The sequence below is a fragment of the Prionailurus viverrinus genome, chromosome B1 (genome assembly GCF_022837055.1).
Source record: "Prionailurus viverrinus isolate Anna chromosome B1, UM_Priviv_1.0, whole genome shotgun sequence".
Classification (NCBI taxonomy): Eukaryota; Metazoa; Chordata; class Mammalia; order Carnivora; family Felidae; genus Prionailurus; species Prionailurus viverrinus.
The window spans coordinates 139246891-139318979 of NC_062564.1; the positions used below are offsets into that span (position 1 = coordinate 139246891).

General features: G+C 41.0%; 1 long non-coding RNA gene across 1 annotated transcript; it reads right to left on the bottom strand.

Moving 5' to 3' along the window:
- Positions 1–20659: 20659 nt before the first annotated feature.
- Positions 20660–28800, bottom strand: LOC125163949 (uncharacterized). Its single transcript, XR_007151595.1, has 4 exons — positions 28696–28800; positions 27623–27690; positions 25157–25272; positions 20660–21332 (listed from the first exon to the last, which is right to left on the bottom strand). It is a non-coding gene; the product is annotated as an uncharacterized LOC125163949 (long non-coding RNA).
- Between the last annotated feature and the right edge of the window lie 43289 nt (positions 28801–72089).

Genomic DNA, 72089 nt, shown 5'->3' on the forward strand with positions numbered 1-72089 from the left:
GCCCCCCAATTTGTAGGTTGAAGTCCTAACCCTCAGTACCTTAGAATGTGCCTGTATTTGGAGACAGGTCTAAAAGAGGTAATTAAGTTAAAATGAAGTTATTAGGGTGGGCCAATATGAATGGTGCCCTTAAAAGAAGACGAAATTTGGACACAGAGATGCACAGAGGGAAGACCATGTGAAGACACAGGGAAAAGACAGCCATCCACAAGCCCAAGAGAAAGGCGTCAGAAGAGACCAGCCCTGCAGGCACGTTGGTTGCAGACTCCTGGCCTCCAGAACTGGGAGAGAATAGATTTCTATTGTTTAAGCCCTTCAGTCTGTGGTATTTTGTTAAGGCAGCCACAGCAAACTAATATACCGACCAATTTAATTGGGAGTCATGTGAAATGGGCTACAAATCTTATCAGAAAGAGTCTTCCTTCATTTGATATGTAAAAAAAAATGTCTAAGATGTATTCTTTCCAGCTCAGTCCACACAGTGAAACAAAGAAGCAGGTTGAGAAATTGTAGCCAAAAGAGAGTATTGCTCTCTATAGAGAAGAACAAGCAATCTATAATCTGTTAGCTAGTCCTCCGGACGTTGCCTTCTCCCTCTCCCTCTTTCTTTTCTATCCTTCTCTCTCTCCTTCATACCCTCACTCATATACAACCACATCCATGATCTTTAGGCCTGTGTGAGAAGTATCATTCCACATTCGTTGGAGAACTGAAGGTGGCCTGTGTGGCTGGAGGGCCAAGAGCAAAGGAAACTGACATGCAGTGAGGTTGGAGAGGTGCACAGGGACTAGATGACCACAGACTATGACAAGAATTTTTATCCTAGTCCTCACAGCAACAAGAAACCGTCCAAGGATCTTAACTGGGGAGATAACAGTAATCAAATTTTTATTTGAAAGGATCACTCTACCTATAGTATAGATAATGGATTGAAGGATGCCTAGAGTAGGTCCAGGAGTATCAGCTTCAGTGGTATTCTTATAGCCCAGGCTTGTGGCACTGGAGATGGAAAAAATGGATTTAAGAATTAAGAGGTTCACCTAACTCCCATTAGGATGACTACTATCAAATAATTAGAAAATTGTAAGTGTTGGAGAGGATACGAAGAAATTGGAACCCTGTGCACTGTTGGTGGGAGTGTAAAATGGGGCAATCGCTATGGGAAACAGTACAGTTGTTCTTCAAAAAATTGAAAGTAGAGTTACTGTACGATTTAGCATTTCTACATCTGGGTGTACACCTCAAAGAGTTGAAAGCTGGGGCTCAAAGAGAGATTTGTGCACCCATGGTCATAGCATCATTATTCTCGATAGCCAAAAGGGAGAAGCAACCCAGGCATCCAGCAACAGATAAATGGATAAACAAAATGTAGTATATACACACAATGGAATATTACTGGGCCTTAAAAAGGAAGGGAATTATGACACATGCCACTATACAGTTGAACCATGAGGACGTTATGCTAAGTGAAATAAACCAGTCACCAAAGGACAAATATTGTATGATTCTGCTTATATGAGGTACCTCGAGTAGTCAAACTCATAGAGATGGTAGAAGAACGGCTGCCAGTGCTAGGGGAGGGAAGGAATGGGGAGTTATTGTTTAATGGGAACAGAGTTTTCGTTTGGCAAGATGAAAGTGTTCTGGGGATTGGTTGCATAACAATGTGGATATTCTTACTAGTGAACTTAAAAAAAAGAAGTTGGCAAGTTTTGTGTTATATATGCTCAACCACAATTTAAAAATTTCATTAAAAAAAGAATTAAGAGGGGCGCCTGGGTGGCGCAGTCGGTTAAGCGTCCGACTTCAGCCAGGTCACGATCTCGCGGTCCGTGAGTTCGAGCCCCACGTCAGGCTCTGGGCTGATGGCTCAGAGCCTGGAGCCTGTTTCCGATTCTGTGTCTCCCTCTCTCTCTGCCCCTCCCCCGTTCATGCTCTGTCTCTCTCTGTCGCAAAAATAAATAAACGTTGAAAAAAAATTTTAAAAATAAAAATAAAAAAAGAATTAAGAGATATAATGGAAATAATCTGATCATGGGTTGGATATAAGTGATTAAGAGGAATATTGAGGATAGCTCTTAGGTTTCTGACTTGCAAAATGGCTAAAAAGTGGTGTTACTCACTGATTTAGCAGACAAGATTATGGGACCCAAATAATAAGTGCTGTCTTACACATTTTTTTAATTAAAAAAAATTTTTTTTAACATTTATTTATTTTTGAGAGACAGAGGCAGAGCATGAGAGGGGAGGGGGAGAGAGAGAGAGATACAAAATCCAAAGCAGGCTCCAGGCTGCAAGCTGTCAGCACAGAGTCTGACTCAGGGCTTGAACTCACAAATGTGAGATCATGACCTGAGCCGAAGTCGGACACTCAACCGGCTGAGCCACCTAGTTGCCCCTTACACATTTTTGCTTTGAGATAGAGTTGAGACGTTCACATGGTAACATGGAGTAGGCATCTGGATCTATGTTGGATCTATGCTGCTTAGAGGAACAGCATAGGGTTGAGTCACCAAAGTACACATGAATGAGAATGTGGGCAGGAGGTTAAAGGAATGGAAGCCAATCCTCATCAAATAATATGGAGGTTATTTAAAGGTTGGGTAGGAACAAACTGGGGGTTGATGGAGGGAGGAAGATGGGTGGGACATGGGCTAGATGGGTTATGGATACTAAGGAGGCACTGGATTGTGATGAGCATCGGATGTTGTATGTAAGTGATGAATCACTGAATTCCACTCCTGAAACCAATACTGCACTGTATGTTAACTAAAATAAATAAAGAAAACAACAACAACAGAAATAAAGGTTGCGGGGTGGGGGGGAGATGAAAGATGAGCTACGTAAAGAGAGAAAAGGATTCCAGAGATATTTGTGAGGTAGAATTACACAAATATATGGACTGATTGGTGAGGGGGGTATCTATTAGAGGGTCATGGTTAACCCCTTCAGGTTCTTAATTTTGGGAATTGGGTAGATGGTGATGTCATTAATGAAACCCAGAATATTTAGGAGATATAAAGGAAGTATAAAGACATCCTAAGTTTTGAACCTGTCGAACATGAGGTATTTATGGACAAAATCAAAGTTGAGCATGTAATAGGCAGCCTGATAATGAGTCTGGATCTCTGTCACAAGCTCTGTCCTAGGGAGCTAGATCTGGAAATCAACAGCATAGAGGTGATAGTGGAAGCTGTAAGAATGAGCAGAAAAGACCAAGGAACAGGCACAATAGAAAATAAGAAGGCTGAATACAGATCAGTCAGAGAAAGATGAAACCCAAAAGGAACATCAAAGTAGAGGAGGAGGGGGAAAATACTGTTACAGAATCCAAGTTTAAGAAGGCAGAAGGTATGAACTATGACACTTTGTACAGCAAGGCTACTGAGATTAGGGCTGAGAAATACCACTGGACTGGTCAGTAAAGAAGTCCTTGATTGACCTGAATAATAGTTTCTGGAATGTGGTTGAAAGACAGGAAGAATTTTGAGTGGAGTGAATTGGCAGTAAAGAAATGGATTATACTTTCTAAAGGTTGGCCAGAAGAAGAGGGGAGAGTGAAGGAATTGGCTAAAGGAAGACGGTGAACTGAAGGAAGGTTCTTATTAACTGGAAAGTGGTGAGAAAATCTATAGACTGGAAGGAAGAAAGTACTGAAAACAAAGGTTAAAAAATACAGGAGGAAAAGGCATGGGGGACCCTCAAAGAATATGAAAAAAGACAAAATTGATGCACAGAAAAAGAAATGTCTAGTTCTCAAGCATGTGACGGAATGAGGTCAGAATAAGCATGGCTATGGACATATTTGGTGACAGTGAGGAGGAGGGAGGGGGAGGTTGAGGAGGTTCATGCCCGATTGCCTCTATTTTACTGTAAAATGAGAGACAGCTTCATTTCCTGAGAGCAGCAAATAGGGAATGGAGTCAGGGACTCTAAGATAGCGATGAAATCTTGAAATATGAAGGCAAAGAGGAAGTTCACTAGCTTAGGCTAAAGAATTGCTGGGTGGTACGAACAGAGTTTGGGAACCATAAATACAGTTGATATGATAGTGTAATCTCCTTTGAAAGTGATCCCTGGTCTGGGTAGAAGAACACGGAAGGCAGATGGTGCATGAATTAAGGAAGTTGAAGGGCAAGTGCAAAGAAAAAGGTTAAGTGGTGAATGTGCTAGTAAATGAGGGGTTGAAGTAATAATTTGTTGAATCAATCCTGGAAGAAGGAAATGAAGCCAAGAGGGTTGAAAATGAGAAGTTAAGCCACATGAGATCTGAATGAAATCTGAAAGCAAAGATATTCAGAGTTAGAGATTTGAGAGTACCAGGCAAAGAACAAGATCATGGCTAGGAGAAGGCATTGAGTAAAGCATGGTTAAAAGTCATTGAAAGTTAAAAAAAAAAAATAAGGCATGGGCTTATTTTTATCATGATTTACCATGACAAATAAAATGAGGTGAAATCTTTGTGAGTCGTGACCAGCCAGGGCTGGGGTAGCAGAAGATATGCTTAATGATGATTGATTATGAGAAATTTTCCCCTTAGTAAAGAGCATTTGCTCGCTCATTTATTTTTGTGCATGCTTATTTACATAAAGGGAATGGGCTGTCTGGGTTTTTCCATTTCCAAAGTCAAATAAATCCCTAGGAGCTGGAGAAAAAGCAACACAGATGTGATTGCTGCTTTAAATAATGAATTTTCCCTCAATGCCACCAAATTGCAAATGAGTCACAATACACTCATGATTATTTCCTTAATGAAAATGTGACCTTAAGACATTCCCAGCAACATAGTAAACTTCTGTTTGTTGGTACAACAGGCTTTTCATTAACTTTTTCACACATGCCACACACAGGATCCATTTTCTGTTTATCAAAGCTTTATATTTGAATCTCTCCTAAGTTTTATATATGGACTTGGAGAGTTTTCCTTTTCAGCGTCTAAGAGAGTGGAAGGCTCTTCCTTCCAGTTCTCCAAGCACCAAAGCCACTAAAAGCAAGATGGATGACTGGAACAATTTGCAACCTCCCTGTAAAGTTCTCTTAGTGAAATACTATTACCTAACTAGCTCAGATTTAGTCTTTATGTTTTGTATTATCCCTGTTTGCTTACATTGAGAACACAGTTGATAGAGGTGGAGAAAAGAGGTAAGAGGACTTAAAAAGTTTATGAAGCTTAGGCAAAGCCCATGAGGCTGAGCTGCGTGGTTTCTATGACTCAGTTCTTTCACTTTTAGGTGATTTGTTAAGCATATCAGGTGTCGGGCTGTGCCTTGTAAATTATCCATCAAGAGTGTTCCAAATTATTTATGGTGCAGTTTTATTCTTCGTAGCTGTGTCTTAAATGGCTGCATAGAAAAAGCCACAGCAAATTTACGTGAGCATGACTTCTGTCACCTGGTGAGGCACTGAGATGGCCAGGGCACTGTGAAACATGCATTTCTTAGGCTTCACTTTCAAGGGCCAGAAAATAGCCTGCTATTGTTTTCTTCTGTCTGGTTTCATGTTATACACTGTCAGTGATGCTTCTGTCAGAAAGTTAATTGTTCTGGTCTGGATCAAAGGGTTTGGTCAAACAGTATGGGTAGAAGAGACACTGAAGAGTCACTGAAACGTTGTTTGACAGAGCCAGAAGTGGGTAATGGGTGGGAATCAAGGTCGCTCAGCTGACTCAGGGCTACCAAGGGGGCAGGTTAGCTCAGCACAGTCAGAGGGAAACTGTCCTCCTGCATGTCTCCCTAGGTATCAGTGGATCCCGAATCTTTTCAAATGCATTCATATTCCTTACGGACATACCAGTATTTCCCGAAACTGGCTACTACTCTTACCCGACCCCAGACCACTGTTCAATGTGAAAGCATTTGGATCTGCTTTTAACCAACAACACAGATTGTCTAAACCTTGAGTTCCTGACCTTTTTCCAGTGCAGTCCCTATCAAAATTTTTGCTGTGAGAAATCACAATTATAAAGGAGATTTGCAGATGTTAGAGTCCACCCACTGCTCTAGATATAAAAAGTTTTCCCTTGGTTGAAGAAGGTCATCAGAGAACTGTCTACCTCAATCCTTATTATTGGGGTCTTGTCAAAGTGTTTCAACCGAATTGCACTTTGGGATTGGAACTGCTCGTCGCTCCCAGTGCAGGTTGACATCAGCAACAGCTATTGACTATTGCCTTTACCATGGGATGTGTTTGAGGGCATTGCTCATCACATCCCACAAGGTCCCCTTTATGAGATCCCACAGGGGACATTGCTTTTAGGTCTCAGTACCAGAAAAAGCCCATGTTAATCCCGGGTAGTTGGTTTGTTTTCCTCTTAAAGGTGCAATTCATCTTGTAACATTATGTGTTTCCTCTTTGTCCTAACCATTAGAAAGTTAGAGCTGAATTGGGGACATAGTTCTAAAAAGTACAATGCTAATTTTATCCTTAGCTTTATTACATTCCCATCCAGTGTACCTTTTTTATACTGACTCCTTCAAGCAGTTTATATCCTTTTGTGATTGAGATGTTAAGAACTAAGTGAAATTCTCTCTAATGTGAAGAAATTATGGTACACGGTCTCAAGTGTTTGCAAGTAAAATAGAAAAAAGTAAAAAACAGCTGCTGATGTTCAAAGAAAACGAAAGAACCCACAAGTGGAATTGGCTCAGTTCAAAGTGTTTGTCTCTTGGAAAGAATGTGTGCTGTGCAGCTTTGTGTTATTTATTTATTTATTTATTTATTTATTTATTGTCATTTAAGTCAAGAAAAAATGGCTAGATTCTGTGCTCCTTGGAGTGTGTTCTATAGGGCATTAGTTCTTAAAGGATTCTATGTTCAAATATGCTTGGGGCCCTCAAGGAATATACTTATTTAGCTTTTTAAAAGCCTAAACTGCAGAATTTCTAGAAGTTCTTAGCATACATTCATTATGGATCTTCAGGAGGCAGCTTATGTGATGCAGAGTTCTAAATTTACTTCACCCTTTATTTTTCTTGGAGCCTCTTCAAGAGCTTATCTTCTCTGAGAAATGCTACAGTGGAATAATATCATTATTATCATCATCATCATCATCATTATTATTACTAGGAAGGACTTTGTTTTCTCTTAAAAAGTATAGGGCAGAGTCTTAGCTATCCATTGCTAGTACTCTTTCAAAAAAATTTTTTTAATGTTTATTTTTGAATGAGAGAGAGAGAGAGGGACACAGAGTGTGAGCAGGGGAGGGGCAGAGAAGGAGGAAGACACAGAATCCAAAGCAGGCTCCAGGGTCTGAGGTGTCAGCACAGAGCCCGACACAGGGCTTGAACCCAGGACCATGAGATCATGACCTGAGCCAAAGTCAGACACTTAACCGACTGAGCCATCAAGGCGCCCCTCCTTGCTTGTATTCTTAATTTCTTATTTAAAATTTAAAGTGACAGTGCACAAGAACATAACGCAGACATTTATAAACCATGTATGATATTTTATGGGCATATTTAGCAGGGTCTTTCATATTTAGGTTATTCCTTCTTAATGTTTAAGATTCTTAACTATAGAATCATGTGATGTTGACGTGGAGTCCTTAGCAACATTCTGATTTAATGCCATAGTTACACTTCAGGAAGGCACAGTAGTGAAGTGGTTGGAATTTGGAGTGGGACATAGTTTCAGTTTATGTCTCTATTACTTAGTAGATATGTGACTTTCTAGATCTGTGACCCTGGAAAAGTTACTTAAATTCTATCAGCCTTAGTGTCTTTGTCTGTAATGTGGGGGTGACAGTGTATCTGTCTCATAGATTTGCTGTGGGGATTAAATTAATTGGTGTGTTTGTGCCTGTGTATAGCATCTAGCACAGTGGTTTTCATGTAATAACTACCTAATAAACAATAACTATTATAATTTTTCTTTAGTTAGCAAATATTTATTGAGCAACTGCCAGGTAATGGGTACTGTGTTGTATATATGGTTGTAAATACAAATGAGGCACAGTCCCTGCCTTTGAAGAACACAGTTGAGTAGACATATGACAGTTACATAAAGGTGTAGAGTGAAGAGGTTATGAATTAATGATAAATATAAACATAGAGTGGAGTCATAGAAGAGAGAACCGTCAGTTCTTTCGGGACAAGGTGGAAAGGTGGCTTACATGAGGATCCCTAGTAAATGCTACACTGGAAATTAAAAGGTGATTAGGTGTTTTCCAGAGAGAGGACAGCGAGGCCAGGGCTGCTGGTGAGAGGGCTTCCAAACTGACTTATGAGAATGAACAGAGGAAGAGTAAATTCGGGAAACTACAGGGAGCTCAGAATAGCTGTGAATGGCACCTGTAGGCAGAGGTGTGAAACAGCGTGGCCAAGGTTGGCAGTGGCTAGCTCATGAGGATCTTGGATCCCAAAGGGAAGTGTTTTCAAATTATACTGTGAGATTGAGGCATTGAGGCATTTCAGCAGGGGAGTCACCGTATCAGGATTGTTTTAGGTCAGTACTAGTCCATTTGCAGTCAGTGTACTTGCTGCATTAATGTCACCTGGGAGCTTTACTAGAAATGTCAATTCTCAGGCCCCACACAGAGCTACTGAATCAGTCTTAACAATTTATGTTCTGGCAAGCTCCGTAGATGATTTTTTTTTGTAACATTAAAGTTGGAGAAGCACTGTTTTAGATGGATCACTCTCTGTACTTTATAGAGGATAGACTGGACAGTCTCCAGTTAGAAGCAGAGAGATTAATGAGTGAAGAGCCATTGTCTTCAATGGAATGATGGCAAGGTCTGAACTTAATCAGGTGTGGAGAAAAAAGAGGAAGAAACAAACAGTAGAAATATCAATAAAGTTTATTTTATGGAACCTTAGTCATTGCCTGGGTATTGTATTAGGAAAAGGGATGATTCAGGGATAACTCCTAAATAAAACTCTTGTTTTATTTAGGATGTGATATTATGCATGGAAATAGAGAATATAGGAAGAGTATAAGGGGTTTTTGTTTGTCTTGTTTTGTTTTGGGCAGTGAGAGGGCTAAATTATAATGAGTTTTGTTTCTAGTATATTAGAAATGCCTGTAAGACATCCAGACAAAAGTGTACTATTGGCTTTTAGACACAAGGGCCCAGTGCTGAGGGATGATGTCTTGACCAGTGTCAAGACTTTTGTGTTAATGGATTTGGGGCTCACGAATATCAAAGGATGGCTGAAGAAGCAGGAATGAATGAAATTGGAAAGTATGGAAATTGGGTAACAGCAGACGTATTAGTGGGCTTTTCTTGTAAGGCTGTTTATCTCTCTGATCTCATCTCACACCATTTGCTGTTAGCAAGGTACATACCAGTCAAACTAAAGCACTTGATGTTCACTGAACACACGTGCTATCTTAACCTTTAGGCTTTTGTGCATACTGTTCCCTCTGTCACGAACATTCCTTGCCTCATTCCTTGTTTAGCTCTCTGCATCTAGCAAATGCCTACTGATCCTTCAAGACCCACCTCCAGAATGATCCTCTATCCAGGAAAATTATCCCTTCTAGATGTTTGCTTAGGGTTACTACATGAGTAAAATGGATTCTTTGCTTGTTTCTTTTGTGCTTAGGTCCTGATGTTAACATCTATGTCTGTTAAACATTTCACCCGTCCCTGGCAGGATGCCTGACACATAGCAGGTGTTCAATAGCTAAGTGTTGGATGAATAGTGAAAGAAGGATCAGAGAGAGAAGAGTTTTCAGAGGGCCAAGAAAGCAAAGTGTTAGAGGTAGGAGTGTAAGGAGGGAGTGATGGCATAGAAACCAGTGATGGAAGTTTCTAGAATGGAGGGGTCAGTAGTCTTAAAAACTTCCAGGAAATCTTGTAACATTAAGACTGAAATGGCCATGGGATTTAACAATCAGGTCAGTGGTGCCCTTTTCCAGAATAGTCTGATGGAGTGAGCTCTCATAAGAAATCAGACTGCAGGGGTGCCTGGGTGGCTTAGGCAGTTAAACATCAGACTCTTGGTTTTGGCTCAGGTCATGATCTCACAGTTTGTGAGTTCGAGCCCTACATCTGGCTCTGCACTGACAGCACAGAGCCTGCTTGCAATTCTCTCTATCCTTCTCTTTCTGCCCCTCCCCCACTTTCAAAATAAATGCTCCCTCTCTCTTTCAAAATAAATAAATAGGGGCGTCTGGGTGGCTCAGTCGGTTGAGCGTCCGACTTCGGCTCAGGTCATGATCTCACGGTCCGTGAGTTCGAGCCCCTCATTGGGCTCTGTGCTGACAGCTCAGAGCCTGGAGCCTGTTTTGGATTCTGTGTCTCCCTCTCTCTCTGACCCTCCCTTCTTCATGCTCTCTCTCTGTCTCAAAAATAGATAAACGTTAAAAAAAATTCAAAATAAATATATAAACTAAAAAAAAAAAAGAAAAAGAAATGTTTGTAGTATGTGAGGAACAGCTGGTAAGTAAAAGAGAGGAACCCAAGACTATAAGTAACTGGCCCAGGATAGAAAGGATGGAAGGAGAAGACATGTGGCCAAAAGAAGATTCCTTGAAATGACAGATGATTTAACATATATGTGCTGTTGAATAAAGGTCTGGTGTATTTAGGAATCTAAAGTAAAGGAGGAAGAGAAAGAATGATAAGGGAACCAGATTCCAGTTTGAGGAAGGGATCAAGCTTCACGAAGAAGGATTAATCTTAAGCTGGAAGAGGGCCTGGAAGGGAGTGGAGACGGGTGTGGACACAGACAAGTTTATAGGGGTGGGGAAGGGAGTTTGGAGAGTTGAGGATTGATAGCTTAATTTTCTCAGTGGAATAGGGGACAAACTAGAAGTTCCTGTTTATGAACTCTCTCTGTGTGTGTGTGTGTGTGTGTGTGTGTGTGTGTGTGTGTGTGTGTGTGTGTGTTTAGGGTTGGTTTGGACAGGCTGGGGTGTGCTCATAAAGGTTCTAAGTAGCCCTGTAAGACCTGACAGAGGGCCCTGACCAGAAACACGTTATTTTTTTTTTCTCAGAAAAGGAAGTCCTATCATTTTAAGGGTAATACTCTTTATGAATTGTAAGAGTTTATTGATTTTGATGAGAACTTTCCATTGAGTATGTAGGGAGTGCCATAAGGTCATTATTGATTTATGATATGATGCTCAAGAGACTATCACTGAGGAAAAAATAGGTATCCTTCCATAATTCAAGAAATGTTATTTGTCTCACTGTCAAGATATTTATATGCTATGTAAATGATCTGAACGTTTAATAACAATGTGATCAATGTAAGCTTCCCACATTACAAGAGGAAGAGGGAAGAATCCAACCATGTTATTACTTTGGTTGAGTTTGTCATATCCTGTAGTTAAATGTATTAGCAACCCATGCAGTGCTGCTTTGAATAAACTATTAATCAGTATAAAAGTATAAATATATGCACCTTGAAATCATGATTTTTTTGGTCCCAAGTGGCATCATAATATTAATCACTAACATCTTCCATAATGCCATAAATTATGCTATAAGCTTTCCTAAGGTAATCCCACTTAAATGTCATAATAATAAAAGGAAACATTTAAGGCAGGAAATATTTAAGGCATATTTTATAGATGAGGAAATGGAGGCTTAAAAATAGGTAGCTTTCTTCTCTTTTGGCTTGCTATTCAAAGGAGGAGATGTAAAGTTCAGAAGGCCTGATATTTAGTAAGCTTAGAGTTCTGCATCTGAACTACAGTTTCACAGCTTTCCCAGTTTTCCAATTTTACAACATTGAATAACCTAGTTATAGAAGTTTAAATGTCCAGGCTAGCCTAGACTAGCCCCTGTGCTCATGTTGGACAAATACATGGCATAGTGCCTTCCCATTCCCCCTCTGTGTATGCTGCAGACATTGATGATCAGTCGTAGCGCACTTTTCTTGGAGCCCAGAGTTGGCCTCAAAGATCTTCATGAGATACTGCTCCAAGCAACCACTACTAATTGATTTAACATCTCAGACTAAAATACCCAATTATTTTGTGAGTCACAGCTGGTAGACTGGAATATAGGTTTGGAACCTCTGAGAAGCAGCAAGGATGGGATAAGACCAACAAGAGCTTTATTGGTGGATATGCCGGTGAAGATAAAGAGGAAGGGAGAAGATGTAGGCAGGGAGAACCTTCAGTCCACACTACAGGCTTGACATCTGCAAAAGGATGGAGGGAACAAAGGAATGGATAAGTAGGGTCTCATATTGTAGCATAGTTCGGAGAAAGTCTCAGCCAGGATGATGAGTTTCTTGAGCCAAGGTGTCTCTTAGAAGACTCCTCCATTGGCAGGAATGGGCTGGCTCTCATACTTGCCCCCCTTACCATACTCCGTCACTGGCTATGAGGCTGGGGAAAGCATGGCCTCAAAGCTAGAAGCCACAGATCAACTATCCTCTCTAAGACAGGGTCCCTTGATAGAGATCTGAGTGCATACCTCCATGGCAGCCATAGCAAGTATCCCTACAAATGCCTTAGCTGATTCTTTATAGATCTGTTAGCAACTGTGATTTTGCTGCCAAAGCTGACAATTCACAAAGCCACTGAAGATTTCTGAGCAGGTAGATGAGAACTCTATTTCTCTTTCTTGAAGCTGTGGCTCACGTCTCTTGAGTTTTCAGGAGTTGTATGTGGGAGAAGTTCCTGTGTGTTTTTGAAGTCCTCGGCTCCTCCCCTCTGCGTTACAGTCTGAGGAAGAAGGTTAAGTGCCAGCCACTTTTTTCTTCTTTTTCATTTGGCAACTAATCGTTGGTCTTATCACTTCATTCAGTTGGAAATTATGTTTCACTTCCACTTAGCAAAAGCCATCCTCTTTGTTACAAGGATTGTAAGATACTAACTCAATTTTTAAAGTAAAACATTGCTATGTACAGGGAATGTGTTTAAGATCTCCAAATGTTCCCTAAAATTACAAATATAGAAATGTTTACACTGCTCATTGGCTTTCTCCCAAGTTATATTTTCACTGAAAGACATATGCATTTATTTTTCTTATGTGACAGGCACTTTTTTTTTCTGAACAAGGAATCACAGATTCTGTCACATCAAGAGTCACTAAGAATAAGTAGCAACTCAGCAAAGCCGCTTGGCTGGCAAGTAGGTTTATTCACTAGCTAAGTGAATTGGTCCTGTGTAGTGCTCTCAGAGCATGTGGGACTCGATGTACTCCTGTAAAATGACACCTTACCACACTTTTAACAATGACAACAACCACAGCTATTACCTACCATTTATTTATTGCTCATTGCCAAGGCACTGCATCTGAAATATATTGATGCCAGCTATTTACAACAACCCTGTGAGAAAGATGGTACTATTTATCCTCTTTTACAGAGAAGTAGAAGAAAAAGGATCAGAGAGAGATTAATGAGTTTACAGTTAGTGAGGGGTAGAACTAATATTTAAAGCAACCCACTCCTTGGCTCCAAATTCCAAATTCCTCTTTTTTAAAATATTTATTTATTATTTTTGAGAGAAAGAGAGAGCATGTGTGTGGGGGAAGGACTTAGACAGACAGAGACAGAAGATCTGAAGCAGGACCAGCACTGACAGCAGAGAGCCTGATGCGGGGCTCAAACTCACAAACCGTGAGAACATGACCTGAACTAAAGTTGGATGCTTAATGGACTGAGCCACCAAGGTGCCCTCCAAGCTCTTAATTATTATTTAGGTTATTCATAATGAGCCAGAAGTTGTAGGTCAAATCACTTCAGACTAGCCATCTGCTACATACAATATTATATCCCCCTCTCCCCAGTTTGATCAGATTTGCCTTTACGGCTGGATGCAAATATCATATAGAACACATAAAGTTAGTAAGGCAGCCTCTATCTAAATACTGTAATTGTGCCTCACAACTTAAGGTTAGCCCAAGAAAAAGGAGCTTTGTAAAGGACTGTTCTAAGGCACATTAAAAATAGAGAACAGTTTCTTGTTTATCTCTTCTCATAGTCATCTTGGGGCTGAGGATTGTGTTATATAAGCTATAAGTGAGCAGAGGCCATGTCTAGCTCATCCCCAGCTCCTAGCACCATGCCTGGAATATAAAGGAAGCTCCATTCAGATAATGCACCGAGAATTGCTGGCACACTGCTGAGAAAATGTGATTGTTCATTTAATAGAAGATCATAGGCAGGAAAAGAATATTGTAAGTTCATTTAAATGAAGATGGAAAAATATCTAGAATGACTGTGTCCTAAGTCGCATCAGTAGTATACTCTTCTTTGAGGTCAAGGGTGGTGCTTTGTGGATCTTATTTTCCTAAAGGACACAAAAAGGGGCAATTGGCTTAGCCATTGAGAAGGGAAAATGAAAAGGAACATCTGACTGCTATTTTTTTTAATGCCTTATTACAAGTCCTGGAAAAATGTGTATAGCAGATCAAAACAGCCAGGTGTTTGGATAACAGCCCTCTGGGGCCAGCTGGCGGAGGGCAACTGGTCATCAGAGTAAATGGAAAAAAATCCTCTAAAAAATGAAGAGTTAGCCCAAGAGAGGGCACAGAAAAGCACCCAGTGTGGGGGAGGCTATAAACAGATCATAAATTATGTGGATGAAAGAGCATTGAAGGAGCACATTTTAGAAGGTGCTGGGGTCTAATAAAAGGTCTCTAATCAGCAGAGGCAACCGTCCAGCTAGGGATGTCAATTGAACCTTCAGATGTTGGTGGATCGGAAGACACGCAAAGCATTCAAGAGGGAGAGCAACTCACTTCAGTGCATGCTCTGATGACAACCACCAACTCCAGTGGTCTAAATTACAAGGCAGGTCTCTCCACCTTGAGCGCAGGGGATGAAAACTACTAAATTTCAACAAATACAATGTAACTAATGGCCTTATGAGGAAGTAATTCAACAAGTATGTCTTGGATTTTGAACTTGTCGTTTAGTAAAATTATGGACTATATTTAAAAGGAAGAAATTCAAATTATTGCTGTGGTCTCCCTATTCTCCACCCCCTTCAGTCTTCTCTGACCCCAGTTATGTCTATGTTATCATAGAAAACAACTAACATTGTTTGGCACTTCCTACTTATAAACACCGTTATAAGTATTTTCCATAAATTAACTTGTTCATTTTCACAATAGCTCTCTAAGGTGACACTGTTATTATCCCTATTTTATAGATGAGGAAACTGAGTCATAGAGAGGTTATTGATAAAGGAAAAAAGGACACCTAAACCCAATAGGGTAAGAGAACATAGTCCCACCATTGTTAAAATAAGCTTCTGGTTATGGTAACCGAGAGCCGGAGATGAAAGGTAAGAAGGGCAGACAGGAATGGGAGAAGATTTTTGCAAATGGCATAATGGACAAAGGGTTAGTATCCAAAATCTATAAAGAACTTATCAAACTCAACACCCAAAAACCAAATAATCCAGTGAAGAAATGGGCAGAAAACATGGATAGTTACTTTTCCAAAGAAGACATCCAGATGGCTAACAGACATGTGAAAAGATGCTCCACATCACTCATCATCAGGGAAATACAAATCAAGATCACAATGAGATACCACCTCACCTGTCAGAATTACTAAAATTAATTCAGGAAAAAAACAAATGTTGGTGAGGATGCGGAGAAAAGGGAACACTTTTGGTGGGAATGCAAACTGGTCCAGGCACTCTGGAAAACAGTATGGAGGTTCCTCAAAAAATTAAAAATAGAACTACCCTACAACCCAGCAGTTGCACCGCATGGTATTTTTCCAAGTGATACAAAAATTCTGATGCCAAGGGGCACATGCACCCCAATTTTTATAGCAGGGCTATTGACTAATGAATGGATAAAGAAGAGGTGGTGTGTGTATATATGTGTGTGTACACATACACACACACACGCACACACACAATGGAGTATTACCCAGCTATCAAAAAGAATGAAATCTGGCCATTTGTGACAACATGGATGGAAGTAGAGTGCATTATCCTAAGTGAAATAAGTCAGTCAGAGGAAGATACATATCATATGATATCAGTGCTATGTGGAATTTAAGAAACAAAACAGATGAATATAGGGGAAGGGAAGGAAAAATAAGGTAAAAACAGGGAGGCAAACCATCAGAGACTCTTAAATACAGAGAACAAAGAGGGTTGCTGGAGGGGAGGTGGGCCAAGGGGATGGGCTAAATGGGTGATGAGCATTAAGGAGAGCACATGTTGGGATGAGCATTGGGCATTACATGTAACTGATGAATCACTGGGTTCTACTGAAACCAATACTATATGTTAACTAACTTCAATTTAAATAAATTAAAAATTACAACATTTGAAAATTTATAAAATTATATGGGGCGCCTGGGTGGCTCAGTCGGTTGGGCAGCCGACTTCGGCTCAGGTCACGATCTCGCGGTCCGTGAGTTCGAGCCCCGCGTCGGGCTCTGTGCTGACAGCTCAGAGCCTGGAGCCTGTTTCAGATTCTGTGTCTCCCTCTCTCTGACCCTCCCCCGTTCATGCTCTGTCTCTCTCTGTCTCAAAAATAAATAAACATTAAAAAAAATTTTTTTTTAAAAAAGAAAATTTATAAAATTATAAAGTAAGTATATATATATACACATATATATACATATATATACATATATATACATATATACATATATATACATATATATATATGAAAGAAAAGGTCAGACAGGAGAGAAATTGGCAAGAAACTAGAGAAACAATCTTAAAAAAAATTTTTTTTTTTAAATTTTTTTTTCAACGTTTTTATTTATTTTTGAGACAGAGAGAGACAGAGCATGAACGGGGGAGGGGCAGAGAGAGAGGGAGACACAGAACCGGAAACAGGCTCCAGGCTCCGAGCCATCAGCCCAGAGCCTGACGCGGGGCTCGAACTCACGGACCGCGAGATCGTGACCTGGCTGAAGTCGGACGCTTAACCGACTGCGCCACCCAGGCGCCCCTAAAAAAATTTTTTTTAAAACAACGTTTGTGTGTTTTGAGAGAGAGTGAGCATACACCAGTGGGGAAGGGGCAGAGAGAGAGAGGGAGAGAGAATCTCAAGCAGGCTCTGCACTGTCAGCACAGAGCCCAATGTGGGGCTTGAACTCATGACCCGTGAGATCAGGACCTGAGCTGAGATGAAGAGTTAGATGCTTAACAGGCTAAGCCACCCAGGCGCCCTGAGAAACCACCTTTTTAAGGGGCAAGAAGACCAGTCTTAAAAGAAGAAAGATAAGAACTAGGCCCAAAGTCTATAAAATGAGACCAATATTTACTTACTAAAGGGACTTGAAAGCTGAAGGAAAATCTCTAAATTTTAGAAATAAAACCCATCTGGTCATGCTCAAGTCAGCCCAGTAATTACAAACCTTGGAAAGGCATTGGGGAGAAGGGAGTGCAAGAGAGGGCAAGAGAGCACAGGCGGGGGTGTGCAGAAGGCAGAAGAGCTGTGCTGTTGCCTGTATAGTGCTGGCCATCTGTCACCGTCCTTAAACCCTAAGGGCTTTGGCTTCCACACCCTCTCTCATCTTCTGTGGGGTCCTCGGAGAGAAATTAACCGGGCTCCCACTCCCCTGGCACAGCAGTCTGTTGTTACACATATGTTCAAATTGAGACCCTGTCTTCTATGAGAAGCTGTTTTTCATTTATGCATATGTAAGCCGAATCAGCTTAACCAACCACTAGAGGTCCAAGGCCATTCCTAGCAGGTGTCTTTCTCCACCCCCGCCCTCCCCTGTCCACCTCCCCAGCTTCTGCTGTTGCCTTCAAAGCAGGTGCCCTAGGCTGAGTCTTATAAATGGAAAGTGTCCACATATAAGGCCTCTCTCTGCCTCACGATTCTCCACCTCAGTCACAGCAAGAGTCGCTACTGCCAAGAACTGGGCCAGCAAAAATACAAAGATGTTTTTCAATGAGGCAAAAATATGCAAACAAACTGGTTTGAAGGGAGGTGCAAGGCAAATTGAGAGTCTGAGCTCTTGACCTAGGGCAGAGGGAGGAAGCTCAGAAATCAATGTGCTTGTGGCTCAGAAGTAGGCATGTAGGGATTCCATTGATTTCAGTATCCTATGTGAGTCTAAAAGGAAAAAAATGAAACACGAATACTCCAAACTTTATCAGATTGCACTCCTCAAAACAAAAGTTTGGATTAAAATTTCTCTCATTTCATCAGATGTCTGATATTGTTTATTTGAAGTCTTCATGTAATAAATATGGAAGAAGTTATCTCTTCTTCTAATTTCCTCTGCTTTGGTTTCAACTTCGGGTGTGCCTAGTTCCTGGGGACGCAGCCCCTCTTCTACTGTGGTGAGACAGTTGGCTCCTGGCCTATGTTTCTACATCTCAAGGGTTACTATCTCTTTTGTGAGGAGCTTATCTCCCAAACCGTCATGTTGAGGGTATGAGATGGGTGCAGACAGTAAACTTCCTGAGAAGAGAGAGGGTCAAAAGTACCTCACCCAGTTGGAAACCGTAGCCAACTGGGGCAGGCAGAAGTGTGTGTGTGTGTGTGTGTGTGTGTGTGTGTGTGTGTGTCCGCCTGTCTGTGTGTGTGTCTGCCTGTCTGTGTGTGTGTGTGCCTGTGCATATCTATGTTTGTGTGTGTTTATGCATGTGCACATCAATCTGCTGGCAACATCTATCTTGTCAGTTTATCAGGCAAATCTTCAGGATTAACTGACTGGAGACCTCTTTTTAGAGTAGACTTGCTTCTTTGTTTTTTTTTTAATGTATTGTTAGACACAGGTGTATGTACAGGGTTTGGTCCGACAGTGGTTCTCTGCACTGGCTGTATATTGCCATTACCTGGGGAGCTTTCAAACTACCAGAATGTGTGGGAGAGTCTGCTTCAATTGGTCTGGGTGTGGTTTGTGCAGCAGGACTTTTAAAAGCTCTCCAGATGATTCTAATTTGCAGACAAGACAGCACCAAAAGTGTAGAGCTCCTTCCTAATGAGAACCTTAAAGAGGATTCCTTAGGCTAAGGGGCCAGATGAAAGGACATGTTATGATGATATCATTAGTTGTAAAGAGGAAAAGATACTGCAAGTAAATATTTAAATGCAGGTCTTTCTGTTTACAAAACAGCAGGACCAAAAGCTCTGAAGTAGTAGGGGAAGCCACAGAAAACACTCGATCTCTTCCAGTTGTATTCTTGCAAATGCATTTATGTCAAAGTATGTTATGGCCCCTTTCGCTTAAATACTAGGAGAGGCTCAGGAAGCCTGGAGTCCAGAGGTATAGCTCTATTAGCAACATGTCCACTTATTCTCCCTGGAGTTCAAGCAACAGAATAATCTCTACAAACAAAACCACTGCTTTCAGCGCACATCAAGATAGACACCCAAGCCAAGCTGTCTAGATCTGTCACCCCCAATTTCCAGGTGAACAGACTGTGAAACCAGAAAATTATGCCACAGGGGGTTTGGAAAAGAGAATGGCAGTCAGGTTTGCATTGTCTTTCTGCATCGCAGACACTCAGGCAACTTTCCATGACATGATTAGATTTCAGTCAAGGAATTTCCTTCCTTATAATTTTATCAAACACTGTCAAGGATAACACACCTTTGCTGAGCACAGCTGTGTACCAGGCATTCTGCTAAGGACATTAAATGGATTATCTATCTCATTTCTTTCACATCCTCTACAGGAAGTAGATGGCTGTTTTCTTCATTTTACGGGTAAAGAAACTGAGACTTAATGTGGCCTTATGACGTGGTCATTATCTTGTGTCTAGTAAATGATAGAGCAAGGATTTAAATCTAGATCTGTGACTTCAAAAGCCATGCTTTTATTACTGAGTTACTGCCCTTGGTTTATAGACTTCCAGAATAAAGCATTCCAATTTTCCTTGTTTTTCAGTCCCTTGGCTTATCCCTTTCTAAATCTGAATCCTAGTAATCGTACAGATGAGCAATTTTTTGTTGTTGATTTATTTAAAAATGAATCTTTCTCGAAGAGTTTGCCGATGCATACATGTACTCAAACAATAGCTGACTTTATCACTGGGGATTGAGATGTTTCTGTATGCAATCTGATTAATCACAAGAAGAGAACAACAGCAATAAAAATTAAAGAGCTGCTGAATATGCTCATGTGCTGACTCATGCCATTGGTGCTGCTATTTTGTCAACATTGAAACTGGATTTTATACTTTATACTGTTCCTTTTCTGTTTGAGCTAATGGTTGTGATAGCATTTTGCTCAATCTGCCAGAGATACTTGAAAATCTTCCCAAAGTTATTAGTAAGTAATGCAAAACAGAGCCAGTCAGGGTTTCTCTGTCTACCAATTCATGGATTCATCGAATGAAGATATGAGGCATGAGGATACCTGAGTTTTTCTAACATTGGCTGTATACCACAAAGTAATAAACAGAGAGGACAGGAGGACAGCAAATGAAGGTTCTGTTAAATTGCATTTGATATGTCTATATAAGGGTCCCCATGTACATGTCTTCTACTAACTTCTATCCTGCACATTAATGTGATGCCTAGACTCTGAGAAATCTTGTCATTTCAGTGTAAGGGTTTACTGCCTAAGCTTGCCATGTTCTTCTGAGGGCCTAGATGGGATGGCTCTTCTGTCACAGTGGTGTGTATCTGGCCATTATAGAATGGTCAGGGACTCTTTCCTGGGTCTCTGCACTTGAACTCACAGTATCAGCAGGTGAAGGCTGTCCATGTGAATTTATGGAATCTCTAGCACATCTAAAATCTGTTTCAACCTCCTCAGGGTCTTTTGAGGCCAGAAAGCCTAGAATAAATAAATCTGAAAGATCAGTTTATTTCCTTTTGAGTCTTGTATTCCTCTGATGCCAAGATCAATTTTTTTTAACCTCCTCAAATAAAGCAGGTGGCAGAAAGTCTTTTTATGCTGTTGGGCTCTTCTAATTTCTGGGCTCAAGATTCGACCGGACTTGAGAAGGTGAGGAGAAGAGGCGATGCTCAGTCTCATTCATTGGTTGGCAGAGCAGCCATGTGCTGCTCTCCTTGAACCATGGGCAAGAAGCATGTGGCTGAATGCTGGAGATGTCCTTTGATGGGGAGACCAGGTTTTGTTTCCTTCTGGTTACAATATATATCATAATTTATATAATGATATCTGTATAATTACATATATTACGCTATACTATAAGTTATCACTAAAATGAATTTTGGAAATAATGCAAAGATATGAGCAAAACCTAGAAAGAGGCTGTAGTGGTCAGAAGGACATTGTAGTGTTCACAGGGCACTCCACAGCTTGCTTGCCCTCCAGGCACTTGTTGGAATTGCACTTCCCCACAATTCCCTTGAATTAGGCGTGGTCTTATGACTGCTTTGGCCAGCCAGGTGCACATGGACAGGAAGCTGAAGCTCTGAAGGCCGAGTGTTGCAAGGCTTGCCTTTCTGCTCGCATGGTGGATGCTGCTCCATCAGCCCTGGTCCCTGAGGAAATCTTCCTATGGTTCTGTTTGGGCTATGTAGAGAGAACAAGAAGTAATCCTTTGTTATTTGAAGCTACTGAATTTTGGGGTTATTTGGATTGGCAGCATAGTCTGATTGATAAGGAAATCATCATGTTAAAGCCTCCATTTTTTTTTAAATACGAAATTTATTGTCAAATTGGTTTCCATACAACACCCAGTGCTCATCCCAAATGGTGCCCTCCTCAATACCCATCACCCACCCTCCCTTCCCTCCCACCCCCCATCAACCCTCAGTTCTCAGTTTTTAAGAGTCTTTTATGCTTTGGCTCTCTCCCTCTCTAACCTCCTTTTTTTTTTTCTTCCCCTCCCCCATGGACTTCTATTAAGTTTCTCAGGATCCACATAAGAGTGAAAACATATGGTATCTGTCTTTCTCTGTATGACTTATTTCACTTAGCATAACACTCTCCAGTTCCATCCGCATTGCTACAAAAGGCCATATTTCATTCTTTCTCATTGCCACATAGTATTCCATTGTGTATATAAACCACAATTTCTTTATCCATTCATCAGTTGATGGACATTTAGGCTCTTTCCATAATTTGGCTATTGTTGAAAGTGCTGCTATTGGGGTACAAGTGCCCCTATGCATCAGTACTTCTGTATCCCTTGGGTAAATTCCTAGCAGTGCTATTGCTGGATCATAGGGTAGATCTATTTTTAATTTTTTGAGGACCCTCCACACTGTTTTCCAGGGGGGCTGCACCAGTTTGCATTCCCACCAACAGTGCAAGAGGGTTCCCGTTTCTCCACATCCTCTCCAGCATCTATAGTCTCCTGATTTGTTCATTTTAGCCACTCTGACTGGTGTGAGGTGGTATCTCAGTGTGGTTTTGATTTGTATTTCCCTGATGAGGAGCGACGTTGAACATCTTTTCATGTGCCTGTTGGCCATCTGGATGTCTTCCTTAGAGAAGTGTCTATTCATGTTTTCTGCCCATTTCTTCACTGGATTATTTGTTTTTTGGGTGTGGAGTTTAGTGAGCTCTTTATAGATTTTGGATAGTAGGCCTTTGTCTGATATGTCATTTGCAAATATCTTTTCCCATTCTGTCAATTGCCTTTTAGTTTTGTTGATTATTTCCTTTGCTGTGCAGAAGCTGTTTATCTTCATGAGGTCCCAATAATTCATTTTTGTAAAGCCTCCATGTTGAGAGGTAGTAGAAATATGACAAAGGAAATCACTCAAGAGGAAAGGTCTTACAAATTTCTTGTTTGCTTGTTTTAACCTTAGGAATTGCTGGCCAGAAAATAGAGGAAAGGATTGAAAGATATTAAAATGTCCAGGCCAAGCCCTATAAAGCTCATGTTTTTTTTTAATGGAGTAAAATATATATAACATAACATTTCCATTTTTTATATGTACAGTTTAATGGCATTAAGTATATTCACACTGTTGTGCAGCTGTAACCACCATCCATCTCTAGAACTTTTCATCATCCCAAACTGAAACTTTGTACCCATTAACCAATAACTCTGTTTCCTGTTTTAACCTCCTGGCAACCACCACTTTACTTTCTGTGTCTATGAAGTTGACTAGGTACCTCATATAAGTAGAATCATATAGTATGATTTTTGTATCTGGCTTATTTAAAGGGTCTTTTTTTTGGTAAAAAGATTGCCTGCTAGTTTTTGCTAGCAATTCCTTTATCTGTCTAGCTATTTCCAAGACAGTCTTAGCTCAGAGAAGAGAGGAGTGGCAGGAATCTGCCGTAATCACTGACTCCGGCAGTGGGTTGAGGTGGCTGCATGCTTTCCAGGCCAGAGGTCAGTAACCTTTCCAAACTGGAATGCCAGAGTTCCAAGACCTGTGCTTCCCTTGGGTCAGGGGTCAGGGATGGTTTCCAACCCTGAGTGACCAAGTTCTGCCTCCTACTGATATGGGGAAGGCAGGTTGCCATATCCTAAAATCGAGGTAGAGAGCTTTGATTTCTTTCAGTTGTAATGATTGAGCGCAGTGACAGCAGGTGATTATAGCTTTCAAAAGGGGCTATGACAATGATGACAGGTCCCAAAGCCATGGAAAACCATCCTATGGACCATCAGAGAAAGAGGAGGGAGGCTTCTTTATCATTCTTTTCACTTAAAGAAAAGTTAAGTTGTGAGAAGTTGTCTGGGTCAGTCTTTTTGCTTTTTGGCAATTGCTCTCCCCCGCCCTGCCCCAAGAATTGTACTTGTTAGAAATACATGGGCAGTCCAGGGTGAACATTGGAGGGGCGAGGGATGGCCATGGGAGTAGACTCAGTGGCACTCGTGAAATCTCTGTATTCTGGCCATATTGAGGTTTGGAAATCATCACAATCAAAGGTTTATTTTTTTTTTTAAAAAGGGTCATAGGAAATTTCAATAATTGCCATAAAGATAATAAAGCTGTTCTCTAGTTTACATATCTCCCCAGAGGTATCATCTATGTGCCAGGCATTTAACTGGGTGCTGAGGATTCAGCAGAAGCATAAACACACATGGTTTCCTCCTTCATGGAGCTCCCACTCTAGGGAGCAGACAAATTTTAATCAATAAGTCAGTCAATAAGTATTTATTGAACCTGCATTATGTTCCAGACACTGGGGATACTCTAGGAAGCTAAGCAGACACAAATCATGCAAACAAAATGTCAAATTGTAACTCTAATAGGGGCTAGGAAAGAGAGGCGTTCTGTACTGTGGGAGCCTATAATCCGAGTTTAAAGTAGCCAGGGAGAGCTTGCTTGGAGATCCAGGGCACAAAAGAGCTTCACCAGCTGAAACGGGACAAATGTGCACTTGAGGCAGAGGGAATGGCACTGCAAGGGCCTTGCGGGTGGGAGCTTGGGGAGAATGAGAATGAATGGAAGCCTTTCATGGTTGGAGTGGGGAGAAGGGATTGGTGGACAAGGTAAGGCGGGCAGGGTAGGTGGGAGCCAGTCCAGAAAGGTTTCCTTATAGAAGTGAGAGGAGAATGACCTGTTATTTTCCTTGTTAGGATGTGTGAATCTTTTCTTGGGACGCCTGGGTGGCTCAGTCAGTTGAGCATCCGACTTAGGCTCAGATCATGATCTCGTGGTTTGTGAGCTCGAGCCCCACGTTGGGCTCTCCGTTGTTGGTGCAGAGCCTGCCTTGGTTCCTCTGTTCACCCTTCTCTGCTCCTCCCCCACTTGTACTCTCTCTCTCTCTCTCTCAAAAATTGATACACATTAAAAAAAAAAAAAGAATGTGCATATCCTTTCTTTTCCTTCTCAGTATGGCATCATGATTAAGAAAGAGCATAGTTTCTAGAGCTAGACTTCCAGGGCTGGATCTCTGCTTTCCCACGTATAAGCTTTGTGACCAGAGAAAGGTGTAACATCTCTGCATCAGTTTCCTTATCTGTAAAATGGCAACTATAACAGTACCTACATCATAAGTTTGTCAGGAACATTAAATGAGTCTATATATGTAGAGTGTTTAGAACAATACCAGGCATGAATTAAAAGCACCACGTGAATAAGACCTATTATTATGGCCCTGTATTGTAGAGAACATCACTAGTCACCAACTGTTGTTCCCCAGTTACTTCATGAAGAAGAAACCCAAACCGAATTATATCCAGAACACATAAATGTTTGCATGATGAACAGAAAAAAACCTAAAACAAACTGTAGGTCTCTTCAGTGTCCATTTATAGTATAGAAAAGTGCCTTTCTCAAGTAAATCACCTTAGAAAAGTGCTCTTTCAAAGCTGAGAGAATTAAAATACCTTCTACTTTGCCCAGTGTGTATTTGAGATTTTTGGAAGAACATATTATTCCTGATACTGATTCAGATGACACTTGGAACTGACTCAGGGCAGAACTTACCTCAAATCCTTTCATCATTTTGCCATCGATGTAACTGAGTAATCTTAGACGGTAGAGTCAGAAGCAACCTTAGAGATCAGCTAGTCATTTGTTCTGATTTAATTGGCTGTTGGTTTCTGCATGAAGTGATCACATTAGAAAATAAGAGCTGCCAGTTTAAGAATTTAATAGACAAGTAATTAATTTAACTGAGATGCTTCAGTGAAAATCATAAATACCATCTGCAGCTTCTCCTTTGGAAAGTGGTGATACATTTTTGCTGAAGTTTCCTTTCTCTTTTAAAAATCTATTTCTGAAAAATAAAAATAATAAGCAGCCTTTGTACCTATAGGTTTGGTAACGTTGTGAGTCATCAGGCCCTCCATGCGGACGATGCTGTATTATTAAACAAACTTTTATTGAAAGCTCACTATATCTGAGGCTTGTGATGGATGCATTTATATGATGCCTCATTTAATCCTCATGGTTATTATGTGGAGTCCTGGGTAGGTCTCGGGCCCCACTGGCCTTGAATCCCATCTCACCCTTCCTGTGTTGTGTTCTGTATTGCAGAAGACTGACTCCAGCAGCTGCTTTCCTAGCGTTTCCTGTCCAGTTGTTTCTTCTTGGGTTTGGGCATTGGGAGGCACTGGTAGAGATGTTGGGTGGCAGTGGGGAGAGAAGTCAGGGTATTTCTTCCATTTCTCTGCCTTGGGCTGTGCCTTCTCTATGGCTCTAGCTCCCATGGGACTGTCCGGCCATGGTTCTAGCTTCCACTTGGTGGCTCTGCCTCTAGGTTCCACTAACATTATCCCTTCCCTTGGTCTCTCTAGCCAGGGGATGGTAGAACTTCCTGCCCTTACTCATCTCTGGATTTCCCCATTGCCTGCTGTTTGGCTTCCAGATTCCATCACCTATAAAATCAGTTCTCTGCATTAAAAATAAACTAATTTCTTCTTTCTTGTTTAGGCCCTAACTGATAGAGTTCAGTATAAATGTACGTGTGTGTATGTGTGTGGAAACAAAGGACCATATAGGCTATATATCACAATTTTTTTTCTTTTTAAATTTAATTAAGTAATTAACTTATTTATTTAAGAGAGAGTATGCACAAGTGGGGGAGAGGGGCAGAGGGAGAGACAGAGAGAAAGAGAGAGAAAATCCCAAGCAAGCTCCACACTCAGTGCACAGCCCGATGTGGGGCTTGATCCCACAAATCTGGGATCATAACCTGAACTGAAATCAAGAGTTGGATGCTCAACCGACTGAGCCACCCAGGTGCCCCAATATATATCACAATATTAAGCTCAATAGTATAAATCTACCAATGAAATCAAAGTCCTAGCACTTCTAAGTTCATATGTACCTTTTCTATTGTCATGTTATGTACCTTCATAACTCTCTAGGAAAGGTAAACCCCTTTTTATAGAGGTGATCCCTCTTGGATCATCAGTATCATAATGGGGTTTGCCACAGCCCTGTTTTAGTTCAGTTGGATTGATGACTTATTGCGGGATGATTTTGAGGGTCAATATCCTGCATGTGTCCGGAAATGGAATTATTAGACCTTGAAGTAGCACATTAAAAAAAAAAGCCCTTTTATGTGACTACTAAAGCTTCGTTCCTTTGGGAGTCCTCAGTAGATCATTGGGGCCACCAAGCTCTGACCACTCTTGAGAACTTTATTCCTCATCTTGAGTTTAACTCAGAATCATGATATGGACACTCTTAAATTATTGGTAAGTCCCACATGTAAGATCAAAGGCTTTGGACTTTGCCATAATTTTAGACTTAATTTTTTAGACTGTTTATAGGAATAAATCACAGGCTAGAATGTATGTGGTCTGAAAACACTGAAGGATGCTTAGGATAGCAAAAAATCAATAGGGCTCGACAGTATTTTTAGATTTCTAAAATATCCTTAAAGGGTAAGAATTTGTCCAGGGCCCGGCAAGGGGTGAGGTAATTAACCCCCTCAGATTAACCTGGGGTCAGGAGCAAGCCTTGAAGGGTGGTTCTCATACCTCGCATACCCCTGCCCTGCAATAGGGCTGGTCTATGTGCTGCCCTGAGGCGTGATCTCATGCCTGCCTTTTCTTACCTCATTGTCCTCACTTCTGCTGGTCCTCTCACCTGCACCCACACTGGCACTGTTCAAATTCTCCCCATATATCTTTCACAGCCTGAGTGCCACTTGCTGTCCAATTCCTCCTAAGTAACTTGTTTTCCTTCAAACTCTTACGGTGTGCCTACTTCCCATGATCTTGTACTTCTTCATTTTACTGGATTTTATTACGCTTTAATTTCTCCAATTGCGTTAGCCTTGTCTTTCCAAGTAGATCACAAACTCCTTAAGAGAAGAACTATTTCTTACTCTTGATCATCTGCCGCACTACCTCGTACAGAGCCAATACGTGTTGAATAATTGATTTGGTGTGAAAACTGCTTCAGTCTTCTAGATCCCAGCCACTTAATCTACTTAGTTACCTTACTGATGTCTTCTGTAGCCATTGGGCAGCCACTGCACAGTACAAGTTTTGAGCACTAACATATTTCTTCCAGTCAAAAGAGAACCATGACAGAGTTCCAGACACGGTGGCGAGGAGAGAGGGAGAAAGAAAAAAGTGTATTTAGAAACCCAGCTTGTTCTCTGACCTCAAAGAACTTGTTTGCTGGAAGTTACTGAAAAACAAAGCTGCTCAGAACATTTATCAGTCTGTCTTCAGACCAGAACAATTATCAGTCCATCTTCAGACTCTGGGATGTCTTCAAACAACAATAGGAAATGACATATGCCAAGAAATTCTTGGTGGGACGTTTGGGTACAAAGGGTTTTCTTTCTTTCTTTTTTAATGTTTACCTGTTTATTTTTGAGAGAGAGAGAGAGAAAGAGAGAGAGGCAGAGATACAGGGAGACAGAGGATCTGAAGCAGGCTCCATGCTGGCAGCAGAGAGCCCTATGCAGGGCTTGAACTCACAAACCATGAGATCATGACCTGAGCCGAAACCGAGAGTTGGATGCTTAACTGACTGAGCCACCAGGTGCCCCCAAAAGGGTTTTGTGCTTTAAGAACATTAGCTCTACATCCATATGAAAGACCAGAAGGTCATGGTTGAGTACCTATTATTTACTGAGCTAAGAATGCTATGGTAACTTAAATCTATATGCTGGATTTTTCACCACAAATGTAGATCTAGGTATTCTAAATTACACTAAAAATGAGAAAACAGATCCAGAGTTTAAGTAACTTAAAAGAAAAAAGTCACCTCCTCCAAGAGGCCTTCCCTGGACCAGGATGGGCTAAGCACTGTTAGATTTCCCATAGCAACCTGTGGCTATCTTTATCATAGTGCCTACATATTATTTTATATAGTGAGTAGAAAGTAATATAATCATCTATTTTATAGATGTGTCTCCTCTGTTAGATTGCAGCCTCCTTGAGGATAAAGTTCAGCTTCTGAGTTTTCTCTGTGTTACATTTATACTCCCACTTTCATACATGTCATAGGCCTTGGGGTTTTCCACCACAGAATGCCCTTCAGTTATTGAGAATAATTACCACCTTTATTATACAGTCAGGGCTCCTCTGTGTGTCTTCCTTTTCTATGGAAGAGAGCATTTAGGACATTTTCTTTCTTAGGAGACACCAGCCCCACTGCATTTTAGTGGCCAGAAAGGCTCTGTTTCCACAAGTTAGCATCAAAAGAAGATAGCTTATAGTCATAATTGCTCCCTGGGAGAAGGGTTGCCACGGACACTGGAGAACATTCACGGTTAATTTTATAGAACCATGGCTAATGGGACAAATCACTCAGCCATGGAGACTCCTCAAGCTCAAAAAGCATAGAGATGCAAAGAGGGAAGCAGGTCATGGGCTCTGCCCTGGGCTTCTGAGGGGGTCTTTGGCAAGGGGAAAGCAGGCAGATGTGACTCACCGGGTCAACTGTGGGTGGCATTGGACTCAGCTGTCACAGCTGGGCTGACATCAGCAGCAGGGGATTGACATCAGTGCAAAGACAGCATCAGCGAGCCAGGAGTGTGTGGTAGGGACAAGCAGGGTTTGAATACCCAGAGAAGAAAACCTTCTGTTGGGGGGAGGGTGGGGGAGGGAGGGGGGAACTACCAAATAGCAGCAGTAAGCTGGGTTTTTTGTTTTGTTTTGTTTTGTTTTGTTTTGTTTTGTTTTGTTTTGTTTTGTTTTTTGCCATCCAAGGTCTAACTAGGCCCAGCTGACTTGGTGCTCGTCTAAGGAAGTGCTGTGATGTGTCCTAGATCACATGGAATATTAGAGGTGAGGGTGAGCCGTAAGACTCCCAGGCCGGTGCTCTCTCCATACCCCATACAGAAAGGGAGACAAGAGCAGATTTTTACAAAAAGTTGTGAAATCAAGTTAGGAACAACCTGACCCTTGAACAGCCTGCTTCTCAAAGCACAAAAGGTCTTTTGGGTGTTTAGTGACTGCAGTGATTTGACATAGCAGCTTTTCATTACTTCCTGGAGGTGATTCTTACAGATTAAGCCAGAAAAAGATTGCCGTAGTGCAGTCATCATGCATGTGCTGATCTTTATTGATGTTAAGAAGCAAGAAAGAGATTTAAGTGGGAACCCTTCCTGTGCAGGCAATACTCTGCCTTACAAACAGGAAACCGTAGTGCATAATTAAAACTATAATAATCTTTAAAAGATAATAAGCAGCTTGAATTCCCTAAACACTCCACTTTTTCAAAATCCTTTGATGAATTCTATCTCACTTGATCTTCATAGCTACTTCTGCATAACTTGGGAGGCAGTAGTAATCACCCATTTTGTAGATGAATCCGAAACCAGAGAGGTTTGGTGATTTGCCCAGGATCACACAGCAGGTACTGTCCGAACTGAGACGAGCATTTTGCTTCTTTATCTGGTGTTTTTGTGTAGTAAAGTTCACAATCCCTTATCTGAAATTCTGAAACCCAAACAAAAACAACAAGTCTATTTTTTTCTTTCCTAACTCATTTGATGGCAAAATTTTTACCTATCTTGATCTAGGTTTGGCAATAAAACCTGTTTCGAGATGATGTGAAGCTCTTTTTGTCCTCTTTAGGGAGAATATTCGTATGTTTTTTACCAAAATTTTAATGTGTTCAGTTGCAGGATGCTGCCCCAAATCAGTGTGTTATATTTATTGTATTAGTCATATTGTCTTTCTACAGTCTCTCCCCCCAAAAATTCTGATTTCAAAAGCATAATACCAGAGTTTTGGATGATAATTGTAACTCTGAAGTAGACTATCTTTGTCATCTAACAGAGCGAGGCAATAAGGTATTTCCATTAACCAGAGATTCTGGTTAACAGTCACTATAGATGGCGTACATGTATTGCTAATGTTGAACAAATGAGACTATAATGAAATAGACTTAATATCAACTCAGCAGTTGTTGTGAGAGTGAAATAAGATAATTCAGGTAAATCATTTATCACAGCGTCTGGTTCATAGGACACATTTCATAACGAGAGTGTTAGCTATTACCTTTCTCAATAAACTTTGTATCCCCATGTTACAGATGACAGGCAGAGGTTAAGTAACCTGCCAAGGTCACATGGCCAGTAAGTGGCACCGCCGGGGATGAGACACCCAGGCTGACTGTTCCACCCAAAGCATATGCACGACCAGTGGGGTGGAAATAATTCTAGGATCTTCCAGGGGGCTCTAGAAGTCCTTCCAGATCATCATTATGAAAATTAATTACTGAATCATTGGACTGCAGCATGTGGAAGTGTTGTTTAATAGCCTGCTGGTTAAGAGGTTTTGCTGGCTACAGATAGAAGGAGTAGGAGAGGGAGAGGGAAGGAGAAGGAGAGAGAATAAACTAGAGAATGTCTTATAAATTAAAAAGTTGGAATGACTTTATGGAACAATTGGCAAACCTCTATGTCAGAGAATTATTACAAGAATATTAACTCCTTTGGATAGACTAGATGAGGTCTTCCTGGGAATTCTGGCAAAGAAAAGATACTCCTAGGACTTTCCCCAAAGTTCTGTGGACTAGGCCAGTGAAACCTATGGTTTTTGGGTAGAATAATAACTATGTGTGTGTGTGTGTGTGTGTGTGTGTGTGTGTGTGTGTGTGTGTGTGTAATGAGAATTCCCTCCCCTTCTACCCTCCTGACAGCTCCCCTGATGACAGCTTTTTTGCCTTCTCAATTTCCTGCTTTGAACCCAGGAAATTTTCATTTGCTTTGGTGGGGAAGGTGGTGGGCTGAGAGAGAAGGGGCAAGAAGAGGAGAGTGGGATACAGATCCTTGAGAGAGGAGAGGAGAGGAGAGGAGGGAAGTGCTTGCTTCAAAAATGGATTCCAGTCCAGCCTCCGTCCTTCACGACTACTGTCCCAGATGGTGAGAGCAGAGCTCCCATGCCTGTGCCTGTGGTCTGTCCGGGAAGCCTGGCAAGACAGTGAGCCCCTCGGTGGCTAAGCCCGAGATTAAGAGGACCTCAGTGCCATTGTGCTGGCAGCTGCTCAGGCTCACCCGTGTGCCGTGCGCCTCAGCGCATGTCTGGTCTTCCTCGCTGTTTGGAGCAAGGCACTTGAAAGGCACCCCCTCCCCCAGACTCCTTGACATTTGTCCAGAGATTAATTGGGCTAATCCCCTTCTTGGAAGAATAGGTTGGAGAGTATGTATTCAGGGAGGGTGAGGAGGCAGGCCAGGATTGAAGAGGCTAGCATTAATGAAGGCACTGGGGCTTGCTGGAGCCTTTGAAGGAAGAAAAGAGCAAATTTCTCTGCTGTTCCTGGACAAGGCTGACAGGTGGGCAGGGAGACTGCGGTTCTTCTGTTCCGCCCGGCTTTGCCAGAAGGTCTGTGCGCACCAGCAGTAACAACTTTTGACAGCACCAGCTGTCACTCAGGGAGGGAGCGCTCCCGGCACACCTTGGCCTGCCATTCTCGTTTCTTGTACTGAGGGCAGAGGGTGAGAGCCCCAAGATAGGCCATCCTGAGTGTGGAAGACACGGCATTGCCCAGACGCTTGTCTGGGATGCTTACAAAAGTGTATATTTACAGATTGTTTTGAATCAAGCATTCAAAATGAACATCATTTATTACTTGAGATTTATGGTCGAGGGGAGGCAGGGGGCCACGTACAGTGTTTTCTTGTGCTGTATGCAGCTGTCCATACTCGACAGGGGATGCAAGTCTCTTCACCTTATTGTCTAGTAATAATAGCTAGTGTTCCCTGGGAGCTGCGTGTGTGCCAAGGCACTGGTCTAAACATTTTACAGGTATTAATTAATTTCCTCTTCGTAACAGCCCAAATGAAGTAGATGCTAATATTGTCTCCATTTTACAGAGTTAGTACCATGCCCAGGATAATTTGTAAATCGTGGCACCAAGGCTCAAATTCCTATAGTCTGCACTGGCTGCATTGCTAACAGAGAAAAGGGACTAAGCATTTTGCCTGGGCTAGTCTCGGTTTGGAACGTGACTTCAGTGAGATTGAACAGTTAATTGAGGATAATGCATCCCGGGAGAACTGAGGATAAAAAGCCATGGAAATGCTCTGAGGTCCCTGGGAACCCTCTGAAAGATATGTGCCTAATTGTACTATCGGTAGAAAATTTCCTCCAGCTAACAGGATTGCATGCATGTGCTGTGTTTCATTGTCAATTGCTGTAGGCACCAGCTTTAACAAATACGAAAGGACTGGTGGTTAATCAAATGAACTTAAGAGCGTTCTTTAAATGGGATTTATATTGATGTCCATCATAAAAACTATTAATAATGAGGAACTTAAAAAACATCATTGAGAAGTGAAAGGGAATCTGCAAAGGTATGAATATCTGTTCATCCTTTATCAGAGGTGGGGTAACCAGGTCAGAGAAATGACAGATGCTAATAATGGCAGAACAACAATGGGGAGGCATATCTTTGTGGTTTTGAGCACCGTGAGAGCTCTTTGAGTTCGGAGCATCTAACGTAAATCTGTTTGTTTCTTCTGTGTAACCACTGTCCACTCAGCAGGTCGCACGCACACAGCCTCTTTGGCCAGCGATATTCTTTCCTATTTTGAGAATCGGTTTCCTGGCACCAGAGACCAGTGCAGATTCTCAAGTGGGGTTCAGGAAGAGAAGGGAAAGTAGATACAGAGTCAAATCACCCCCCTCTTTGAACTTTAAAACCACCTAAGAAGGAGTACTGTCTTCATTTTATGATGAGGAAACTAAAGATCAAAGAAGTTGCTAACCCAAGACCACACAGTGGGTAAGTGGCCAGACTGGACCTGTGCACAGGCTGTGACGTCCAGGGTGGTGCTTTCCGCACGGCCTCCACGCCTGCTTGTCACCATGTGTCCAGCACTAGGTGGTGAAGATGGTGAAGGAAGGAAGGGGAGAACCTCATCTTGCCAGACTGGCACCATACCCCATCCCTCCTCGGCTTTGTTGCCAGACTGTTTTTGCCACATCCTAGTCAGTCTCCTTGCTATAGGCGGGGAAGGTGTGGGGGGAAAGGAGGTAGACATCCTTGCTTCCTAATTTCCCTCTTAGGTCCTTCTCCCAGTTCAACCACAACACCCTCTCTCACCTCCTAACTGCTCTCATCCCATGTGGATCTTCACTGCTTGTTTGAAGCTGAGAGCTCACTGCTGGTGGCTACTTAAGATGGAAAATGACGGGGGCGCCTGGGTGGCTCAGTCGGTTAAGCAGCCGACTTCGTCTCAGGTCATGATCTCGCGGTCCGTGAGTTCGAGCCCCGCGTCAGGCTCTGTGCTGACAGCTCAGAGCCTGGAGCCTGTTTCAGATTCTGTGTCTCCCTCTCTCTGACCCTCCCCCATTCATGCTCTGTCTCTGTCTCAAAAATAAATAAACGTTAAAATAAAAGATGGAAAATGACAAATGACTTTGGTAATCTTTGGTAAACTCCTGGGCTTGAGAGATTTGAGCTCACAAATTGAGATCTAGGTAGATCTTTCTGTGTAGTTGGGAAGGTCTTTTTTTTTTACCCCCCCCCCCCCCCAACGTTCATCACTGGAGCAGAGTTATAGGCTCATTACACCCAGAAAAAAGCTTGATGCTAGAGTTTGTCAGAAGAGAACCTGTCCCAAACAAAAGATTTCCAAATAAACTATTAAAACAGGCTCTTTTTACAAGTTGGGATCACTAGCAAAATCTCTTGCTTCTCCATATGTAGAGTCTTCTGATAAAATGCTCAGTGGTATTCAAGTTGTACTACTTTTTGCATAAATATCAGTCTTATTTATACAAGGTAATATCATATATATCTATCTGATTTTATTTTAAATTTTAAATGTGTTTATTTATTTTTAGAGCACATGCAAGCAGGGAGGGGCAGAGAGAGAAAGAAAAACAGAATCCCAAGTAGGCTCTAAGCTGTCAGTACAGAACCTGACCTGGGGCTCAAACCCACAAACCATGAGATGACAACCTGAGCCAAAACCAAGAGCCCAATGCTTAACCAACCAATACCTGACTTTATTTTAACATGGTTTAATTTGATAGGTGACAGGATCAAACCCAATTTTTCCTTCGTGGTACTGGTATGGTGTTTTGGGTCCACATAGCCCACTGCACGTACGTACCATTCTACGGTCTTTCACTCACATGCCTTTGCCTCACATCAGATGTGAATGCCTTAGTTGCACAGACTGTTTTAACTTCTTTTGCATCTTAGTGGAACATCCTTCCACCCTTACCCTGTCTAATCCATTTTCCACTCAGTAGCCAAAGAGAGCTTTTGTGAAAACATAAATCAGATTGTGTCGTTTTCTTGCTTAAAACCCTTCAAGGTTTTCCCATTGCCTTAAAATACAATGTGCTTGCCTGACTGGGGCTCACCACTCCCTGCAAGTTCTGGCTCTTGTCTCCCAGCTCTAAGCTTCTGGCCTTGGCTCAGTGCTCTGCTGCCTCAGGGCCTTGGAACCTGCTCCTCTCTCTGTCTGGAATGTTCTTCCCCTGGCTTTTGTACAGTTGGCTCCTTTTTAAGCCTCAAGTCTTAAATGCTTAAATGTCACCTTAAATGTCAGAAAGACCTTTCCCTGAACACTCCACACGAAGCAAGTTATTTCTGTTATGTTCTACCTCTCCACTCTGTTTAAATTTCCTTATAGTATGTATCACATTCAGCGATTACTTTATCAACTCACTTTGGGTTCTCTGTTCTTTCATTAGAGTGTAGGCATCAAGAGGACAGGGGCCTCTTTTGTTCACAGATGGATCTTCAGCACAAAAAATAGTGGTTGGCATGGATCAGTGCTCCATGTATATGTGCTTAATAAATGCAGGCATGAATGAACAAATGAACAATCACAGAGATTTTCCGACAGTCATTACCCAATAGGAATTACGTGTAGGGTTCTACCAATGGTTTGAGACTTTTGTATTTACCCAAATGGATGGTGTGACCCCTCATGCTTGTGAACACATGCCAACCACAAGAGAAAGGCTTATTCATATTATATATTTTATTATTATTATTGTTGTTGTGGTTATTATTATTATTATAAGAGAGCACTGCCTGAGAACGAGAGCAGAGACAAGGGACCCAGGGCTACTCTGCTTGTCTGCTGCTCCCGCATAGTCTGGATACCTCTTTCTGCTGAACCCTGCATCTTTTCAAGCCTGAGACAGCCACACTGCCTTTGGACACTCTTGAGTACAAATGAGAATGAATTGGGAGATTCTCAGTCCTGAATTTGAAAGATTTTTCTTCATAGCTCTTTAAATAAAGTATCTGCTTTTACAAGAAGCTTTAAAAGACACGGAGGTGGATAATTAGGATCTAACCCCTCGTAAGGTGGCCGCTGCCCTGATGACAACATCACGCCCTCCGGAAGCTGGCCATCTTCAGAAACTGGTTATTTATACTGTCATATCCAAAGCCCTAGGTTTCTTTTTCAGATCTGGTGTTAGCATGCTGGGAAGCAAAGGAGTGAGCCTCACTGACTCTATAGACATTTAGGGTGACTTATTTTTGGCTCTGCCGGAAAATTTCCAAATTTATCTTAAAGGAAAAGTGACCAGACCCCAACAGACTAGGGTATGCTCAGTACCTCTATTGTTCCTCGATTTATGCACTAGGGGCCTGGGAGCATACTGTGGAAAATAACTTCTCCAAAACATATTATCAAGATCGTTTGAAATGTATTTTCTGAGACAAAGATGTTATCTTATTTAAAATTTTATATTTGTTGGGACACCTGAATGGCTCAGTCGGTTAGGTGTCTGACTTCGGCTCAGGTCGTGATCTCATGGTTCGTGAGTTCGAGCCCCACGTCAGTCTCTGTGCTGACAGCTCAGAGCCTGGAGTCTGCTTCGGATTCTGTATCTCCCTCTCTTTCTCTTGCTCCTCTCCCACTTGTGCTCTGTCTCTCTCTGCCTCTCAAAAATAAAATGTTTTAAAAAAAGTTTAAATCAACTTTTAAAAAATAAATAAAAATTTATGTATGTTTATATTTATAGTGCTTATTAGAATTTCCAGTGTACCATTTTGGTTAAGTTCCTACAGCACTATTAATAATAGCTAATGTGGACTCAAAATAGAAAATGACAAGGATTATTCTAATAACATTCAGGAAAAATTTCATCCCTGCATTATCAGCTCTTTTGAGATTGAAAAATAATTTCCTAAATTGTGGCCTAAGGTGCTAATCTCCTAAATACTGTCTCTTCTCTCAGTTCTTATTTTGTTTATTGCCTTTGAATCATTTATGGATTTAAAGCCACCCCACTGAGTACCAACTCATCTCTGCCAGGTGCACTGGGTCTCAATGGGTTGGAAGTGAAATGTGGGGTCCCAAGCAGGGAAAGAGATGGAAGCCACACTCACAGTTTATTTGCTCACAGATGTTCACATAATAGAGGCTGAAATTTAAGAAGTAGTTTTTTTCTCTTTGTATTTGTGAGGAGACAAAGAAAAACGGTTGTGTGGGGGTTGGGGAGGCAAGGGGCAATGAAACTCTGAGAAGAATTGGGAATATCCATGTTCATCAGCCCTGGCAAGAGAATAAACTCATTGACAAGGGTATTGATTTTTATTCTCAGGAACACAGACTAGGGCATTTGACTCTTGATGAATCATTACCAAGTGACTTTTACATGAGGAAGGAACTAGGGCTTGATCCAAGATGAGGACTCCAAGAACCATCCATTGATTTCTCCCCTCTCCCAGCACCCTGAAGAGCTGTGGAGGAATCATTATGCAGTGTCAGGGTCATGACAACTCCCGATGCTTTGCGATAATGCTTAGACCTTGGCAACAGATTCCCCCTCCGCCTATGTCAGTGACGCCAGTTTTGGTCTGTGTTGACTGCGGTGACAGGTCGCCTCCTGGTACTGAGTTCTCTGTTCTCTCATGCAAGGAAAGGGAGGACATTGTGGATGAAAGAAAGACATTTGCTGTGACTCTCTAGGCGAGGATTTTCTAGGCTAGAAGTGTAGAAGCCACAGTGTTTCCTCCTGTGTGCGCTGCTCCTATAGTCAGGGTTAGTCACCAAAGGAGTAATTGCTTCTGGATTATGACTTTTGTGGTCAGAACAGCTAGATTTCTTTTAGATTTGATTAAGTGTTGGTGTTTAAGATGCTTTTCCAATGTGTTAGGATTCTTCTAAAATTGCACTTGTTGTGATGAGCCCCAAGGGTTGTATGTAAGGGTTGAATCACTAAATCCTACACCTGACACTAATATTACACCATATATTGGCTAACTAGAATTTAAAAACTTGGGGGGAAACTTATTACATATATTTACATATATTTTAAATTCATGCTAGGTTTTGCAGGCCAGTAGACATTATTCCATTCATATTGCCAAAGATCTTATTTAAGAAAACATCCTTGATTAGGCTTACTAAATCAGGACATTCTTTTATTTTCCTATCTCATTTACTAATTATGCAAAATAATTTTTTTTATCTCGTTCAGCTAATTTCCACATGACATTTAAATTTGTCAATCAGTTACTCTTGAAACTAATCAGATGATGTCAAATCCCTAAACTTTTAATAAACAGGTTCAAACCCCACAAAATGTCTTCATTTGAGAGACTGAAAATAGATGTAAATCTTTAAAAAGAGCAGATAAGAGAATATTTTAAGTGAGACATAGTGTTTTCAGGCAACAAGATCACGTAATCATGGGAATATTTCCAGACATCTGTTTTCAAAATGTTCTCTTTTTTTTTTTTTTTTTTTTTTTTTTTTTTTTTTTTCTGAAATTTATTGACAAATTGGTTTCCATACAACACCCAGTGCTCATCCCAAAAGGTGCCCTCCTCAATACCCATCACCCACCCTCTCCTCCCTCCCACCCCCCATCAACCCTCAGTTTGTTCTCAGTTTTTAACAGTCTCTTATGCTTTGGCTCTCTCCCTTTCTAACCTCTTTTTTTTTTTTTTTTCCTTCCCCTCCCCCATGGGTTCCTGTTAAGTTTCTCAGGATCCACATAAGAGTGAGACCATATGGTATCTGTCTTTCTCTGTATGGCTTATTTCACTTAGCATCACACTCTCCAGTTCCATCCACGTTGCTACAAAAGGCCATATTTCATTTTTTCTCATTGCCACGTAATATTCCATTGTGTATATAAACCACAATTTCTTTATCCATTCATCAGTTGATGGACATTTAGGCTCTTTCCATAATTTGGCTATTGTTGAGAGTGCTGCTATGAACATTGGGGTACACGTGGCCCTATGCATCAGCGCTCCTGTATCCCTTGGATAAATTCCTAGCAGTGCTATTGCTGGGTCATAGGGTAGGTCTATTTTTAATTTTCTGAGGAACCTCCACACTGCTTTCCAGAGCGGCTGCACCAATTTGCATTCCCACCAACAGTGCAAGAGGGTTCCCGTTTCTCCACATCCTCTCCAGCATCTATAGTCTCCTGATTTGTTCATTTTGGCCACTCTGACTGGCGTGAGGTGATACCTGAGTGTGGTTTTGATTTGTATTTCCCTGATAAGGAGCGACGCTGAACATCTTTTCATGTGTCTGTTGGCCATCCGGATGTCTTCTTTAGAGAAGTGTCTATTCATGTTTTCTGCCCATTTCTTCACTGGGTTATTTGTTTTTCGGGTGTGGAGTTTGGTGAGCTCTTTATAGATTTTGGATACTAGCCCTTTGTCCGATATGTCATTTGCAAATATCTTTTCCCATTCCGTTGGTTGCCTTTTAGTTTTGTTGGTTGTTTCCTTTGCTGTGCAGAAGCTTTTTATCTTCGTAAGGTCCCAGTAATTCACTTTTGCTTTTAATTCCCTTGCCTTTGGGGATGTGTCGAGTAAGAGATTGCTACGGCTGAGGTCAGAGAGGTCTTTTCCTGCTTTCTCCTCTAAGGTTTTGATGGTTTCCTGTCTCACATTTAGGTCCTTTATCCATTTTGAGTTTATTTTTGTGAATGGTGTGAGAAAGTGGTCTAGTTTCAACCTTCTGCATGTTGCTGTCCAGTTCTCCCAGCACCATTTGTTAAAGAGGCTGTCTTTTTTCCATTGGATGTTCTTTCCTGCTTTGTCAAAGATGAGTTGGCCATACGTTTGTGGGTCTAGTTCTGGGGTTTCTATTCTATTCCATTGGTCTATGTGTCTGTTTTAGTGCCAATACCATGCTGTCTTGATGATGACAGCTTTGTAGTAGAGGCTAAAGTCTGGGATTGTGATGCCTCCTGCTTTGGTCTTCTTCTTCAAAATTCCTTTGGCTATTCGGGGCCTTTTGTGGTTCCATATGAATTTTAGGATTGCTTGTTCTAGTTTCGAGAAGAATGCTGGTGCAATTTTGATTGGGATTGCATTGAATGTGTAGATAGCTTTGGGTAGTATTGACATTTTGACAATATTTATTTTTCCAATCCATGAGCAGGGAATGTCTTTCCATTTCTTTAAATCTTCTTCAATTTCCTTCAGAAGCTTTCTATAGTTTTCAGCATACAGATCCTTTACATCTTTGGTTAGATTTATTCCTAGGTATTTTATGCTTCTTGGTGCAATTGTGAATGGGATCAGTTTCTTTATTTGTTTTTCTGTTGCTTCATTGTTAGTGTATAAGAATGCAACTGATTTCTGTACATTGATTTTGTAGCCTGCAACTTTGCTGAATTCCTGTATCAGTTCTAGCAGACTTTTGGTGGAGTCTATCGGATTTTCCATGTATAATATCATGTCATCTGCAAAAAGCGAAAGCTTGACTTCATCTTTGCCAATTTTGATGCCTTTGATTTCCTTTTGTTGTCTGATTGCTGATGCTAGAACTTCCAGCACTATGTTAAACAGCAGCGGTGAGAGTGGGCATCCTTGTCGTGTTCCTGATCTCAGGGAAAAAGCTCTCAGTTTTTCCCCGTTGAGGATGATGTTAGCTGTGGGCTTTTCATAAATGGCTTTTATGATCTTTAAGTATGTTCCTTCTATCCCGACTTTCTCAAGGGTTTTTATTAAGAAAGGGTGCTGGATTTTGTCGAAGGCCTTTTCTGCATCGATTGACAGGATCATATGGTTCTTCTCTCTTTTTTTGTTAATGTGATGTATCACGTTGATTGATTTGCGAATGTTGAACCAGCCCTGCATCCCAGGGATGAATCCCACTTGATCATGGTGAATAATTCTTTTTATATGCCGTTGAATTCGATTTGCTAGTATCTTATTGAGAATTTTTGCATCCATATTCATCAGGGATATTGGCCTGTAGTTCTCTTTTTTTACTGGGTCTCTGTCTGGTTTAGGAATCAAAGTAATACTGGCTTCATAGAATGAGTCTGGAAGTTTTCCTTCCCTTTCTATTTCTTGGAATAGCTTGAGAAGGATAGGTATTATCTCTGCTTTAAACGTCTGGTAGAACTCCCCTGGGAAGCCATCTGGTCCTGGACTCTTATTTGTTGGGAGATTTTTGATAACCGATTCAATTTCTTCGCTGGTTATGGGTCTGTTCAAGCTTTCTATTTCCTCCTGATTGAGTTTTGGAAGCGTGTGGGTGTTCAGGAATTCGTCCATTTCTTCCAGGTTGTCCAATTTGTTGGCATATAAGTTTTCATAGTATTCCCTGATAATTGTTTGTATCTCTGAGGGATTGGTTGTAATAGTTCCATTTTCATTCATGATTTTATCTATTTGGGTCATCTCCCTTTTCTTTTTGAGAAGCCTGGCTAGAGGTTTGTCAATTTTGTTTATTTTTTCAAAAAACCAACTCTTGGTTTCGTTGATCTGCTCTACAGTTTTTTTAGTTTCTATATTGTTTATTTCTGCTCTGATCTTTATTATTTCTCTTCTTCTGCTGGGCTTAGGCTGCCTTTGCTGTTCTGCTTCTAGTTCCTTTAGGTGTGCTGTTAGATTTTGTATTTGGGATTTTTCTTGTTTCTTGAGATAGGCCTGGATTGCAATGTATTTTCCTCTCAGGACTGCCTTTGCTGCGTCCCAAAGCGTTTGGATTGTTGTATTTTCATTTTCGTTTGTTTCCATATATTTTTTAATTTCTTCTCTAATTGCCTGGTTGACCCACTCATTCGCTAGTAGGGTGTTCTTTAACCTCCATGCTTTTGGAGGTTTTCCAGACTTTTTCCTGTGGTTGATTTCAAGCTTCATGGCATTGTGGTCTGAAAGTAAGCATGGTATAATTTCAATTCTTGTAAACTTATGAAGGGCTGTTTTGTGACCCAGTATATGATCTATCTTGGAGAATGTTCCATGTGCACTCGAGAAGAAAGTATATTCTGTTGCTTTGGGATGCAGAGTTCTAAATATATCTGTCAAGTCCATCTCATCCAATGTCTCATTCAGGGCCCTTGTTTCTTTATTGACCGTGTGTCTAGTTGATCTATCCATTTCTGTAAGTGGTGTATTAAAGTCCCCTGCAATTACCACATTCTTATCAATAAGGTTGCTCATGTTTATGAGTAATTGTTTTATATATTTGGGGGCTCCGGTATTCGGTGCATAGACATTGATAATTGTTAGCTCTTCCTGATGGATAGACCCTGTAACTATTATATAATGTCCTTCTTCATCTCTTGTTACAGCCTTTAATTTAAAGTCTAGTTTGTCTGATATAAGTATGGCTACTCCAGCTTTCCTTTGGCTTCCAGTCGCATGATAAATAGTTCTCCATCCCCTCACTCTCAATCTAAAGGTGTCCTCAGGTCTAAAATGAGTCTCTTGTAGACAGCAAATAGATGGGTCTTGTTTTTTTATCCATTCTGATACCCTATGTCTTTTGGTTGGCGCATTTAATCCATTTACATTCAGTGTTATTATAGAAAGATACGGGTTTAGAGTCATTGTGATGTCTGTATGTTTGATGCTTATAGTGATGTCTCTGGGACTTTGTCTCACAGGGTCCCCCTTAGGATCTCTTGTAGGGCTGGTTTAGTGGTGACAAATTCCTTCAGTTTTTGTTTGTTTGGGAAGACCTTTATCTCTCCTTCTATTCTAAATGACAGACTTGCTGGATAAAGGATTCTTGGCTGCATATTTTTTCTGTCTAGCACCCTGAAAATCTCTTGCCAATTCTTTCTGGCCTGCCAAGTTTCAAAAGAGAGATCAGTCACGAGTCTTATAGGTCTCCCTTTATATGTGAGGGCACGTTTACCCCTTGCTGCTTTCAGAATTTTCTCTTTATCCTTGTATTTTGCCAGTTTCACTATGATATGTCGTGCAGAAGATCGATTCAAGTTACGTCTGAAGGGAGTTCTCTGTGCCTCTTGGATTTCAATGCCTTTTTCCTTCCCCAGTTCAGGGAAGTTCTCAGCTATGATTTCTTCAAGTACCCCTTCAGCACCTTTCCCTCTCTCTTCCTCCTCTGGGATACCAATTATGTGTATATTATTTCTTTTTAGTGTATCACTTAATTCTCTAATTTTCCCTTCATACTCCTGGATTTTTTTATCTCTCTTTTTCTCAGCTTCCTCTTTTTCCATAACTTTATCTTCTAGTTTACCTATTCTCTCCTCTGCCTCTTCAAGCCGAGCTGTGGTGGTTTCCATTTTGTTATGCATTTCGTTTAAAGCGTTTTTCAGCTCCTCGTGACTGTTCCTTAGTCCCTTGATCTCTGTAGCAAGAGATTCTCTGCTGTCCTGTATACTGTTTTCAAGCCCAGCGATTAATTTTATGACTATTATTCTAAATTCACTTTCTGTTATGTTATTTAAATCCTTTTTGATCAGCTCATTAGCTGTTGTTATTTCCTGGAGATTCTTCTGAGGGGAGTTCTTCCGCTTGGTCATTTTGGATAGTCCCTGGCGTGGTGAGGACCTGCAGGGCACTTCCCCTGTGCTGTGGTGTATACCTGGAGTTGGTGGGCGGGGCCGCAGTCAGACCTGATGTCTGCCCCCAGCCCACCGCTGGGGCCACAGTCAGACTGGTGTGTGACTTCTCTTCCCCTCTCCTAGGGGCGGGATTCACTGTGGGGTGGTGTGGCTCGTCTGGGCTACTTGCACCCTGCCAGGCTTGTGATGCTGGGGATCTGGCGTATTAGCTGGGGTGGGTAGGCAAGGTGCTCGGGGGCAGGAGGGGCAGGCTTAGATCGCTTCTCCTTAGGTGATCCACTTCAGGAGGGGCCCTGTGGCAGCGGGAGGGAGTCAGATCCGCTGCTGGAGGTTTGGCTCCGCAGAAGCGCAGAGTTGGGTGTTTGCGCGGAGCGAGCAAGTTCCCTGGCAGGAACCAGTTCCCTTTGGGATTTCGGCTGGGGGATGGGCGGGGGAAATGGCGCTGGCGAGCGCCTTTGTTCCCCACCAAACTGAGCTCTGTTGTCAGGGGGCTCAGCAGCTCTCCCTCCCTTTGTCCTCCAGCCTTCCCGCTTTCCGAGCAGAGCTGTTAATTTCTGACCTCCCAGACGCTAAGTCGCGCTTGTTGTGGGAACACAGTCCGTCAGGCCCCTCCGCTTTTGCAAGCCCGACTCGGGGGCTCTGCTTGGCCGGCGAGCCGCCCCTCCGCCCCGGCTCCCTCCCGCCAGTCCGTGGAGCGCGCACCGCCTCGCCGCCCTTCCTACCCTCTTCCGTGGGCCTCTCGTCTGCGTTTGGCTCCGGCGACTCTGTTCTGCTAATCCTCTGGCGGTTTTCTGGGTTATTTAGGCAGGTGTAGATGGAATCTAAGTGATCAGCAGGACGTGCGGTGAGCCCAGCGTCCTCCTAAGCCGCCATCTTGCCGCAACTCCAAAATGTTCTCTTTTTTTAAAAAAAAAGCAATTTCTAAATTCATTGTAAAAACACTCCTCCATTATGGAGGGGTAGATTTTAAAGGAAAATAGAATTACATTTTTAAAAAAATGAATTAGTGGATTTATTGTTTTGAAAAAATACCTTCTAGATACCTTACAGGGGTAGCAATCTCTTATATTGCAGAGCACATCAGAAGATTTGTATTTATGTAAAAGAGAAATACGAAACTCACCTGCAAGCCTGATAACTTCAGTATTGCCATGAGACAGTGGAGTACCAGAGTTTCATGGATACTGCCATCCCATTGCAAAATACTCTAGGCAATTAATGAATAGTAATTGAGTATGTAAAGGGGGACATGGTGCTCTGAGTGTTTTTTTTTTAAGTTTATTTATTTATTTTGAGAGAAGGAGAAAGCATGCGAGCAGAGGAGGAGCAGAGAGAGGGAGAGAATCCCGTGCAGGTTCCTTGCTGTCATCACAGAGCCTGATGTGGGGCTCGAACTCATGAACCATGAGATCATGACCAGAGCCAAAATCAAGAGTCAGACACTTAACCAACTGAGCCACCCAGATGCCCCACTCTGAGTATTTTGAATAAAATAACTTATAATTCAGGCCCGGGAAACATGTATGCAAGAAGAGAAGAGGAGAATCCTTCTTTCCTCACAGCATACCAAGATATCCTAAAGCCATTTCTCTCTCCTAATCTTTAGGTCCTTTCAAACTCTGGGGCATTCTAAAGGAATGCCTGAATCTTTTCTCTGCTGCTGGTGATCAGTCTTAAAGGGGCAGATGGCACCTTGTTTACAGTAGCCCTGGGGTGAGGATATCAATTACCTATTAAAGGGAAGGAACTCACCGCCCAGAGGAGATACTCATTGCACCAAAGGTCACATGGGTCAATGACAGTTTAGGACCTAGAACATTAACTGGAGCTTTATTCACTCAAACACCCAATTTTCCAGGACAGAAAGCAAGCTGGTTTCCCCTAAAAGATGGATCCTTTTTCTGTGGCATCTGACACTCCATTTTTCTTAATTACCTAGTTGTGGTGCTCAAGAAGATGTGAATGTGTCTGTGTGGGACTAAAAGAGAAAATCCAACTGTTCAGATATGAAGCATTGTGTGAACTGAAAGGGACATGTTATGATCGACAAACTGTCAGAAGAAATAATGATGAAAAATTTCCTTCAACGATAACTAATTTCCTTATTGAAAGGAATCAGTCTTCCAATACTGTTCCACACCGTGTACGTACTAAACGGGGCCTTAACCTGTGCCTTCCCTAGCAGCACAAACAGCACCCCCTTGAACCGTACAATGCAGAAGTCCTGGTCCCCTGTGAGGGCAGTGCCAGGTACATAGTAGGTGCTCAGTAAGTATTTGCTGGATGGGTAAATGCATTCAGTGGTCTCTTCAACTTCCAGAATCATTTCCCTGTGAGACTCCAACACACCCTCTAGTCTTCCTGGTTGAGGGGTTGAGATACTGGTGCTCACCTATTGTGTGGTGTCACCTATTGTGTTAGTAGGCAGGAACCATTATTCTCTTCCTTTTACAGGCGCGCATGTGAGTGGCTAGTGTATTGAGAGTTTAGAAACAAGACTGCCTCTGGTTTTACCTTGATCCTGTAGTCCTAACTTGCTCTTTGGTCAAATAATAGTGAATTAGCCTGGACCTACAGAACAGTGGTCATCCAACTAGCCATTAAATGAGCATTTTTTAAAAACTTGTTATGGCCAGGCTATACTGGGAAGTACAAAGATAGATGACATAAACTCTGCTCTCAAATCATTATTTAGTACATGGCAACTTCTAGAAAGTTGGGGGTTGTGGGAAGGGGGCAAGTCCATCAGGTCAGAGGCTTCCCAAGGTATTTGCACTTAGAAGAAGACTGTGCTGTTGACCTATTTTGTGGGCCCCTTAGAATATGGTTTAAAATGGAGATGTCAGAATTGAATTTTAATGATATTCAGAAAAGAGGAGAAAGATGAAGCTTCTATGGCTCACTCTTACCCCCTGCCCCATCTGTTCCCCAACCATAGGCCTGGGCAGTGCTCAGTTTCCCTCCCCAGGGAAGATCAGGGCGGCGGCAATGTGAGAAGGACAAGGAGGGGGCATTGGAGGTCTGAAGAAAACAAGACGGTTCAGAGTAGTGTGAGAGGGAAAGGCTGTATATGAAAGATGTGCTATGTATAGAGATGTCATTGGGGTGCCTGGGTGGCTCAGTCGGTTAAGTGTCTGACTTTGGCTCAGGTCACGATCTCCCGGTTCGTGGGTGTGAGCCCTGCATCCGGCTCTCTACTGTCAGCACAGAGCCTGCCTCGGATACTCTCTTTGCCCCTCCCCACTTGTGCTTTCTCTGTCTTAAAAATAAACAAACATTTAAAAACAGATGTCATTAATAGTAGCTAACATTCACTTAGTGCTCCCCATTTGTCAGACACAATTCTCAGCACTCTGCATTCATTGAATATTTGTAACCACATGTGGTTGATATTATTAACATTATAGTGTTTTTCAGATAAAGAGATGGAGGCATGGAGTCATTAAGTTTCTTGCTCAAGGACACACCTAGTATGTGGTAGAGGTGGGTTTTGAATACCTCACCACCGCTCTATGCTGCACAATAGCATAGAGTGCAGGAGTCCTCCCTTCTCTGCGTTTCCGTCAACATCAGTCTGAAAGCAGATGATCCTCCTTCTGACATCAGAAGGTCAATAGTAGCCTAACACTAAATCACGACTCCTACATCATTCACCCCACTCCATCTCATCACATAGGCATTTTATTGTCTCACATCATAAGAAGAAAGGGGAGTTCAGTATGGTAAGATTTTTCAAGAGAGAGAGGGAGGCCACATTCACATAACAGTATATTTTTATTAGTACATTAATAGTATATATTTATTACAGTATATTGTTATAATTGTTCTATTTTGTTATAGCTACTGTTGTTAACATTTTGCTGTGCCCGATCTGTAAATGAAACTTCATCGTAGGTATGTATATATAGGAGGAAACATAGTGTATACAGTGTTCCATACCATTTATAGTTTTAGGCATCCACTGGGGGCCTTGGAACACATTCCTCCTTGGATAAGGGGGTACCACATATGATACTTGGATGTGAGAAGTACATTGAATGTAGGGCCCAAGGTGGGCACCCAAGTATCTAGTGTAGAACCACCCCCACCCCCCATGATATTATCATTATGATGGGGAACACCAGAGGAAGAGCAGATTCGGGAGGCCAGAAAAGAGTATGGTTTGGGACAATTTGAAATGAAGGCATCTTTGGGACCTGCAGTTGGAGATGTTCAGTTAGCTGATGGTATATAGTTCTGGAATTCAGGAGAGAAATCTGAGCCTAAAAGAATTTGAGATAGATCTAAACAAAAACAAAGTAACAAACAGAGAAATACACATAGCAGGAAGCCATTTTTTTTTTATAGTACTTGAAACTTTGACCCTAGATTTTGAGCAGCTGATATTCAGAGTTGCTAGTTACCACGATCCCTAGCATTTATACAAAATAGGCTTTCACACATGAAGTTTATTTCTCTGGCTCTTCTCTTAGAGGGCCACACTGAGTGGTAATTTTTTTCTTCTATAGCCTTGATGGATTTGCAACCATACATCTGTAGTCTTCCACTCATCATTTGTGGCACCGTTTGCCAGCATTATTGGTATAGTTTGTGTCCGTGGAACTGATTGACATATGCGGACATCTGATGCACCGTATTGGTCCCATGAACACTACATACCCACCAAAGAAGCTGACTGATAGCAATACTGAGAAAGAGGGGAGATCCTGTTGATGTTTTTATGAGTCCGTAAAAATAATGTTTCTGGGGTTCTATGTTCAATAAATCTACTTGCAAAACCGATGGAACATTCTATATTGTGGGGAAGATAAATTAGCCTGATGCCTGTGCAGTTCTTTGTTTCCTGTTCAATAAAAGAGGGCTGCCCACATAGAGCTATTGCCCACAGGAAACTGGGTTTCAATCTTTTAATAAAAGATGTCCTTGAAGGGCAACACGTGCACCCTCTCCAACCCCAAATTAGAATATGCCCCTATTTTCGGACCTTGGATGAATGCCTATCAGAGAATCAGTTTCATGGAGATTTTGGGTGATGGGTGGTTTAAAACCAAAGGTCTTCAGCATTAGATTAGTGGTGGCTTCCTGTGGCCAGAAGTCATTCCCACAAAGCATCTTCTGTCTGTCTTTCTGTGGGGTGGAGTGGCGGACAGTGCCACTCCACATGAGGACCTGGCACTCGCTGGGACTTTTCGAGGCAGAAAATGGACGGAAAATTACAAAGAGAAAGAAAAATGGCAACCAATACATTAAGCAGTGCACAGTCATTCTGAAGAAAAGCTGGGCCTGCAGATTTCTGAATAAGCAGGATGATAGGTGCCCCAGGACATGCCTCTAATTTTCTCTCTCTAATAGGAACTGCCTGAAGGGCCATTCCTTCTATTCTGTGTGCAGCCAGGATAGCTGTTGCTAAGCGAGTCACCGCTGAGAGAAACTGATGTTTTCTTGAAAGAGGCTTTAGCATTACTCTTCCATCTCTCTCTAAACTACGAGTGTTTAAAATTTTTAAATTGTCTTCCCCTACTGATAGAAAAACTTCAGTAAATGTTTGTATTCTTAAATTGTGTGTGTGTGTGTGTGTGTGTGTGTGTGTGTGTGTGTACTCATGCCCGCCACTGACTCTTACATAATGAGCATTCGAAAACTCTGCCCCTTGCCTATTCAAGTGAAGCTCTTTGGAATGGACATGGGTGAGCATGCCATTAGTATTTCAGTTATAAATTGTTAGTAGTTGTTAGTGAAAAAGAAAAAAATTGTTGTAATGCCATATGTGCATATATATCTTGATACCTTAAACTGAGAAGTCTTGGGATGAAGAGAGAAAAGACTGGAAGAGACTTCTCTAGCATCCAGCAGAGAAGCGATTATGGAAGTCAGCACATTCTCTGTTCAGTGGTTATGCACTGAACACCTACTTTGTGCCTTCAAAGAAAGCAGGTCTCTGCCTGAATGAGCCTCTGTTCTCCTGAGGAAGCCCAGCTGCCCTGTTCCATGACTCAAGCGGGTGCCATTTACCAGGCAGCGTGGAAGCCCTTGGAGGGGTGGTGTTGGTGAGGAAAGGAAACTTAACCCCTGCTGGGGCAGGTAGAGATCAACAGTATGAGGAAGAATAATGCAGTGGGAGGGGAGAGATGATAAAACGGGCTGCTCCTTCTGGTGGGACTGAGACAGCTCGGCAGCTGGGACACAGCTAGTCCTGTGGATATCCAAGGAGGAACATTCTGGGTGTTGATTTGGGGTCCCATCCTTGCACATGAACACAGCCCAGCAGGCCTGAGAATGACCTCCTGAGTGGCTTGCAGGCTCCCGGGGAACAGGAGGCCCATCCTCGGCAGCTGTGAGCTGCCACATAAATAAGGCACCAGAGCTTTGTTACACTCAGTCTGCTCCCTGTCAGGCCTGACAAGGCAGCCCCCTTTGTGCTCCCTGATAATGGATTTCCTTTCTGAGGCGCCATCAGGTTCTGAAACACGAACCGTGAACTGGTAAGCCCAGCTCCTGTCTCCCTGCTTCTCCCTCTACAAGGCCGGGTCCTCAGAAGCGTTTAAAGACTTTTATGAACGTGGATTGTCATTGTCTTGTATAAAATGAATGTCCAAGCTTTGCACGCAGTTTAATCACCAGCTGGCTAGACCTCAGCCTGTGGTTACGAAGTCTTTCAGAAAAATCAGCCCTTCGGCCACTGCTTGTGAGGAGGGAGAAGTATAAACTTCTGTTGTGAGGAGAGTTGGGAGTCTTTGGGGTCTCTCCCCCTTATGTTCCTAGTGAGCTTTTTTTTTTTTTAACTTATAGAAATAACGCATTTCTTAGTAAGTCCAACAGTACAATGGTAGAAAAAATAGCAATCTCCAACCCTTCTCTAATAATTTGTATAGTAGAATAGAGCAGAGGTCAAGCTTAGCCACACTGCCTGATGTAGACCCTGCCTGCCCCTTGCTAGTGACCTTGCACAAATCAATCTGTTTTGGCCTCATTTTCCTTATCTGTAAAATGGGAGTCATAACAATCTTTTACTTACTTTATGAGGTTGTAGTGAGTATTAAATGAGTAGCACGTTATACATTTACAAATAATATCTGGGGAAAAGTAAGCACAATATTCATATTGACTCTTATTAGCATAGCTATTAGGAAATGTCATTTGTTTCTTTGTTTTCTCGTAAATCATCACATAGAATTTGGCAACTCATTTTTTTTTTTCTTAATTAACCTTAGTTCTATTGCGAGCATCTTTCTAGCTCCAAACCTAAACATATGTAGATGTTATGGTCAATTTTTAACAGCTGCATACTACTACTTAATGTGTACTGCCATTTATTTGTTTGAACATGTATAACACTTCAAGTAGGTTGTTTCTAAGTTCGTACTCTTACAAACAATGTAGCAATAAGGACTACTGCACATATACCCTTTGTTCTGTTGCTTTCGTTTCTGAAAGATTCTCCAAAGTGGGATTGCTAGATGAAAAGTTCAGAGACTCCGTCTTCTATTCTTTTATGATTTGTAATTCTATCTTGAAATTTTTTTATTTGGTTAAAGTTGACATAATGTCACATTAGTTCCAGGTGTACAACATAGTGATTCAACTTCTCTATACGTTATCCTCGGCTCACCACAAGTGTAGCTACCATCTGTCACCCTAAGTTATGAGATTTTAAAATGGTAATAGATGTCCCGAAATATCAGAGCAATTTGCACTCCTACCAGAAATTTATGAGTGCTCATTTCCCCGTGTGCTTACCAGCAATGGATATTATCAATCTTTAATTTTTTCCAGTCCAGCAGGCAAAAAATAGAATCTCATTGTCCTCACTGACTACCAGTGAGATTGGGTATATGGAAGGGTTCTAAGCTGAGGCATTTAGTAGTAGGATTTCTGGTTTGAAAGATCGCTGGGGCTCCATATGGAGAGTCAACTAGGACGGAGTAGGGAGGCTTGTCTGGAATTACGGAGGATGGTCAGGAGGTTGTTTCTGTTCTCATACTTTTATCTATTATTTTGACACTAATCTCTACTCCCAGATGTCAGCCTCTAACCCTGACCTTTATCCTGGCTGCCAGCATAACTGTCCTTTTGCTGTAACAGGCATTACTGTCTGGATGCCACTTGCAGAGAAAGCTCAACCTCAAAATGTCCAGAACAAGTCTCTGTCTTCTGTTTTCCCTCTCCCCAAATCTATCCCTTCTCTTACTTTTCTTGATTTAGTTAATGGCCTCACTGTCCCCCTAACTGAATCTAGGATTAGGTTTAGTTAGGTCTTGCCTAAACTACAGCACTTTGGAGTCACTCTTCAATCCTTGTTCTCTACCTCCCACAGCCCATCTGTCACCAAGTCCTGTGATTTTACCTCTGTCTGGTCGCTTAAGTCCTCCTTGTGTGTCATTCTCTTTGCAGCTGCCATTTGATCACACCTCCATCATCTCCTTCTTGCTTACTATATACCTTCCCAAGTTCCCAGCCTGATCAGACGCCTTAGTTCTATTCTCTCTGCTTGGAATTTTCTTCCATCATATATCCCCAAACAGTGAAGTGAAACTCTCTCTTACACTCAGCTTGAGACTTCCTTTTCCTGCCAAGTCCTCTGTTGCTCACACTCGACTTCAGGAAGGACCAATAACTCCTTCTCTTGTGTTCTTGTTGTACTCTCTACATCACCCTGTACTACCAGTACTTGAATTCATAGCACTGTCTCCTTCAGAGATCTCTGACCTCCTTGAGAACATGGGCCATGGCTTTCTCATCTTTTTATCCAGCACACTACTTGGCAAAAGGTACTAGTTAACAAGAAAGGCACACTGGTTTAAACTTTTGTGGCTAAGAATTAAATTACTAGTAAAATGTCTTATCTTTAATTTTTTTTAATTTTATTAATTTTATTATTATTATTTTTTTTCAACGTTTATTTATTTTTGGTACAGAGAGAGACAGAGCATGAACGGGGGAGGGGCAGAGAGAGAGAGGGAGACACAGAATCGGAAACAGGCTCCAGGCTCTGAGCCATCAGCCCAGAGCCCGACGCGGGGCTCGAACTCACGGACCGCGAGATCGTGACCTGGCTGAAGTCGGACGCTTAACCGACTGCGCCACCCAGGCGCCCCTATTATTATTTTTTTTAAAAGGTGCTTAGAACATAGTAGTTTGTTATTTATTCAAACACTATTTTACTTTTTAAAATTTTATTTGTTTATTTTGAGAGAGAGAGCAAGGCAGAGAGAGAGGGAAAGAGAGAATCCCAAGCAGGCCCCGTACTGTCAGCACAGAGCCGGGAGATCACGACTGGAGCCAAAATCAAGAGTCAGATGTTTAACTGACTGAGCCACCCCAGTGCCCACCTTCTAAGAAATTTGGAAAGAAACTGAAAAGTGGAGATAAAAAAGTGGTATCACATCATCTATGCTTTCATTTATAATTTTATCTTGCCTTTCCCCATCTTAGTAGAATGAGTTCATAATTATCTATAGTGGGATGAGTACCTCCCATCTTTATGTCCCCATTCCTAAAGTCTGGGAACCCTAGAATAACCCAAAAAGAAGGGAGCCTGCTGTAATATTAATTAATACTGGGAAGAGAAGGGCAATCCTTTAATATAGTAAGAGTTAAGAAACGTGTTACCGGAATGTTATTTTTCTCAATGTTTTGATAGATGTAATATTTTCCAGTGTGGTGCCATGGAGTTTACAGCTAAATTCCTGTGGGAACCGAGCTTGGGATGAATTGAAATGGATAATGGGTGCTCATCTTGAAACACTACCACCCACTGTATGCTTTATCGCTCATCATAATGTTTTTTCCCTCAACAATGAAGTTTCTCAGATGAGATTCTGCTGACCTTCCTTATTCATTTTCAATGACCAGCATAAATGATGAGCAGACTAGTATCTGTTGTCTACTTTATGGTAGGGCTTGAAAAAGACAAGGGAGATGAGCCAAATCTCATCCCACCAGACCTTTATATCATTAGACTCAGAAACAAACAAAGCAGTTGAACTTCCTTTGGGATTTCTGGTGTGTGCTTCATCAGCTATGATGGTAAATCTGTTTTGTAACTGACTCTTCTCCCTCCTTCTTCCATGATGAGGGATGTGGTTGCAATTTCCATTTGTGCAGTATAACATCTTAATTTCTATTCTCAATCCTGTGGTGTTGGACATTTAAGTTTTTCCGTCTTACTGTTGTAAAAATTATAGTTAATAAATATTTTAGGCATTAAGCATTTTTCTGTATTTCAGAATTTATGTCCCTAAGCCATTTCTAAATACAAAACTACTGAATCAAAGGATTATTAGAACAGTTTAAGGGCCTTGATACATTTTGCCCATTTTTTTTTTCAAAAGGGTTTTCAAATTTACATACTCCCCCCGTTATGTATGAAAGTGGCCATTTTGTCACGCCATTTCAAAGAGTGAGTGTTGACTATTAAAAACTAAATCCCTGCTAATTTTCTAGGTGATATATTGTAATAGGATATTTACAGATGGGACCTCACATCTTCAGGAAATCTTCAGACTGACCAAGATTGTTCATCTGTTTGTAAAGTTTTTAACTAGACTCAAAGTCTGTTATAGATAACTTTAAATGTTCTGATAGCCCTACAATTCTAGGCTACTCTGAACATTATTTCCATTTACAAGGTACACAGTTACACTTCAAAAATGGATTGTCATGAGTAGTCGGTCTGTGTCGTCTTTGTGTAGGAGGGATGACTCCTGTAAGAGATGGCAGAGGCCCCAGGGAGAAAGGAAAGGAAAGATGTTTGATTAGGGGTAAGTTGGGTAATCAGGAAAAGGATGAGCTCACTGAAATTTGCTAACCGTAAATCATAGTGTTATGACCAAAAGGGTTGTTAGAGAATGTAACCAGGGGCTTGCTTGCTTTTACAGCTTAAAAAAAAAAAAATCACACACATTCCTCTAGATAAAGGCAGGGGAGGGGAAAGGATAAAACGACAGCAAAAAACCTTGTGAGTCTCCACTACCTTTAAATCTAGACCCTCTGAACATCATTGCAATTCATGGAGAGTCCCTGTTTTTCAAGATACTCGGTTGCCTCTGTAGAGTCGTCTGCCCTTCCTGAGCTCCTAACATGCAAACTGCAAGGTTTGGATATCAAATCACTATTTGGAAATCATAATTTCAATGTTCCCCAGAGCAGGAAGTTGCTATTTGTGGCAAATCCTTCTCAAACTATCTCTAGCACTTCACAGATATTTTCTCACTAGTCACCACATATTTTTATTGTTGTTCCTTAATGGGAAAGTTGGTCTGGTAAGATAAGATTCTGCTGCACTCCCTTATTTGTTTTTAATGCCCAACCAGAGCAATCGACAAATGTGTATTGTTGTCTACTTTGTGGTGGGCCTTGAAAAGGACTGAGAAGACTGGCCTAATCTCATTCCACTAGCCTCTTCTGTTTAGGAAAAAAGCTAAGGTGATTAGTGACAGAATTCTGCTTCCAAATAGATTACAGTCAAGTTTAATAGAGACACACATGCACTAGCAATGGAATTATTTCAGTGGGTAATATGTGCTAAATGTTGGGGTACAACTGTGAAGACAGACCAAAATTAATAAATAGTTAAATTTTTCTAGAGGTTAACAATTTAGAAAAACTTGCAAATAAATCATTCTTATTTGAGGTTCGCTAAAACCCTGCTGTGTATTGTAGTGACATTTTATAGCTATTAAATAAACACCAAGTAGAATTCCATGTGTCAGAACATAGAAAGGAACAAATATCTCAAGTTCATGGCTCAGTGAGAAGGTTCACCTTCCTGGATTAAAATATTCCAGGGGCGCCTGGGTGTCTCAGTCGCTTAAGCATCTGATTTCAGCTCAGGTCATGATCTCGTGGTTTGTGGGTTCGAACCCCATATCAGGCTCTGTGCTAACACCTCGGAGCCTGGAACCTGCTTAAGATTCTGTGTCTCCTTCTCTCTCTGCCCCTTCCCCACTCATGTTCTGTGTCTGTCTCTCTCTCTAAAAAATATATAAATAAACATTAAAATTTTTTTTTAAAAAGATGCCACAAAGTGACTTGCAGGGCATGTGATTTCCAAGGTATAGGAACCTTTGGAACTAAATTAGATATCCTTGATTTTTTTTTTAAGTTGTGATTTGAAATATGATGTCTTAAAAGTGACGCTTGCATGGATATACAAGTTGAATTGGGATGAAGAGGAACTGATTTATAGAGGCTGACTAAATAATATTGTAATAGCCAATGTATGATACACTTGGACTTCAATTTGGATGGGAGGCTGGTGTCAGATGGAGAGCAGAAGTTCTAATTGAAGGATGTATCAAAAGTCAAACATGGAGATCTTGGCAGTAAAATGGATACAGTTGATGACAAATAAGGGGAGAAAATTCGATTTTGAGTCTGGGAAAAAGAAGAATGGCAGTTCAGCTGGCACAGACCCGGCTCCTTGAATTCTCAGGCAGGCAAACAATTCTCTGAAAGCATTCCTGTTGCTAGTGGAGCACAGGGCTGGAGGTCATGACACAGCAGTTTTCCGGTTTGTTTATAATCACAAAGTTAATTTGATTGGGGGGAGCTCTCAAATAAGAGCTAGGGAGACTGCAAACCTGAGGAATAACTCTGTCAAAGCAGTGCTTCCAGTGTTGGTGAGTGTGTTTTTCTGCTGCAAGGACATCAACACTAAGCCACTTTATCCCATTTTCTCTGCCTTGTTTAGGGAAGGGGTTTCTGCAAGCTGCAACATAGACAGTTAAGACGAGAGTTCTTTTGTAAGATTTCCATTTGTGTAGATTTATAAAGTTTTCAATCTCCTTGCAGAAAAGTAGATATAACTATTTTGACAATTTGTATTTTTCTGGTTTCCCCTAACAGACACAGTTTCTGAATGCCCCTTTAGAACACAGTACTGCTATTTTAGTGATGCGGGCATTTGAACAGGTCAGTGGTAACAGAAGCTTTCAAATACAAGGGTGTTCTAAGCAGATTTCAATATAATTAGTAGCTCATGGAATAATTATATTTTCATGTTCCAGAGTTTTTCTCATTTTAATAATCAGGAATATTATATAAGAGGAGTATTATGTAACCAGATCTCACAGATTTTAGTGAATAATGGAGAGGAGGCTAGGTTAGGTATATTTCATGGATATAGAAAAGTCAGAATTTTTAAATGGCTTTTTACTTTACCCGAGTCTCTGTGTGAGGGAGGCAAGGAAGCAAAATGTGAGGAAGCACAATGCTAACAGGATTTTTTTTTTTTAACGTTTATTTATTTTTGAGACACAGAGAGACAGAGCATGAACGGGGGAGGGGCAGAGAGAGAGGGAGACACAGAATCCAAAACAGGCTCCAGGCTCTGAGCTGTCAGCATAGAGCCTGACGCGGGGCTCGAACTCACAAACCGCCAGATCATGACCTGAGCCGAAGTCGGACACTTAACCGACTGACCCACCCAGGCACCCCCTAACAGGATTTTTTAAAGTAATGTATTTTTTTTTAAATTTACATCCAAGTTAACATATAGTGCAATAATGGTTTCAGGATTAGAATTTAGTGATTCATCACTTCCATATAACACCCAGTGCTCATCCCAACAAGTGTCCTCCTTAATGCTCCTTGCCCGTTTAGCCCATCCCCTCCCCCACAATCCCTCCAGCAACCCTCAGTTTGTTCTCTGTATTTAAGAGTCTCTTATGGTTTGCCCCCCACCCTGTTTTTATATTATTTTTGCTTCCCTTCCCTTCTGTTCATCTGTTTTGTGTCTTAAATTCCATGTAGGATTTTTAAATCCTTTTGTTCCAGATCTTTCTTGAGTAGATGAGACCTTAAGTCAATAGTGGTAATCAGTGGCTTCCGGAGGCAGACTCTTTGATCTGAAGTGGGGAAAAAAAAGGTATCTGACCAAAGACCTTCCAGTGTCTGGGGCACAAGAGAAGCTGACAGTTCTGCCTTCTTTCTCCTTCTCTCCTCCACAGACCACTCTTCCTCCTCTAGTGAAGTTTTCCTGCATTCTCTGAACTTTGCTAGGTTATCTGTATGGACTTTCTGCTCTGGAAATTATCATACATTGTGCTGTAAAAATGTATTCCAGGCTCTTCACAGCAAGTTGACAAGCATTTCCTAAAACCTACTACTATGTAGTCCATACTAGTTCCTGTGCAAAAAATTTCCTTTATGTTGATTGAGTCTGGCTCTTTGTCTCTATGGAAGCCTTGATAGAAAGCTAAGTAATACTTCCAGTAGGATGCTGTTTGTTTGGGATTTGGAGAGTAATGCTGGGACAGAAGTTCATTAGTGAATTAGTGAATATATATATATATATATATATATATATATAGTGAATATATATATAGTGTGTATATATATATAGTGAATATATATATTATTATATCTTATTTAACATTTGTTAGGAAAAATGGTACCTCCTATACCCTCCTACTGCTCAGTAAACTCATATAAACTATATTAAGGTAATGATGTTGGTAAAAGTTGCTTTGTCATTCAGAAACACATTTCCATCATTGGGAAATAAATCGTCTTGAGTGGATAATTTGTGTAATGTTCCTGTTGTGCCTCTTTAACTGGGTGTTTCATGTATGGAAAATACGTGTAACTTTTTTCTAGAGATAAAGCCGCAGAATTTATTCAGACCATTTTACTGCATCTGCTATGTGGAGGAAATTTTTTTGTTTTGTTTTATGGAAAAATGATTTTTTTCAGTAGATTAATATGGGCATGACGTATTTCCATGGTGGGAATGAAGAGGGGGATACGGAGGTAGAGTTGGGAGAATATAGAGGGGAGAGACCTAGGTAGAAATAGAACAGATTCTAATAAAGCCTGTGCGTCCTTTAGGAAAGAGAAAAAGGCACAGCTGCTCCTCTGAATCTTAAATAAATAAATAAATAAATAAATAAATAAATAAATAAATAAATAAAGATTTGTCATTTAATTATTCAGCTACATACGCCCTGTCAGTGATGAGGGTGAAGAGAACTGAATAATCTATTTAAATTAAACTGTCACAAGGCATTCTTTGGGGCCCTGGCTACTTCTCTGACTCACTGTGGGAGGTTTGCTTTTGGGGTTGGCATCAGCCCAGTCGTGATGGTCTGATGTCCTTGCCAGCAGAACCTAAGGGGTGGGGAGTGAGTGGGGCGCAGGGGGAGAAGGAGACTTGGGACACCTGTGCTTACCCTCCCAGACTCAGGTAAACACACTCCCTATGAGAACACAAACCCATGCCTGCTCCTGTGATATATCATACCCTGTAATTCTAGGGCAAATCATCATTCCTTTGCTTGCTTTTGAGATTTTTTTTTTTTCTGAACCAAAGTTGGACTTTTCCACAAGATTCCCTACCCAGCGTTTAAAGCTCGCTCTGATCTATTCCCCTATTACTTTTGTTCCATTACCAAGGTTCTGTAGCCTTCAGTTATAGGACCCAGGTGCGATTTTGCTAGCAGCTAAATCTGGTCCCTTGATAACTAACCAAAGGCAATGGCTTCCTGCAGAGGCTGCTCTAGACTTGGGCTTGCTGTGTGGTCAGACTACTAATTGCTGCCTGCGACGTTTGTCCCAAATGCCTAGGAATGAAAATATTCTAGTCTAAGACTCTCGTTCTACCTCTCCTGTGATTTTGAAGTTACATATGGATGGTTCTAAAGGGGGGCAGGCAAGGTGCCTGAGGTCATAGCTCTTCTCCGGGTCTCACATTCCTCACCAGATAAAGGAGAGGGTTTTCTTAGGTCATTGCCAGCTCTAACACACCAAGAGATCACAGTGTCCACATCTTTATCACTGTTTTCCTACCAGTTCCTGCTCAAATCCCATCTGCTTGTGAGGCCTCTTTGACCAGACTCCCCCGCCTCCGTCAAAATTAATCTCTCTTTTTGCAATATCATCTCACCATGTTCCATTATAACCCTCACCGCAGCCTGCTTTGTATTTTCGGCCTTGGATGTGTATCTGTCTGCCTGACTAGACTGTTAAGTCCTGGGTATCAGCGCTGCTCATGTCTTATTTATCTTTCCATTTCTCACAGCGCTTCCTGCACTGCAGGCAGGCACTTGAGAAGTGTCTGAGTTGAGCAGAACTTCTCACTTGCAGTCACAAGGAAATGATCTGTAAGCAAGAACTTAGGAATACAACAGGTAAAGTCTCAATTCTTATTAACCTCATTAAGAGTGTAGCAATTGAGGAGATAGCTCCTTGCTACCAGACCAAAGTTAATTAAAAGGACAGCTGGCTCCAACAATCCTAGTTCCCTAATGCACTTTTAAAGTTCTATAGCAAACAAGGTTCTTTCAATTCCTGCCAGATTAATGACCCCACAAAGAAGGGGCCTCTACAGATATTCCAGGAATAGCAAGTCTTGGAATCCACTGCGCACAGAGACCGATCAGAAGTCTTTTTCACTCTCCTAAGACAGAAAATTCAAAATGGTATTATTTCACTGTATTCTTCAAAGATTTATTGAGTCCATAGTATGTTCAAGGTTTTGGGGGACATACAAAGCTGAAAACACAATTAGCAAAGTGAGTAAAATGTCAGTTATGGGGTTCAGAGGGAGAAAGCTCATATCTGACTGGACAAATCCAAAAAAGCTTCCTGTACAATGTAGAATTTGAGGATGGCATTCAAAGATAAATACAATTTAAGTAGATGAGCAGAAGTGAGGAAGTGGGGAACCCTGGAGCATGGATTAATAGTCCACTTTATTCAGGATAGGGGTTATGTATGTCAGAGCAATGGGAGATAAGACAGGGAAGGTAGAGGGGGTTCATGCTGTGTGGGATATTAGATCCCAACTGGGTGGCTTGTCCTGAAATTGGCAGGCAGTAGGGTGCTAGAAAAGGATTTGATCAAGGGAGTGAATATTGTCAATCAGAGATCAGCAAACTCTGGCCAGTGGGCTACATCCAACCTGTTGTCATGTTTTATTGGAACATGGCTGTGCCCATTTATGTATGCACTGTCTGTGGGTGCCTTTGGGCTACATGGAAGAGTTGAGTGATTGTGAACGAGACATATAGCCATATGGCCCACAGAGCCTCAGCTATTTACTCTCTGACCTTTTATAGAAAAAGTTTGCTGACCCCTGAGGAACATCACTTGTTCATTCAGCCATTCATTTATTCACTCACATATTGATTAATTCAACAAACGTTCAGCATTTCCTGAGTGCTAGGGATATGCTCTGGTGTGGTTTTTTCCCCATTATTTAATTTAAAGTTAGATCTTTATTCAAATTGCTCTTCAGGATTATTGACTGAATTTAAATTATTGTGTGATTCGTTGTTAGACTTGCAGTTTCTTCAAATGCTATGAAAATGTTCATTTTTCAAGCATTCTTAGCTAATCTTTTTGGGGCTAAAGTTCAAGGAATATATATATATATATATATATATATATATATATATATATATCAATGATTAGGTACAAAGCAAAAATATAAGATAGTAAAAGTTAAATAATGCAGTGGAAAGGTTATCATATTGTAAGTTAAAGACAGGGAAGCCAGTTATACTATATAGATGGTCCCTAACCTTCAGGTTTGACTCAAGATTTTCCAACTTTACGATGGTGTGAAAGCACAATACACATTTAGTAGATACTGTTCTTTGGATTTTTAATTTTGATCTTTTCCCAGGCTAGTGACATGCCATACAGTACTCTCTTGTGATGCTGGGCAGTGGCAGTGAGCCACAGCTCCCCGTGAGCCACGTGATCATGAGAATAAACAGCTGATACACTTATAACCATTCTGTTTCTATACAACCATTCTATTTTTTACTTTCAGTGTAGTGTGCAATAAATTACATGAGATAGTCAACACTTTACTATAAAGTAGGCTTTGTGTTAGATGATTTTGTCCAACTGCAGACTGTGTCCGTGTTCTGAGCACCTTTAAGGTAAGCTAACCTAAGCTATGATGTCCAGGAGGTTAAGGATAGTAAATGCATTTTCAACTTACTAATAGTTTCAACTTATGATGGTAGGTTGAGAAAGATATGTATAAGCAAAAATTAATTTGGCCTCCTTATTGATAATGGTATATCTTAACTTCACCTCTAAGGAAAGGTAGCAGTAGAAGGGAAGGTTACAGGCCAGCCTCTCCGAAGCCTCCTGCCCACCCCACCTCTATGCCAACTGTTACCACCACTTTCTCTGTCACTTCTGTGACTTCGCATGGTGCTATGGAAAGTCGTCCTGTGACTGCATTAGTTTGCTAGGGCTGCTATAACAAATACCATAGGCTGGGTGGCTTCAGAGAAAACAGGACTGTGTTTCCTCATAGTTCTGGAGGCTGGAAGTCTAAGATTAAGGTGGCAGCAGGGTTGATTTAATTTTGGGACCTCTATCCTTGACGTGTAGATGGCTGTCTTCTCCCTCTGTCTTCACATGGTCCTTTCTCCATGTGCTCACATTTTCTTTGTGTCCTAATCATCCCTCTTCTTATAAGGAGCCCAGTCGTAATTGGATTAGAGCCCATTCTAATGACCTCCTTTTACTTTAATCATCTCTTCAAAGACTTTCTCCAAATACAGGCACATTCCAAATTACTGGAGGTTAGGACTTCAATGTATGAATTTGGAGGGGATAGTGATTCTCTTCCATTTTCCCCATAAGGGAGAACTTTTCCCCCTCAAGTGAATATGAGTAGCGGTAGTGTGTTCCCCATCTAACATTTCTGTAATAAGTGAAAAGGCTCGTAACGAAAACGTGTGATTATAATTGAATATATAATGTGTGTATTATGTATAATTCTCTCTGTCTCTTCTATCTCTATATATCACATTTGGTAATATAAATACATAACTATATATAACACATGTGCACATATGCACACACATGTTTATTTTTTATTTTTTTATTTTTTCACACACATATGTTTAAACTCATGTATAAAATCAGAAGACTGAAAGAAAGCATACCAAAACAATAATACTAATTATCTTTTGGTTGTGAGACTATGGATCCCTTTTTTTCCCTCCATGTTTTAGTATTTATCAAATTGTCTACAATTAATATGAATCACTCTTTTTTTTTAAAGTTTATTTGTTTATTTTGAGAGAGAGAGAGAGAGCACCAACAGGGGAGGGGAAGAGAGAGAGGGAGAGAGAGAACCCCAACCAGGCTCTGTGCTCTCAGCAGAAATCTCATGAACCATGAGATTATGACATGAGTCGAAATCAAGAGTCAGATGCTTAACTGAGCCATCCAGGCACTCCAATATGAATTACTCTTGAAAGAAAAAAAGCACATTTACTGAAATTTAAAAAGTAAATAATTAAATTATGCATCCCTAGACAAGTTATTCATAAGAAAATAACTGGCAGTTTTCATTGGCTCTTTTGGAATAAGTCCTGCCATAGAATTATTGCAAGAATTAGTGAAGCACTTTGAAAAGGAATATTCTAAGAACAAATTACTCTTTCCAGAAACCCGAAAAAAAAAAAGTCAAATTTGAACCTTGACAGTCTATGAAGAAGTGAAAAATTATCTAATAAGAAAACATTAGAATACCAAACAAGTAAAAATACGAAGTTCTAAACATATTTTAAACTTTATTATCAGAAGGATTATGCTAAAATGGCAGTGCTGATTATCTTTGAGACTTGGACTTATGAGTATCTCTTGTTCTCTCATTAATAACATATGACTATGTTTTAGTCGTAATCACGTATTATTTTAATAATCAGAAAAAAAAAGTGAGTTCAAGAGCTAGCAAGCTGTGAGACCGACAGAGAGGTTTAATCAGTGTACTGACTCAGTCTTGGGTTTGGTTAGCGTAAGTTTTACCAGCAAGATAAGGAAATTTCTTCCAATAAGAAAGGTAGCAGAATTGAACATTTTTTTTCCAGATTGAGCTTGGTCCCTGACCTGGCTTTGGGCTTAATAATCTGGGGCTTCTTAAAAATGGGTAATGCCCATTGTCGCCACAAAGACATAACGCAAGGTTCACCTGCAGCTGTCTGTGGAATGCAGGCGGTGGGCCTGAGTGATAATGCAACGCACTCATGTCTCCTTTGGCCTGGGTAGTTTTTTAAGAAAATTGAAGATTTACAGTGGGTTCTACTCCTGAAGCCAAGACTACGCTGTCTGCTAACTTCAGAATAAAAAAAAAAAAAAAAAAAAAAAAAAAGCATGGGACGCCTGGGTGGCTCAGTCAGTTGGGCGTCTGACTCTTGATTTAGGCTCGGGTAGTGATCCCAGGGTTGTGGGATTGAACCCCGCGTTGGGCTCTGCGCAGAGCAGAGAACCCGCTTAAGATTTTCTCTCCCTCCTTCTGCCCCCCTCTTGTGTGCTCTAAAATAAGAAAAAAAATTAATTAATTAAAAACAATTTTAAAAAGCGAAAAAAAGTAAAAAGAAAATTCAGACTTAGATTAAAAACTTAGCATTCCGGCTTCTAAAAACAAAACACGAAAATATTTGGTGTGCATTCCAGTATGGACACCAGCTCTAGGAAGGTGTAGATGCCCCTGGTCCCTGTTATTTCCCCAACATTGGCATAATGTCATGGCTGCAACTCTTCAACACACCTGTGCGGCTCCATTGACTAGTAAGCCAGGCCATGAGCACCTCATGTTTCAAGAAAAGAGCTCTCCTGGGGAGAGGGGAGGATTCATAAATGTTTGATGTGTACACGTTGGTGTGTTTACTCATGTCAATCACCTGCCTGCCCCTGTAACGATTTGAAGTCATGACCCTTGTGTGGACATTGGGGAAGTTGTGCTGAGAGTATCTCCAAGGGTAATAGAACCCTAAGGAAACAGGTGTCATGGCCCAGGACCAGGCTGGGTGAGACTGAGGGCAAAATTGTCAGGGATACTGCATACCTCCCCTGTCATCCTCCCAGAAGTTCTAAGATATTTACCCTGTTGAAAAGCTGTGAGTCAGAGAAGCTTGGTGATGGCATGGAAACAAGGTACTCCCACGTCTCAGTGTCGTAGGAAGCAGGTTTTATTTTTTCCTCATACCGTATATGTCCTTTGTGTGTGACTAGGGACTCTACATTGTGTTCTTTTCACTTTGCCACCTCAGCTGACAAGCAGACGACGCCTGGAACATTGCCAATAGCTGTGGTAGAGGGAATGAGTGGTATAGTAAATTGCTCACTGGCTCTCAAAACTCCTGCTTAGAAATAATACGTGTTTCTGCTCACATTTCATGGGGCGGATTAAGTCACATGGCCGTGCCTAACTACAAAGATTATACCTCACACAGTCCTCCCAAACCCAGAAGTCAGAGAGTCAGAAACATTTGGTGGATATCATCAAGGACTATGGCATAAACCTCTGGAATCTCTCTTAATTTCTGGTCCTGCAGAAAGAGTTCGAATCATTCTATCTTAAATTGAACTTTAGAAAGGAGTGACTGATAAACATTAACCTGACTGGTCATGTTGACATCTGAGGGATCAGGGACCATGTGCTTGGAAATGAACTTCAAGGAGGTGGGCCCTGTTTGTCCAGTAGGAGTTGCTCTGTGGCATGCTGAGTATAGTGAACTTTTAAATAGTTCCTCACCCAAAGCCTTAAACACCATTCCCACTGTGTCAGCCCAGCAGAAGAGCAGAAGCTCTTGTTTCCTTCCAGAAATAAAAAATAAAAGATAGATAAAATGAAACTATTATTTTGACCCTTCATTGCTCCCCGTCTCATCCCATCCTCAAAATGACTTTCAGCATATGTGATTTTTGGACATGGCATGATTTGAACGTATTGACAATTTAGTGTATTCTTTGAAAGTCCCATGAAGTCTACACAGATATTCTCCAGGTATGTTTGTATAGTGGTAGTGAGCGTCTTGCTAAACATTTAAAATTAGATCATCGAATAACCAAGTATGATTTCAGAAAACTCTCAGAACTTCTATTCACAAAGTCAGTGCACTTGACTGGTTTGCATTTTCCTAAGGGAATGCATCAGTATTGTTCCCTGAAAGATTTTGGTGGGTGTTCAGAAGTATTCAAACAGACAACTTATTCTCTCAGGAGGAATTTTAGCTACTGAAAAGATGTATGTGCAGTCATCAAGATTTATACTGCTGTTTATTTTTAAAGTACCTCTGTAAGATGTGTCTTTGTAGTGCGAGGAAGAGGAAGGTTAATTATTGAAAGATTTCAGACAGCAATAGAAATATTTTGCCTAAAAATGTGATTTGAAGCTGGGAGTAGTCTGGTATGACTGGACATTTATTTTCTTTAATCAAGGAGGGGTGATAAGAAATATTTCTATATATTAATTAAATAGAAGACATAGAAGAAATGGTGGGGGAAATTAATGTTAGAAAAGCTCTATATTACTCACATATGATTTGAAGTTCTTTTGTTTTCATCAAAGACTCAAAAACCTCTTTTGTGGGTCTCTTTATGTTTTACCTACCCTGTTCAAAAGGAGAAATGAAAAATATAGTTAGAATTTCTTCTTAGGAAGATCTTCTCTTCTAAAGTACGTAATCCACAATGACATAATTATTTGATCTCCCCAAGTCAAGATCCATGAAAGACCCAGTCTCAGCGCTCAGAAAGCAAAATCACACAGCTCAATTTGGCCAGTGATCTCATAATATGTGAAAGATCATAGTTTGAGTTGTATGTATCAATGGATTTCTAATGACCGGTTTTGTGTAAGTAGAAACCCTTTGGATTAAGAATAGGAATGATGATGGCCTCGATAAAAGGGACAGGAGAATCAACTGTCCCTTTGGGAGAGTGGGAAGTAACCACCTTGAATGCCAACAAACTCCCCAAAGTCCTCACCTAGTATCCTGGCTTCCTTCAGACTGACTGTTCTCAGACTTTCCTTCCGCAGAGCCAGCTCCCCAGTGGCCTTTCTGCAAGACGTCTGGCAGTCTAGTCCTCCCCAGAGAAAAGCTGTTCATCCCAGGCAGCAGGAGGTTGTATGCCTTCTTTTCACAGCAATAGGTGGCTTCCTTTCATCTAAGGATCACTGAAGGGCCTTGCAAAGAATAAAGAAATACTTGCAGATCATGGAAAACATGTTATCCCATTGTACAGATAGAGAAGCTGAGCCAGAGAGACTTATAACATTTTTTTTTATTAAAAAATATTTATGTTTATTTTTGAGAGAGAGATAGAGAGACAGAGAGTGAGCGGGGAGGAGCAGAGAGAGAGGGAGACACAGAATCCAAAGCAGGCTCCAGGCTCCCAGCTGTTAGCACAGAGCCCGACACAGGGCTCGAAACCATGAACCAAGAGATCAGGGCTCGAAACCATGAACCATGAGATCATGACCTGAGCTGAAGTTTGATGCTTAACCAACTGAGCCATCCAGGCGCCCCAAGACTTAAAAATTTAAAAGGTCATTTTCTCAATTAAAGCAGAAGTCAGAAGGCCTATGTCATGACAGTGATTCTAAAGGAGTGATCTGATTAAATCACAATTCATAGGCACTTTTTTTTTTTTCATCTTCAAAATCAGCCCTGCAATTAAAACATAATTATGCTTTGCTCTTTTGTGGTACCTTTCACCCAGGGAACAGAAAGTGCTTCACAAACATTAATTAAGCAGCACAACACCCCTGTGAGGAAGGTAGGAATTATCCTGCTCTTAGATGTGGTGACATGGAAACAGAAGAATTTAGAAGCTATCCATGATTACAGTGGGGATTGTTGTCCAAGTTTCCATATGGTTGAAGTCTCTCTGTAGTCTTATCATTCAGTTAAATGGTCTTTGAAATGCATTAATAATCTTTTGTGGAAAGCATTTTCAACTGCTTATTGTTATTAGCATTTTATTATTTTTTATCTGTGCTGTTGTGAGTTCTTTTCATTGCATATCTATTTTTAATATTAAGTCAGAGCTCAAGTTACAGGGAAATCGTTGGTATTTTCATTTCTTTCAAATCTGAAAGTCATTTTAAGTGTTTTTATCTTTCAGTAAACTTTTTATTGAACTATACTGAAGTAATACATAGGTAGAGAAAAGTGCAAATATCATAAATATAAGTCTTGATGAATTTTCACAAAGCAAATATACCAGTGTACCAGCACAGGGCATTAACAGCACCCAGAATCCCCTTGCCTGTGTGCCCACATCCGGTTACTGCCCTCCCAAAGATAACCAATAGTCTGCATTCTCACAACATACATTAGTTTTGTCTACTTTTGTACTTTAGATACATGAATCATTCTGTAGGTACTCATTTATGTCTGTTTCTTTCTGTTAAAAATTTGAGGTAAAAATGACATACAACATTGTAATGGCTTTAGGCGCATAACGTAATGGTTTGATAATGTCAACTGATCATCACAATACGTCTAGTTAGCATCTGTCACCGTACAATATCAATTATACATCATTACACAAAAACAAACAAATCACTACATAGTTACAATTTTTTTTTCTTGTAATGAGAACTTTCAAGATTTAGTCTTAGCAGCTTTCCAATATGCAATATGGTATTATTAATTATAGTTTCTGTGTTGTACACTACAGCCCCATGCCTTATTTATTTTATAACCAGAAGTCTGTATCTGTTGACTTCCTTCACCCATTTTGCCCACCCTTTACTCCCTGACTCTGGCAACCATCAAACTCTTCTCTATATCTATGAGCTTGGTTTTTTTGGTTTTGGGTTTTGTTTTACATTCCACATACAAGCAAGATCATAAGACATTTGTGTTTCTCTGACTTATTTCACTTAGCATAATGTCCTCAAGAGCCATCCATGTTGCTGCAAATGGCAAGATTTCCTTTTGTAGGGCTGAACAATAGTTCGCCATTGTGTGTGTGTGTGTGTGTGTGTGTGTGTGTGTGTCTATGTATGTGAAATATTTATAACATTTCCTTTATCCATTCATCTATCAATGGATACTTAAGTTGTTTCCATATCTTGGCTACTATAAAATGATGCTTCAGTGAACATGGAGGTGCATATATCTTTTTGAGTTTATATTTTTGTTTTCTTTGGATAATTACCCAGAAGTAGAATTGCTGGATCATATGTCTTCTTTCAGTAAGCATTATGTTTGTGAGATTCATCCTTGTTGTTGCCTGCCATTATAGTGAGTTCATTTTCATTGCTATAGAGTAATTCAATTGTTTAAATACACCACAATTTCTTTATTCTACTGTTGATGAACAATTGGCTTTTTTTTTTTCCAGTTTGGGATGATTTGAGTATTCTTTTTAAAAGTATGTTGTGGTGCCTGGGTGGGTCAGTCGGTTGAGCGACCAGCTTCGGCTCAGGTCATGATCTCGAGGTCTGTGAGTTCAAGCCCCACGTTGGGCTCTGTGCTGACAGCTCAGAGGCTGCAGCCTGCTTTGGATTCTGTGTCTCCCTCTCTCTCTGCCCCTCCCCCACTCATGCTCTGTCTCTCTCTGTCTCAGAAATAAACATTAAATTTCAAAAAAATAAATAAATAAAAAATAAAAGTATGTTGTTATGCACTTTCTTCTTGAATTAGGTTGAAGTAAGTAAAAGTTATTCTTTTCATTTATCATGGAGGCATTGAGACAAAAGAATGATGTGTACTAACAAGTTACTAAATGTTATTCGTATAAAGAGGATTGAAAGCCTTAACCTGTTTCCCAGTTGTAGAACAGGAATAATTAACATTTTTCTCTAAACCTGAAAATATCACCTGCCTTATTGGTTGGTTAAGTCCAAAAGAGGCAGCTTAGAGAAGTAAAAAGAGCTCAGGTGGCAGGTAAACCTGAGTGTGAATTCTCCCTCTACCACTTACTGTGTGACCTTGGCCAGCTCATTCAATGGCACGTTTCTTAGCCATCGAATGGTCTCTAGGTGGGGCACCTGAATGGCTCAGTCAGCAGAGCATGTGACTCTTTAACAAATTTTTTTTAATGTTTATTTATTTTTGAGACAGAGAGTGACAGAATGTGAGCAGCAAAGGGGCACAGAGAGAGGGAGACACAGAATCTGAAGCAGGCTCCAGGCTCTGAGCTGTCAGCACAGAGTCTGACACGGGGCTCAAACTCACGAACCATGAGACCATGACCTGAGCCGAAGTTGGACGCTCAGCCAACTGAGCCATCCAGGCTCCCCAGGGCATGCAGCTCTTGATCCTGGGGTTGTGAGTTTGAGCCTCACATTGCGTGGGGAAATTACTAAAAAAAAAAAAAATCTTAAAAAAAATGGTCGGTGGGTTTGTTGAAAGATTTGAAACTAAATACATAGCACTAAGTGGGAACAAAGTGAATGGCCTATATTATTCGGTATTTTCTGACCCAGCATGACTCTTCAGTCCTACCAAATGTTAGTCTGACTGACTTGGTTTATGGTTTTGGATTATTAAGAATACTTACTTGAAAAATTCAATAAATAAGTATACAGTGAGTATAGAGACATCTATTTTCAAAGAGAACTCTAATAGTAAAGGGAATTTCAACATTAAGGGTTTCTGTATTTCTTTTTTGAGATATATTAATGAATATAGAGTGGCCAATTGATTCATTCCTGGTCTCTAGAAGAGTTGATCATACTTTATCATATAATAAAAGAGCAGATCAAATATCATCACAGACATACTCTGTAAACAGCTTGATTTAATATATGGGTTAGGTTTGGAAAATTGCTTGGCTGTAAGGTCAGATTGCGGTGAAAGTGGAAGCTTGGGCAGCAAATTGCTATGGAACTTTGTGTTTGTTGGATCCTAGATCAAGTAGCTTCATGTTAAATGATATTTTAGAAATGATAACAGTTGTCACAAATTGGATGGGAGGGGTGGATTTTTTTTTAATTCATCTGATTCTCATGTGGCTGGTTGCCAATTAAACACATTTTACATTATTTTTGAGTTTCTACTGGAGAATCATGTATCTGAATCACTCCTTTGTCCTATTCTACCTTTTCCCATCTGAGGAAATGGTACCCCGTTGCTCAGGCCAGAGCCTGAATGTTCTTGACTTCTCATTCTACCCAGACCCATCTAAATCAACAATTCCTGCCAGTTCCTCCTCCTTAATATTTTGTGAATCCACCCACTTCTGTCTATCTTCCTGCCACAACCATAGTCCAGTCTGCCAGCATTGCCCGCCTGGATCATTTCAGGAACCTTATACCTCATCTTCCAGCATCCATTTTCCCTCTTTTGCAATACTATCCCGATGTTGTAGCTTTCCAACAAGTTAGCTTTCCAAACAAAGCAGAGCAGTTCCGTTTTCTGCTTTAGCCCTTTGAATAGTTTCACACTGAGTTTAAGGTAAAGTCTATACTCCTCAACTCAGCCTAGAAAATAGCCCTTGTTTCCTTTGCTACCCTGCCCCAGAGATTGCACACTGCAGTCACATAGGCTTTTTTCCTTGTCCTTGAATGCACTGTGTTCCTCCTTCGCGTGCTTCTCTCTATACCCTTTCTTTTCCTTGCAAACGCCTACTCATTCTTCAGGTCTCAGATTTAGTATGTTTTTGTTTTGTTTTATTTTGTTTTGAGGCAAACATCCCGTGACTCCATCCATTAAATTATTGGTTCCCTCCATTGTTTACTTTTGTAGCACCTTCTACTTGTATTTATAATACTGTTCATACTTAGAATTTTGCATTTAATGCTTACTAATAGTCTATAAACTTTATGAGAGTAGGGATTCTATCTACTTTGTTTACTTATGTGTCCCTATTACTAAGTCCTCGATAAACCTTACTGACTGATTCAGTCATGTATTTCTATAGGTTCGGATTAGATTGTTAGTATCTCCAAAGGAAACAGTGGACCCATTTTTATCTCTTCACAAATGTGGAAGTGATTATTTTAAGACAGTTCAGGAAATTGTCCGTGTTGTTTGTGAAACTAAAGATAGCAAACTCTGCAAAAGGAATTATAAAGGCTTTATGCTGAAACTGCTGTTTTTCTTGATTTATTTTGTTATCAGTAGATAGGCCTTAACTTCACAATATAATTTGAAGAACAACAACAAAATACAATGCGTATGGTCTTTGATATCACAGTAACACTATGCAGCAGGAAAGTTCCCCACAGGAACTCCCTTTCCAGTCTAAGTTTTCTAAGCTTTTAATTACTTCTCTTCTCCATGTGCAGCAAGACCATCTGAAAGCTCAGAGATGATGCCTCTTTGCCTCCTGCTACATCAGCTGAGTGCAGTGTTCGTTCCTCAGAGTGGAACATGGGAGCCATTTCACTTACATCACCTAAGGTTTTTACTACAAGTGCAGATTCCTGCTTTTCTCAGAAACCTGGAAATTAAAATCTCTGGTGGATGAGGCCCAAGGAACCACATCTTTAATAAGACCCCAGGGTTTCAAAATTATTGGGCTACTGCCTAGTCATTACATGTTAGGAACTGACAATAGGCATGTATGGTACTAACTTGAAGGAACACAGAAATACAATTTATGCCTACCTTTGTCACTAAAGCTCCCCGTGTTAGCTTTAACCTTGAAATAAGCCTGAATCTCTAGCATGATAGAGCTCATAGAGACACAGTGAAAAAGACCTTAAAAGACCATTTGGTTACGTTTTGTGCTTCAGGCATATTTATACCCAACTACCTGGGATTGTTAATGGCCTTTTCACTTACTGGAGATGTTTAAGGGCAGAGAACCCATTAATGTATCTTGGGTTTTTCACTGACTATCAGATCATCATAGGTGATCTTCTTGTAACTCTAAAGCCTTTTGGCTTTACTTAACTAAGGTCCATTTCTTCTTGTTTGGTACCTTGTAAATGTGGAGAACAACTAACATGGTCACATTCTTAAAATACTTACATACAGACACCCCATTATTCACTAGGACTAATG